Source organism: Populus nigra, chromosome 16 (assembly GCF_951802175.1).
Source record: "Populus nigra chromosome 16, ddPopNigr1.1, whole genome shotgun sequence".
Classification (NCBI taxonomy): domain Eukaryota; kingdom Viridiplantae; phylum Streptophyta; class Magnoliopsida; order Malpighiales; family Salicaceae; genus Populus; species Populus nigra.
In genome coordinates this window covers 9716857-9788945 of record NC_084867.1, presented here as the reverse complement: position 1 = coordinate 9788945, position 72089 = coordinate 9716857, and the positions used below count along the sequence as shown (strand labels likewise).

Sequence of the window (72089 nt, the reverse complement as noted above, 5' to 3'; positions counted from 1 at the left end):
TATTGTGTTGTGATTTTACCGTATTTATAGGTTGGATAGATAGAAAAAACAAAAACACTCGGACAAAAAACTGTTTTATACCAATGTAATTACCAATAAAATATAAATATCAACATAATTACCGATGAACTAAATCCATAGGAAAGTTTATGCGAATTAGAAAAAAATTACATGATTTTGACACTAACAATTACATATCACTGATTGAATTACCAATGAAATGAGATTTCATTGGAGAATTTTTGGAGATTTTGAAAATTTTATGTTTCATTGAAAATTTTGACTTTTAATTACCAACGGAATGACAAACGGGTTGTAAAAATTAATAAATATTTAATTTTTCAGTAAAAAGTCTTAATTAAAAAACCATAATCTCTAATTTCATTTGTCACAATGTATTTTTCTTCATTTTCTTTCTTCTATCTTCTCCTTATCAATTTCTCTCCCTCTGTCTTCTTCCTCTATTCTCTCTCTGTTAAATTCTTCCCTCTCATTCTTTTCCCCTTTACCTCCATCCTCTGCCAGATAAGTCTTCATACTTCATGCGTTCAAGCTAGGTAGGTCTCCTGCTTCTCCCTTTTTTTTTTTTGCCATTGTTTGGAAAAGATGAGCCTTAAGGGTTTAGTTCAAAGCAAACTAGATTGTAGAATATTAAAAGTAAAATGGTAGGCCTTGGAGATCAGAATGCTTGAATATCAGAATTCATATTACACTATAATTATTTATCCCTGATTTGTAGACATAATTGAATAGACAAAACTTTAATTATGTGCCAGTGGACATGTCATCTATTGCCAAAATTTTTTTTATCTATTGATTTTATTTGTGTTTTGTAATTTTTTTTTTAGAAATGATTTTAAATAACTTTTTAAGTAATGTAATTTGAAAGATAACTTCAATTTTATCATGATGAAAAAAATTAAATACTACCTGATAACAACTAGAAAGGACAAAATCAATCTCTATGCTTGCAAAAATTTCTAAATGCCAGCTTTTGTTCATATATAATATTCTCAACTGCATACCTCAATGGTACTAGGCTATGTTTCCCTTCATTTTTTAATAGCCATGTAATCATAGTTGCTGCTTTTTTTTCCAGCAATTTTTTACTTGGTAGCATATTTTGTTTATTGTTTTTTCTAATAGTTGAGTTTCTATCAAATTTAGGCAATTAGGGTTGGTTTGTGTATGAAGGTGTTTGAAAAAGTGAAAATAGGTGAATATTGGTTAGTTTAGGTTAGATAATATGGTTTTAAAAAATCATGGTTAGTTTTAAAATGTGACTCACTTAGTTAGTTGGGATGTATGTACAACGTAGAATGATGAAATTATGAGGGCAAAAAAATTATGTTTTTTTTTTAAATATTAGTCATAAATAAAATCAATTGGTTTGTGGCTTTATTTATTGATATGTATTTGCATATAATAAAATTTTAGGTAGTCTCTTGTATAGGAGATGTGTTTCCAATTTTTTTTTAAAATAAGATATAATGAGAATGTTATTATTTTTTATGTTTTAATTTGTTTAGACGAGGAAGAGATCATTAATGAATAATACAAACAATAGCGCTATTGGTTCTTTTAGCAACGCTTCTAATGACCATGAGTCACTAGGTCATCAGAAGGGGTGTCCCTTCTCGATACACTCTCTCTCAATGCAGACTCGTCAAGCGCAATGCCACCTCACAGAGGGGGTGTCCCTTCTGAGCAAGATGTATACAATATGAAGTACATTGCTCAGTGGAAGCCCAACCATAGCATATAAGTTTGTTTTTATTTCTTGCACGATTAAAAAAAAACAATAATGGATAATTTTTGAATAATTAATTTTAATAAACGAATGGTATTCCAAGTTTACAAATGTGGAGGTTGCTCGCACGATAATATCAATGATGAAATCATCAATGGAAGTGTCTTTGTTTCAGTGGAGTCAAGTTTTCAAAAATCCTAAATAAAATCATATGATTGATACTTGATTTGGAAAGTTCAAGGTTAGTACATACATGAATAATTTTTTTATTATTTAATTAAGCTAGTTTTTTTTTATTTTTAATAAATTAATTATCTTATGAAATTGACATGTATGAAAAAACATTTATGAGAGGAGGCTGACAAAGCTATTTCCAGAAGGGTGTAGGAGAATCACGACCTCATTAGGTAAGATTGAATTTAAAATATTTTATTTTTTAATTTAAATTTTATTTTTAGTTATCTTAACTGATAATTTACTTATATGAACCAGGTTACGTCATTTCTAGTACAAGGCATCAAAAAATTCAAAGAAATATGCAAAGGAAAAAGGTCTTCCAGGATGAGAAGAAATGGTCATATAGTGGAATTTCAGACCTCTGCACGTCTCAGAAGCTATACGAAAAGCTTATATCCAACACGTGATGCTTGAACATTTCGTGCAGCGATCGCAGTCCGGTACGGAGAACCAAAATAAGGAGATTCAGAGTTTAATTACCATGCACATTGACAAATCCATTCCGTTTGTTTTCATGCGAAGCGGATGGTAAGATTATGTTTTATTACATACATTTTTTTAAAAAAATATTGTTCTATATAAAAATGTTTAACTAACAGTAACTTCTTTTAGCAGGTTATAGTTCTTAGACGCAATCCAAGTTCGATGAAACTTTTTTTTTAAACTCACATGTGAAATGAGGACCGTCAAAAAATGATGCAGCAGCTCGTGGCTAGCCGAGCTTAGAAGTCTATGGTAAGTTGAATTTCAACAATTGTTTTTCTTAAGTTATTACTTTTTTAAATTTGCAAACTATTTTTTTTCCAGCAAACATATAATACTTAATTGCAAGAGAGATACATGGATGATCTTCTGACTCTTCCATAACTCGATCTAAATTTATTGTTGGAGGCTAAATCGTTCAATAGACCCGATAGAAATCGTGTTTATAGTATTTCAAACACTATAGCCAATGATATACAAATGGTTTGTAGTGTATCTACTGTTGGTTCCTCGCAATCAAATTCAAGCTTCCAATCTCCAGTCGTCCAAGCAATTTTACGAGAACAAGTTGAAGCTTAAACGACCCGGTTTAGTGTTAAGACCCAACTTAGGCGATTGTTTGAGGAGCTGATGTCAACCCTCACTAGTATATATAGTCTACCTTGTCACCCACCTGATCTTGATGAAGATCCGCCTCCGCCTCCTCTTTCAATAATATTTTTTAAATTAATAATAAGAATCTAGTTAGTTATTTATTTATTTATTTCTGTTTTGTTTTTTTTTTAATTTTTTTTAAAATATTAAATACAACATTAACGGAATTTAAATCATAGACATCATGACTGACATACTAAGTCTCTCAAAAAGTTCTAGAGAGTTGAAAAAAAATTATAGAACTTTGCTACTAACAATTACAAATGAAATTAAAAACAATTATAGGACTTTACCACTAACAATTATAGACGAAATTACCAATGGACTAAGTCCCTCAGAAAGTTTCAAAGAGTTTGAAAAAAATTATAAGACTTACCATTGCCAATATGTAAATCTCCGACGAGTTAATTCCAACAGTAATATAAATTTGATCACAGATAGAATTACCATTGTTTTATTTTGTTGGTAAGATGTCGTACTCACTGATAGAATTATTGACGGAATGATGCTGATAATTTTTTTTTGTTTGACATGTTTTTTCCATCTGTAAATCCATCGGTAATTATATTACCAACAGAATAATCGATAGAATAAAAATAACTGACGATGTGTTTTTTGAAGATTAGTTACCGTCCGTGATTCCATCAATAAACTTTTTTCCAACAAAATTAGTGTTTAAACACCAATAAAATACTATGTCCATATTATGCAATATTCTAGTTGTTACTATTACATGCTATTTGGACTATCTTCCACATACAATTCTAAATTTCTAAGTTCTTTCCATCAAAGAAAGATATTAATGATCGATAACAGGATAGCCACCATATTTCTATCGAGCTAAGTAGAATAAAAGAAACGTGACGCTACAAAGATAAACATTTAGATGAGTGCAAGCATCCAAAATAATGGATTGAGAGAAATGACTCATTGATGATCAAAGATGAATATTCCTACGCAAGGAATATTCCTATGTAAGGTTTGCGTATATCACTCAAAGATGAATTTCTGGATACACAGGCTCTATGCAAACTTTATTACATATAAAATTAACTGCATGCCTCTCGCGCGATATCTTTCTGTACGGAAACAAGATGTGGGATGATGAATGCAAAATACCTAATTTATATGCTACATCAATGACTCGACTGCTCGCATTAATTCGTCCTCGTTCGACCTAGACAGCTCTTTTAAATAATAAAGCTCTAGTGGACATCAAAAAAGTGCTTCTTGACTAGAGATATTAAGAAGATAAAAAGGTGGAAAAAAAAAGTTATGAAGAAGATAAAAAGGTGCGAAGCCCATCTAGTCTGGTTTTGTAGTTTTGAAACTCGATCTGAAACTCGGTTGATTCGGGACTTGAACTGGATTGAATTGATGAAAAATAAAAAAAGTCATGACTCGGTGTAACTCAGCTGACCCGGCAGGTTGACTTGACAAAACTCGGTTGCAATCTGTTAACTTTTATTTTTTTTTTACTAAAATAACGTTATTTTAATTTTTTTTTAAAATAAAAATTGATCCGACCGACCTAATCAGAACCCAACAACCTTATAAAAACCCGGTAACCTATCAAAACCTGAAATTTAGGCCCGGCAATACAGCGCAAGCCGAGGTTCTCCAAGCTCTAGTGGACATGATATCCTTCCATTGCTCTTGAGAATTATATCATCCATTTGTATTTTAATAATGTATAAAGTGAAAGAAAAAAAAACTATAAGCTGGTTTCTTTGACTTACAACCAATAAATGATAAAATAAATAAAATTATTTGATATCTCAACCATATCTAAATGCTTTTTAAGGTGAAGACAATCTTGTCTTTTATATATTATAAGGGCAAGCAAGCATCTTTTTTCAGTCTATTTTACGCTATAATGCAAGCTAAGAAGCCTGTAACTAGCCCATATTTTAAAGTTTGAAAATAATTAAATAATTTATATATCTATACACACTTCATTTTCGACGAACCTAGGTATTGTCCTATAGTGGCCCTCAAATTAGTTAAATCATACAATATATTTGACATGGGGCACAAGTTGATAGGCGCATGCTTCAAAATAATGCAAGCTTATTGTTTGGTTCATGAATCCCAATTAAAAAAAAAAAAAAAACGTATACTAACTCATGAGCTTGATAAGATAGAGGACCAACTCACAATAATTGACACTACTTGGTGGAACGGTGATCTCAGGCATAATTTCTAATTATATCTTCTCAACCACCGGTGACTAAAATTAATACTATCCTTTTGATTTGAGTTGTCTGCCTTCGACATAGTTTGATGAATAATTATATATTAAATATTATGATTACTGTCCTTTCTTAGTTGGAGCTATCAAAGCAGTTGTTTTACAAAGTGTTTTTTTTTAAATTATATTAAAATATTATTTTTTTTATTTTTTAAAATTTATTTTTAATATTAACACATCAAAATGAAAAAAAAAAATAATTTAAAATAAAAAATAAAAAATTTTCATTTATTTTTTTTAAATTAAAAAAGAAACAGGGTTTTTAATATTTTATTATCACGTAACATCCTAGAGACGTAACTAACATGGGATTAAGAAGGAAAAAAACCCCATTAACCTACTCTGAGATCTGGCCAAATCATCTCTTTGCATTATTTTGGCTTAAATTGACTCGATCTACTATTAATTTAATTTTGGTAGATCTTGAACCGTTAATATATCATTCCCTGTCACAAAGATCCGTTAAATTGACCGAACAATGTTAATTAATTAATTCAAATGAAAGGCCGAATGAATGACAAATGGGATTAAAATCAATAAAAATATAAATCATATTTTAATTTTAATAATAACTGAAATGAAATACAATTTGATATTCACTTCTTTAAAATACTCATAATTTAACCATAAATAATACAGCATCCATATATATTAATTAATTAATTAAGTCATAAGAGTGTTTATATATTAACTAACTAACTAACTAATTAATTAATTAAGTCATAAGAGTGTTTATTACGTAAGTAATACAAGGAGATAATATGAAAAAGCAAAATTATTGTTTTCAATAATTATTTCTTATTTATATCTATTAAAAATGTTGTTTATTTTCATTGATTTTATTTTTTTCATTTTATTTTAATTAATTTTAGAGACTTTCTCTTTTCTTCGTTTATATTCTAAATCACACCGTTTTGAACGAACTTGGGAATTTGAAACCTGACCAAAATTAGCATAAAAAGAGATCGATTGATGAATCAAAATTATGTAGCGAAGTCTTCTCAACTGAAGGTTCATTTATTTTGTAGAAAATATTACAATGAAAATCGTTTTTAGAAAATAATGATTTTTTATTGTTTGAATATATTAAGGAAAATATTTTCCTTTAAAATAATTTATTTTTCATTAATGATTTTTAAGTAATGATAATAAAATAAGAAAATTTATGATGCAGGTGATAGGTGTAGTGTTAGAAATTTATTTATTTTAGTAAATTATAAAATTTTAGGACAAAGATGTACTTATTCATTTATATGTAAAACATTTACTCGATGAATTTGCTGTAAGTGTATCATTTCCTTCTTTTATTTCCTTTATTTGGTTTTTCGGTATTTTTAGGGTCCATTTAGGGTGCAGGACAGAACAAGACGAGTGAGACTAGACTATACTAAATATAACAAAATAAATAGCTATCACTAGATGCTTAGCCCCCTTGCTATGTTGCAGTCCAAATAAAAAAATAATAATGTAAAAAAATAATTTGGGTAACGCAAGCACATTTTAAAAAAGCAGAATGATGAAATAAAAAAAACAATTTAAAATAAATAAAAAAATAAGCATAAACAAATTGGATAAGTCTATCAAACCTCATGACTCAAATCATGTAAATGATATAACCCAATAAAATATAAAAATAAAAAAACAATGATGCTCATTTCTAAAGCAACGCAATGGCGAAGGAAAAAACCAAAAAGCATTAAATTAAAAAAGCAATGACCCAAAAAAATATATGAGTAAACCTGAGCTAATCTAACAAACTTGCGATAATAGTGATGAGATCAAGATAGGCAAATATAATGGAAATCGAATAAAATCATGAAGTCCTTTTTTTTAAAAAAAAAAAACCAAACTTGGAATGATGAAAATAAAAAAGAAAATTCATGTAAAAAAATTAATAAAAAAATATTGATGCTAACCTAAGTTAAGTTTTTAAATCTATGACATGAGTCATGAAACCGAGATCATCTCATCAAGAAAAAACAAAAAGCTTAATTTTCAACCAGCTCATGCTATATAATGAAATTGAAAAGAAAAAATTAATTTTATAAAAGGATCTAAAAACAAAATAGTAATAAAAAAATGATGATTAAATTAGAAACAATAGGACATCTGACATTTTTGGATTGAAAAATGCAATTGAAAATAAAATTCAATTTCACAAAATGATAAACAAATAGAAAATAAAAGAATTATAACTATATTTGAAAAATAAAATAATAGGACAACTTGAAATCTTTTATAGAATGTTGAAATTGAAAAAAAAATCAAAATTTTAGAAAATAACATAGAATAAAAATTTAACAATAAAAAAAATAAGGATCAAAAATCAAAATGACCAGAGTAAATTTCGAGAAAAAAAAGAGAGAAATGAGGAAGAAAAGGAAGAAAAGGTCTCTGGTGACATACCGTTGGGAATAAGTATACAGATGTTGTCGCATTAGGAAGAGGATGTTGAGCCGCATCGATCGTCATCGCAGAAGGCCTAGTTTAGCCATGATATATAGGAGACCGCAAATTCCACCAGAGCACTGCAACCTCCCTCACTCTCTAACGTGTGCAATGAAACCGTCATCCATTTTAAACCTACCATTTAACTTCAGTCCCCATGTTTGTTTCATTATAAAATTTAGTCCCTTAATCCTTAATTGCTCTAAATCAATATAATTTAAATATATTTTGACAAATCAAGCATTAACCGAGCAATATAAGTTTTTCTCGATATTGTGAGACCCTTGTATTTAAGTAAAAAGAATAAACTATCAAGTCAATTTATAAAAATTATGGAAGGATCAAATTAAAAAAAAACTCAAATTAAATAAAGGCATAAATATTTGCCCTACCCAAGCAAACTAGTCCCCAATGGGACAAAATTAAAGGTGCTCAAAAGTTTTTAAAGCCTTAAACTTGGTTGGCCTTCAAAACTTTAATTGCTATAAACTAGTAAAATAAAATTTTATTTTACAAAATTAAGGATCAACTTAGCAACAAATATTTTTTTAACACCTCAAGGTCCCTATTCATAGACAAACTAACCAACTCATAAAACCTAAACCCATTGCAATGTCAAAGGGTCAAGTTAGAAAAATAAATAAATTGAACGACCAAAATATAATTTATTGAAAAATAAAAAAAAATCACATTAGATTACCGTTGTAATCCATATTGATTTTTCTTACAATGAAGAGTAACTTCACTTTGAGATTTGTATTTAATTGTAATTGTAACATCTTTTATTTTGGTATATATTATATTGCACAAGATAATTGCGTTATTATATGTATGGAAATTATAGAAGATATAATAACATGCTGCTACACGCGCGCGCGCGCTTTCTCTTTCTCATATATATAAATATAAAAAAAGAAAATCTAATTATTTCTTAATTGTGATTCAAGCAGTAGAATTAATTTATGTTAAAAACTAAATCTTTAGATATTATTTTATTTACTTCTTATTTGTTTCATATGTTTTTATAGAATTATCTTTTAAATATAATTTTTAAATAGTAACTCATTTATTACTCTATTTACTAATTTATTTATTTATTAATTTATTTATTTCTTTCATAAAAAAATTTGTTATTTTATTTTATCTATATTTAATTTATAAATTTAAATATTTAATTTATTTTATATCTAAATAATTAATTTTATTCCAAATTATTTTCTAAATAAGCATTTTGTTTTTGTTATGTTTTTTCATGATAAATATTTATTTTATTTATTTTTGGAAATAATTAATTTTTTTGTTATACGAAAGACCTTTTTCCTAAAGACCTTAATCCATGTACTTGATGGGAGATCACAAACTTTCTTGTTATACTAAAGACCTTTTTTCCTTTTGTGAAAAAAATAATTTCACACACACAAAGTTATATGTTCGAGTGTTTGTTGACGACTTATTTCCCATCAAAAGAAGAGTTATTATATATCTATATGAACAACTAACCTTTCATGGAAAAAAAAATATTTAACATAGATAATTTATTATTTAAATAGTTGATGTGCCACAAAATAACATTTTAATTTAAAAAAATTAAAACATAATTAACATTTTTCACTTGGCCCATTTAACACTTAATATATATCAATTTAATATCGATACATCCTCAAAGTTTTTTCTATTTATGCAATATCCTTATACCAAAAAACAAAAGAGTTTAAATTACATGAACCATGACAAGAAATCCTTTAAAGCAAGTGTTACCTTTCATATATCACAGTCCATTTTCTCTTTTGAATGAGAACTATATGTGTACATATCTTTACGAATGAACTTCCAAATGTTCATTCAAAGTTATAAATTAAAATTAAAAAATTTAATATCATTTTCTAAGCTTTATGTATACAACCAAGTAAGAGAAAAAAAATTAAATTAATGGAGTCTTTTAAATCGACAAAATGCAATTCAAACATGATGGTTTCTCAATCATATAAAAACTACATAATAAATTTGAGTCTCATATGATCAACATGTCCCTTATAAACCATAAATGATAAACCTTTTGTAAACGGATCAATAATCATCAATCCAATGATGATGTGTTCAACAACCACTTTGTTTGTTTTAACTGTTCTCAAATAGCTAGATAAATTATGTCGATGTGCTCACTATGACTTTCACTTTTATTATTCTTGGCCAAAACATTGTAGTGAAATTATCACAATAAACCCTCAATAACTTGAATATTATATCAACAACTTTAAGCCCTAAAATAAAACTCCTCAACCATATAGCCTATGATGTCACTTCAAAACATAATATAAATTTTGTTTCGGTGGTTGAAGTAGCAACCAAAGATTATTTTGTACTTCTCCAAGAAATGGCCCCTTCAACTAATAAGGAGATATATCATGATGTTGACTTTATCAAGTCAAGGCAACCATTAAAGTTAAAATCTAAATATTTAATTAGTTTCGGATGATTAGATTGTTTGTAGTAAGCTTGTAGTCTTTAGTCCCTTGAAGGTATCACATGAATTTTTTTTACAGCTCTCCATTGAGCCAAACACAAGTTACTTTGATATGTACCTAACATTCCAACTATATATTCAATGTTAGGTTTTGTACAAACCTAAGCATACATTAAACTTTCAATTATGAAAGTATATAGAATGTTCTTCATTTGTTTCCTCTCCAAATTATTTATTGTGCTTTGTTAAAAATTAAACTTGTCACATTTGACAATAGGTGCAACACTAGATGAACAATTCTTTATATGAAATCTCTCTAAAACTCTATATCAAACTACATCGAGAGAAATTACTTAACCTCAGCAAGTAAACCTAAATCACTTAAAGCAAGTAGAATAACATCACATATAGGACAAAAAAAATATTTTTCTCCCACTAACTTTATGATATATATACTAGCCCATGATATTCTTCATAAAACCAAATAAAGAAATAACATTATAGAATTTTAAATACCAGTGACAAGAGGCTTGTTTTAGCCCATATATTGATATTTTAAGCCTACAAACCAAATGATCATTCCCCTCTAAAATGAAACCTTCTTATTGTTTTATAAGCCTTATTCTTTGGGTCTCTATTGAAGAATGTTGCTTCACATCCATTTGATGCAACTTCATGTCAAAATGAGCTACCAATGCTATGATTATTCGAAATGAATCCATATTTGAAACATGAGAGACAATATTGTGATAACCAATTATTTCTTATTGAGTAAATCATTTGACTATAAGTCATGCCTTATATCTCTCAATATTGTCTAAAGAGTCTCTTTTAGTTTTAAGAACTCACTAACAACTAATGGCTTTTCCTCCTTTAAACAATTCAATAAGATCTTAAACTTGGTTATTAGCCATTGACTCTATCTCATCCTTTATGGCTTTACACTATAATATGGATTTATTTTCACTCATAGCCTAAGAAAACATAACAGGGTCATCCTTAAAACTATTTTTCATAACAAATTTTTGTAGTTGTATAACATAATTTGAAGAAATTATAGGTTTCCTTAACTCTTAAAGATATTCTCAATGTTACATCAACATCTTTAACTCGAGAATACTGTGTAACTAGATCTATATGAATGTCCTCATGATAATATGGTTCTTTAGTGATTGGTTGTTCTTGAGTTATTAAATCTAGATAATTATCATGAAACATAACCAATTTATATGAAGGTGCAAGAGCAAGTTCAAAATTGTTATCCTTTTTAAAAACTAAGTTTCAAGGTTGGTTGCTCCCATTAATCTCATTATTCTAAAGAAACCTTGCATTCTTAGATTCAATAATTCTCGTTCCACGAGATAGATAGTAAAATTATATCCCTTAAACCTTTTTGCATTGCCAATAAAATATCCATTGATTTGTTTTCAGTCTAATTTTGTCTTATATGGATTACAGACTCTAACTTCAGTTAGGTAACCACATACATGTAAATGTCTTAATTAGGTTTCCAACTTTTCCATAACTTAAATTGTATTTTATGAATCTTCTTAGTTGGAACCCTATTTATTACAAATGACATGGTTTTTTAAGCTTCACTCCATAAAAACAATAGGGAATCAAAGTTACTAGCCATACTCCGCACCATACCAATCAAAGTTTGATTTCCCATTTTAGGTACATTATTTTGAGATGGTGAGCCTATCAAAGTTACTAACATACTCCTTACCATATGAATCCAAGTTTGATTTCTCGTTTTAGCTACATCATTTTGAGATGGTAAGCCTAGCATTGTGTATTGTGCCACAATACCTTATTCCTCAAGAAACCTTGTAAATGAACCTGACAATTGTCTCTTTTTAGTGTGCCTACGATAATATTCACCATCTCTATCTAGCCTTATAATTATAATATATTTACCCAATTATTTCTCTTCTTCTACTTTTTTGACCTTTAGAACATCTAGTAATTCACTTTTACATGCATCATGAGGACCTGAAATATTAGTGTATATTCTCTAAAATGTCAGAAGTCCTCCTAGTATATCTCTTGAACTTGTTTTTTTTTCCTTTAATGTAATCTATATAAATACTAAAATCAGTAAAATCAAGAGCCTTAAGGATTCCATCATTTACCAATCTCTTAATTCTTTCAATAAAAATATGATCTGATCTCTTGTGCCATAACATGGAGGATTCTCATTTATAACACCACGTTTAATGTCAATATTATTACCATATATAACTGTAAGGCTATAATCAAAGGTAGGATTAAATTGAAGTTTAAATAATAAATCATCTATAATACCACTACCAACAAAACATTGCTTTATATAAATGAAAGGAATCACCAATAAATTTGAAACTATGAGGTAAAAGTATTGAAACTAAAATAATGTTTCATGAAAAAGATGGAATATAAAATGTTCTTTCAAGTTCTAAACAAATCCACAACTGAGAACAAGTTTATAGATATCAACTACCTTTACACGTGAAGACATCATATTTTCTAAATAGATGGAACATTCATTTCTCATCGGTTTCCTTTGGTTTAAAAAACCCTACATGGTATTGGCAACATGGATTGTAGAACCAGAATCAATCCACTAAGTTTTATGAGGAACATGAACCATTAGATTTAAAACACAAAAAAATGATGAAATTACCTTTCTTTCAAGATAATGCTTGACTTTGGGACAAGTTTTCTTTACATGTCCTTTTTTCTTGCAAAAAAAAAAAGAAAAGAAAAAACATTTGACATTGCTCTTCTTAATTTGATTAAGAGGAATTTTCCCCTTTCTTTTCTTGGATGGTTTTATTCCATGAGTCACTAAATGTGCAATTTCATTCCTTTCTTGATTCAGCTTCCCTTTCTTTTACACATATATGGTTAGAAGTTCATTGATTGACCATTTCTTTTTATGTGTATTGTAAGAGATCTTGAAGGGTTCATACTCAGATAGAAGCAAATAAAGGATAAAGTGAACCAGAAATGACTCAAACATCTCAATCTCTAATGATTTTAGTTTAGTGGCTATATCTCGCATTTACATGATGTGCTCACACACTTTTCATGCAATTAAATTTCATGGAACACATTTTTGTCATTAGAGTGCTTGCTAATGTCTTGTTAGAAGTTTCAAACCGGTTCCAAATAGCTTTGAGATATTATTTTTCTTTAGCACAATCAGGGATGGATCCATAAATACTTTTTCTAATATCAAACTTAATAAACATTAAACTCAAGTGATTGGTTTGTTCCTAAAGATCATATAATGTTTTTTCATCTTGGGTGATTGATTTTGTAGGCTTCAAAGGTTCATCTACTAGAAGTGCCAAATTAAGGTCCATGCACCAATAATGCAAGGAGAACTTTCTCCTTCCAATCAACATAGTTGTTACCATCCAAAAGAGCAATATTAAAAGAATCAAAATTCAGAATAGATAAATTTTGAACAATTGCTTATAAATAACAAAGCTTATTAAATAAAACATGTAATGAAGCCAAATATAAAACATTTACCCATGTAAATTAATCCAAATAAATAAATTAACATGTCATTATAATCTTGATTATAACATACAAGCAATTTAAATTATTTTATGACGGGACTAGCATTTTATTTTCCGAAGAATGTTTTAGGCCTGTGAGCAACTACATTAATAATTTATTTATTTCCCATCCTAATTAATCATTTAAATATAATTATTACACCATGGAGTTGAATTATTACAGTCACATGATTAATTATAGTTGTTGATATCATTAACTTTATGTACTTAACCTTACGGGTTCTATACATTTTTTTTATAATTAAGAATATTGTGGCTATTACTTAATTACTCAAATATAAATTTAAATATGACATTAGAATCATTGACTAAACTTGATGTCAATCATAAATTCTTTATATTTAGGAAACTAAAATATGCATAGAAAAGTATGCATGCATAAAATCCTAAATATACATATACATATACACATTATTGTATACAAATGTTGAAAATAAAGTAGCAGTCCAGTAGTATAAGGAGTTGGTTTCAATTAATCTAGTCAATTTTGTTTTTAACTCTTATTTGCACCCTAACAGATTGCTCGCAGAGACTAAAATTCTAGTAGGGTAGATTTCCACCTTAATCAATGCACTTATGAAGATATCACAAACTTTTTTTTGTTAGAGAGACCCTTTTTTTTCTGTGAAATAATTTAATGTATATTGTTTTTTATCCAAAGACTTATTTCCCAGCTATTACATATCTATATAGGCAATTAACATGTCCCAAAATATACAACTTTATTATGCACAACCTTTCAAAAAAAAAGGAAATTTAATATGCAAAAATCATATTAAATGAATTAATGATGAGTACTATCTTTTCTATCAATGATTCAATAAGATATCTTAATTAATAATAAGTATATATTAACTTTTTCATCGATAATAGAACAACCAACAATTACTCTATACATCACAAGATAATGTAATGCTATTATCTATGAGATAAACTAATATGATTAAGATCTATAAATATATTAAGTCATCAAGTAAATAGAAAACTTTATACAAGTTCATTCAAGAGGTTCAAACAGAAAACACAATCTTTCTTACATTCTTCACTCTATTTCTATTTTCTATAAAAAAAATTTCTTTACACAACTTATTAACTGAAATATCAAATGATTCCATAGTTTTTCCGGGAACAAAATTTACATCCATTCCGGGAACAAAATTTACATCCAAACTCACATGCATTAGTCCAAAATGGAGACATGAAAAACCCAATTAAGTTTTCACTTCTTTTTAATTAGATTTTTAGAATTTCCACTCTTCTACTACGTAAAATAGCAGTAAGGACACTAAAAAGTTATTAAGAAGAAAAATCACCATGAATAAAAACATTTTCGGAATAAATTAAACATGATGATAAACAATAAATAAAAAAAAAAGTGAAGTTCAATTACACTTGTTATCCAAACAAAACCCTTTTCTCCTTTTCTGTATATGATAGATTTAAATCTCCTACAAATGTTTACTTTTATCATTTAATTGATTAAGGATGAAATAACATCGCCAATGAAACCTCGTACTCTGTTTTATTATCGCCAATGGCACAACACCTTCAGGATCTCCTCCTCTCACAGCTTAAAAACATTATTATCATGAACCCATACTGTCTTGTTGTATCGAAGCTAGCTAGCTCCAAACTGTGGAGTCACTTTTAGCTATAGTGGGTTAACGTCCCCTCATCCCCTAACGACAGCTCCGCCACCCCCCGATATCCTGTAGAATCAAAAAAAAATAATAAGAGGTTGACACTTGATGACATTTAATTTTCTTAGGTTTTCGTGGAACCCACAAACATGGACGGTAAGTTTCGATGGGTTGTTATTTATGTTATTTTTATGTTATTTTTATTTTTTTTTTAGTATTTTTAATTTAATGTGGATCTCTGGATTAGTTTGTGCGTACCTCGACTAATCTTACGGACTTTGAAGTTAACGACCATGTAAGTCTCCAGTGGCCATCATATGAGCAACCACATGGCTCGAATCTGAGATCACAGAGGGAGCAAACCTCTTAGTGCCAAGCTCTTATCACTGGACCAACATCTAGATAGTTATTGTTATTTTATTAAACTTCATTGTTTAGGATATCAGCAAGCTGTTCAATTGAATATTTCCTACCCGATGGAAGCACGCATGATATATATGTTATTTCAGCACGCTGTCTAGGATTCTTGGTGGCGAAGAAGAAGAAGGTATTTCTAGTGGAGGCAACACGATAATTATTTAGTGGCTATAGATGGTAGGGCGAGCAATTAAACAAATCAGTAGTACAGTCCCTTTATTAATTAAGGTCTTATTAAACCTTGATTAACTAAGGTCCACATATTAATTAGGTCCTAAATCTTGGTTACACAAGGTCAAGCAACTTGACCACAATTATGTGATGGCCAAATATTTTTTTTATAGTAATTATGCGATGGCCAAATGTTTTAATATTGTTCCATTATTTTTTTTCTTTTTCAAAATTTTCATGCTGATTTATGAAATGAAGCTCGACCAACTACAGGATAGTTGCATGCAAGTTTGATTGCTCCCTTTGTAACTCCTAGCATGTTTTTAGGGCTGCCAAATTCTAGTGCTAAAGGCATTCTCGGGACAAATGGAGAATCAAAACAAATCATAGAAAGGAATTGTCGAGCAATCAATGGATGTTGATGAGGATAAAAGAGATAGTGCTGTAAGTTGTCAAATATCATCAATGTCGTCAGAGCTATCGGTCGATTGAAGTGAAAGGGCAGTGGACCTATGAAAAGAGATCCAAACAAGGCAACCACAGAGAGGATAACTCTGGCTAGCTAGGCAATGAAAGCAAGCTACTTCCCTTTTCAGGGACGACCTTTACAACCTGTTCCAAGTCACTTGTGTTTGTTTTTTTTTTTTTTGCTAATAATAGTTTAGGCATAAGATCACATTCTGTTGAAATGACCAAATTAAAAAGGAATGCTTTGCATCTTCGTTCATGCGTTTTTTTAAATTATATTTTAAGAAAATTAAATGTTTTAAATATTAAATAATCAATTTAACTCAAAAGTTAGAATGATAGCGTTAACACTTTTTAAATTTAAAATTTATATAGATTTATATTATTTTGTATTTAATTTTCATTAAATTAAATGAGAGTTATGAAATTTAAACTCGTGATCACTTGGTCAATAAGGTTTTAATTCCATGTTAAAAAATCATCTCATCCAAAAACTTAAACTATTAGATGAGGACCTAAGATATCATTTATATTATTCTTTAAGTTTTAAACAAGTCCGTTCTATTTTAACTCACATGTATTTGGCTAATAAAACTCCAATACTATATTAAAACTATCTTAATCTAAAAAATTAAATTATTAAATCAAAACTGAATAATAGTTTTATATTACTGCATAACCTTGTATATATTACTGTAATTCCTTGCTTGTCCTCAGAAAGAAATCATTGACTACAGGGAATGTACTCTTGGCATATACAATATTGTTTGAAGAAATTATTGAAGTCTACAGCCATAAATTACTAAGATGCAGATGTGGGGTACCTCATTGTCACGTTGAGAAAATTTTCACCAATCTTTTTCCATTGTTAATCTAAGAAACATGTTTTCATACCTCATCCAGTGAAAGAAACCCAAGAATTACGAATGCCCTCTGAAGTTTAATTAGCTGATCTTTGAATAAATTAATTAATGTTTGCCTTATTAACACACTACGCAGCATCTGGGCGTGCAAGCTGTGAAGACATTTTGCGTGGTGGAGAGCTGAGGCATGCTGATCACAGCGATAGCCGAAAGGTCAACCATCACTTACTCTAATGTAAGAGATGATGGGCAGAGTCGGTTAGAGTTGCAGAGCTGAGCTTATGCAATAATTTAAAAAGCAAACCCTTCACATCAACAGGTAAGAAAAATCCAAAAATTATTGTCCTAAAGACAGAAAACCGTCCTGTGTGGAGCTTTCTTTCGTCAAATTATCCCGCTTGGACAGGAATACATAACACATCCTGTCATGCGTGGAAATACATACAAGTTCAGTGCTTGCAACTTGCATCTAAATTAAATGCACGATGAACTAGGTCTGTTTTCTGGTGTGTACACTTCTCCCAATAATACTCGGCCTAAATAAATAATTCATTGCTTCTAACCACGCATGCCAGAGTTCAAAGGGACTCTTTGGGTATTTTTATTTGTTTGTCCCATGCATAGCGAGCGAGACTCAGCCTAGGCACTCTTCTCTTTAGAACCAACTACTTCTTTAAATCGGGCCACGTCATGAGTAGCCTTCCATGTTAATTTTTTATGTAAGAGGAAGAGTTATCGGTGTTATGAATACGTTTCCAATTATTATTATTTTTTTTAATGAAAAAATGTAAGAATATTGTTTATGGTTAATAAAAATAAATTAAAAAGTAAATTAAAAAAATGTCATTTTTTATTAAATACTAAAACAAAAAACTAATTTTTTAAATAAAAATAAAATATAAATACACGTATAAAAATTAAATCTTGATTGTTATTTTTATTTTAAAGGTCAACTTTAGTTGCTAAGAAAAAATGCTTTATACGTTTTAATTTTATGGTTCTTGAACCTTTTTAAATTTTGTTTTTCTCGCACTCCTCTTTTCAAGAACAATTTTATTTTTTAAGAAAGTAGAATATTTTGAGATAAATTTTTTTTTTAATGAGATGGTATAAATAATATCTAATAATTTTTATATTTTTATATTTTATAAACATTCATTTATCTGACTTAGCTTCTAACTTTTCAAATACAGTTCGTTTCATTTAAGTATCATGTCCTCAAATCTTTAATTATGATAATTTATATCTTCTACCATTCTATATCTCATATTGATTTTTTATTAACAAATTTCAATGAAACCCTATTTAAAAGGTAAGTAATGGTTTGTAGGGCATAACTCTATAAGAAAGATAAAAGTTTGCATAACTCATCATGGACCATATGATATCCAATAGGATATGATTTCTCATTTTATAAATTATATTATATTGTGGGGTACCAAGATATATCCATTGTGAGATAATCTCATTCTCTTTTAGATAAATTTAAAATACTTGGCTCAAGTATTTTCCACCCCGATCTGTTCAAAATATTTCAATATTTTTTCCAGTTTGTTTTTTAACTTCACTTCTGAATATTTTGAAACTTTTTAAATGATCCAGGTTCATGTTTCATCAAATAGATATAACTATAGAATTATCATTGATGAAATATATATTTGACTATGATACGAATCATTATTAGACCATATACATTTATTTATATCAGACTTCACAATTCTGTAGACCTTTAACTCTTTTTAATAAAGGATATTTTGATAATTTTACTCAATAAACAAGCTTCCTGCCTTTTATACGATTCACAATTAAAAGGACCAAATACTCTTCTTTTATGTAATTTAGTAATTCTTGTTTCAATAATATGACCTAGTCTACAATTCCATAAATATGATTAATATCGGTTATCTAATCTATTCTTTTTGCTATGTCTATTAAACATACACATTTTAAAATTAAGTATATACAAACCTTTCGTATAAATACCAGATTCATAATAAGCATTATAATTATAAAGGAATAACATTTATCTTCAATAATAAATTTAAATTCATTCAAAACTAAGTAAAAAACAAATACAATGTTTACTAAGGAAATAATCGGTGTTCACTAAGGAACACCTTTGTCATCTTGCAGTAAAAAATTTCTTTAAAGGTCTTATACCTCTCGGTCTTACTAGCTGTATCAAATAACTCTTTGATATGTATAATTATTGTAAAGGTATTTATATTCTCATATTGTCTTTGAAGTTCATGTGACATGCTGGACAACATCACATATGTAGCTTATTTATGATCATCAATATGATGTTACTATTCATTCCTAACTTCTTCATCAACATTCTTATAAGGGGAAAATGAATCAAATTTTCAAGAATATATAATCTTGAGAACAATTCTTATATTATGGTTCCATTCTAAAAAGTTTGGTCCAATTAATTTGTAAGCATCAAGTATGATACATAGAGATATATTGCTACTCATTTTTTATCTATCAATCTATTCATGTAAAGATAGCGAGCATTAGTTTCATGCATGCATATTTAAAATTAAATTTAAATAAGGTCTTTAATCATAATTTGGTCTCCCGTTATTTTCTTCAAATTAATAGTCCTCATTAATTCTGAAAATCTCATTTAATTTATATTAACTTAAGTAACTCAACAAATCAAAATAAACAAAATTAGTTAGATATCATAGCTTATTAATCACATCTCTATAGTAACAACTCTTTATCTAAACATATCATATATGTTTTGTCTAACTACTACTTGTAAACTTATATGGTCATAAAAGACTCATCCAAATCATATAAGTTTAGTTAAGTAAGACTCAATTTATAACATTAAACATATTTGACTAATGATAATCTTGAGTAGATCAATAATTTATTCATTAATAGAAGTTCATTTTATACATATAAAATTGAAAAGTAATGAATCATGTTCTCAGCATGTACTTAATATATTAATGAGGAATTTGTTATGTTATATGGGTCTTATTCCATGACATAATTGATATATTATACATAACAATTATATATAATCATATACCCTTAGCATACCATTCTAAACTAATTCCTTAGAGCCATAAAAGGAAATTAGATGGTCAAATACTAAGTAGCTTCTACTCATCTTTATAAGTTCACACAAGCACTATAGTTGTATTATTTTTTCACTGTTTTTTTTTCATCTTGGATTACAAAATAATTTTATTATCATTCAACCAATAAAAACACAATCACATTATTCTTTTAATGTCTATAATAATCCATTATGCAAAAAAAAAACACATTAATATCCATAAAAAAATATTGCATGCTTCAATTCTAATTATTGGCTTTATGTGCAATTTAAAATAAAATTTATAACATTTAGAAATATTAAATCAAACTCGGTTTGATAATTTTCTAGATTTTATAAATTTTCTTTAATACATAATTAAAAAAACAATTTTCAAAATTTAATAAAAAAAATCAATCATATTAAAATTCTTTTATCATCCTAAATTAATTCAGGATTAATTAAATAATATTCTCTAGCTTAAAACCCTCTTTATTTTTTTAAAAAATATTTTCCTGAAATATTTTAATTAAGAAGTTTAATTTAATCCTAATCCAATTATGATACTTCAAAAATAATATATATATATATATATATATATATATATATATATATTAAATTAAACAATTTAAATCAATCATACTTTAATTAGAAATATTAATTCTACAATTAATTTACTTTTTTAATATGAAAATCCAAATATTTTATATATGGAGAGTATAATTGTAATTCTGCTCAAATACGCAACTTGTAATTAGATATAAAGTATAGGGGCTGCATTGTAATTTGGCCTTAAAAGTCTAATTGTTGGCTACGGGGGCATAATTGTAATTCTTCCCCTCATCCTCATCCTCTTCCTCCTTTTTTCCCATTAGTAATGGGGATATTATCCACCGTTGGCTGCAAGCCTGACAATGAAAACCAAGGTTGAAACCACTCATAATAACCACCATGCGGAAGACAACAATGCTTAGCTATACACATAGCACTGCCAACCATGCTACTCGGTTTGATAATTTTCTAGATTTTATAAATTTTCTTTAATGCATAATTAAAAAAAATTTCAAAATTTAATAAAAAAATTAATCATATTAAAATTCTTTTTACCATCCTAAACTAATTCAGGATTAATTAAATAATATTCTCAAGCTTAAAATCCTCTTTATTTTTTTAAAAAAATATTTTCCTGAAATATTTTAATTAAGAATTTTAATTTAATGATAATCCAATTATGATATATATATATATATATATCAATCATACTTTAATTAGAAATATTAATTCTACAATTAATTTACTTTTTTAATATGAAAAATCAAATATTTTATATGTGGAGAGTAGAATTGTAATTCTGCTCGAATACCCAACTTGTAATTAGATATAAAGTATAGGGGTTGTATTGTAATTTGACCTTAAAAGTCTAATTGTTAGCTACGAGGGCATAATTGTAATTCTGCCACTCATCCTCTTCCTCCTTTTTTCCCATTAGCAATGGGGATATTGTCCACCGTTGGCTGCAAGCCTGACAACGCAAACCAAGGTTGTAGCCACTAATAACAACCACCATGAAGAAGACAATAATGCTTAGCTATAGACACAGCACTGCCAACCATGCTAGTAGTGTCGATGATGTCGATGGTGGTTTTCACAACCACTAAATTAGATTTTTTTTATTCTGACTTGATATAATCAAAACAACAATCAAATAACATTTTTTTTTTCTAAAACATTCATGAGAGAAAAATTAAAAGTCTAATTGTTGGCTACGGGGGCATAATTGTAATTCTGCCACTCATCCTCTTCCTCCTTTTTTCCCATTAGCAATGGGGATATTGTCCACCGTTGGCTGCAAGCCTGACAACGCAAACCAAGGTTGTAGCCACTAATAACAGCCACCATGCATAAGACAATAATGCTTAGCTATACACACAGCACTGCCAACCATGCTAGTAGTGTCGATGATGTCGATGGTGGTTTTCACAACCACTAAATTAGATTTTTTTTATTCTGACTTGATATAATCAAAACAACAATCAAATAACATTTTTTTTCTAAAACATTCATGAGAGAAAAATTAATTTTTAAGAAAAATATTTTCAATATAAAATTAACTCACAATTCACACAAAAGATAATTATAACATACAATCAACAACCATAATTGTTTAACAATGACTTTGATACCATAGTTAATCCTTCTTTTTATTTTTCTTTAACTAAATCTAAAGTTCTATTTTGCATAATCGATCTTTAATCTATCATCATAATATTCCTTGATACTTTGTATATGTGAAAGAATAAAAATTGAAAAAAAGCCCCATGTATAAATGTTTGGTTTCTTAAAAGACATAACCTCAATGGATTCGATAATTTTAAAATTTTTTCGAAGTCTGCATGGATGTCGTTAAAAAATATAAAGTTGTTTAGATGCGAAGAATACTTAAAGATCAGTTATGCCTTCTGAGTTTCATCAACTATTCAAGTTTGCGTTATCGCAAATTATAAGTCGTTCAATTATCCAATCTCTAACAATAATCAACATGAATCACTATATTAGAAATCTCATAAATCTTTTTAGGAGAGAAATTGTTATGCCTTAAATGCTATCTCTTTTTTTTCTTCTATTCTATTCTTTTAGTTAAGGAAAATATGAGGCATGTCATTTTATTTATAAAACTAACCTCATAACTCTATTAATGGCAAAAAAATCAATTTTTCCTTCAAAATTATCACATGTTTTATTTCAAGACAGTTATTAGAAATTTAAGTAATCAAGTCCTTACTTGATTTTTATAGGTTTAAAATTGTAATACCTTATATTAATTACAATTTGGTCCTTAATCTCAAAAACTTATTTATAATTGAGTATACTTAATAAATCATTCTAAATCAATTTCTTATCAATGATTCTCTATGTATATGACTTATTTGTTAGGTTTCTTGAAATATATAAACATAAAGGAAACCATAATTTAAATTTTTTTAAGAGTCTCAAGACTCTCGTTAGATAATTTAGGGTTGTTTAGGGTTCAAGAGAAGATTACTTGAAGATTGGATCTTCTTTAAGATGTTTGATCAGCTTCTTTAAAGTTGAGTTATCGCAAACCATAAGTCATCTAAGTGTCAGACCTCTAATAGTAATCAACATGAATCACAAGTAAGAAATATTCTAAAATCATTTTTAAAGGAGAGAGATCATTAAATATTTGAGTGCTAGCTTGTTCTTTTTTATTTTCAAGTGTTTTTGTATCGTCTATAACTTGCATAGTTTTTCTCTACGGAAAATAGAAGGTATGATATTCTATTTATAAGTAAATTTGATAACCCTATAAATAAATGAAAAATATTAATTTTCTCACTGAAAAATATCACATATATTATTTTATAAAAAATTTAGAAATTTATTCAATCAAATCTCTATTTGATTTTTCTATATGTAAAATTATAATCCACTTCATTAATTACATTCTAGCTTTAAATTTCTAAAACTTATATACAATCAAGTCACACTTGATTAATTATATTAATTTAATTATTAATCAATGTTTCTTATATTTGTGACCTATTTGGTTCTTTTATATGTTACCCAAATATAAATCATAATTCTAAATAAAATATGATTAAATAAATTCAATAATTTAACTTATTATTAATTCAATAAATTGAATGATTTATATTTGAAGATCACGTATAACATTTAGTAACATGTAATGATCCTCTAAATATTAAGAAAGTCATAAGTTGTTTGACTTAACCTTTTAATAACAAGTTTTTTATTGTAATTATTATATTTTCATTAAAAATGTTTTGATTTAGATATTATAGTATGGAGTATGTCTATTTTGTTAAATCATGTTTATTTTCAAAACCATAGTCATTAATTCTTTGAATAAGATTTGAAACTCCTTTTCAAATCTCATTCCACATTGCGTAAAGATTTCACTATCAATATGTTTTGATATTAGACGTAACATTTTTTTTCTAATTCACCTAGGGTGATGAATCCTCTCATGATCACTCAAATATCTTCATATGGTTTATGAAATTCCAATATCTACCCATTTATTACATTTGATTAGAGCAATGAGTAATCAAAGATTAAAGCATAACATTTCCTATTAAGATAACTTAGTGATGTCAAGCCTAAGAATCACTTAGACAATTATCACATGAGTCTTTTCATAGACACGTGTGATTTTTCTATATTGAATTCTTTTGTTGGTCAATTTAGTATATATGTCATTTAATAAGTACCTTCATATTAGTTTTAGGTATCTTTCATACCTCGGCTTATGAAAACAACTATTATCTTTCATAAAAAAAAACATAATATGTTTCAGTCTCAACAACTCTAGTTAATATTTAATATTAATAGAACATTGACTAAGAACATTTATAAATAATACTTTGATGCAATATAAACCTAATAATTATAATAACTTTATAATTTTATTTGCACAATATTTTTGTCTCATTTACTTTATCTTTACTTTAGACTCATTAATTAAATAGAAATGAATATTAAAGATAAATAAAATATTTATTAATAATAAATATGTTTTTATATGAATAAAATCAGTGTCACATGTAATCAATCGATTGGTTATATGACCTATATATTAATACCATTAGGTTTCTAATATGTTTGCCTAAATTTAAATCATAATCATAATCAAAACAAAATTAAATTAGATAATATAAATAATTTAACTTATTATCAATTCAATAAATTAGTTTGTTTATATTTAAAGATCAAGAACATTGTATAACATTGTGTTATGATCACTCAAATATTATAAAAATTATAAGTAGTTTGATTTAATATTTTAGTGACCAGTTTATTAGTGTAACTATTTTCCATTCATTAAGAATATTTTGATTTAGACATTTGAGCATGTAATGTGTTTGTTCTGTCAAATTGTATTTGTTCTTAACATCATAGTCATTAATTCTTTAAATAAGATTCAAAACCCTTTTCCATATTGTGTAAGGATTTATTAGCCAATATCATTAAAAAAATATATGAAATATCTTTTCTAATTTACGTATGATGATGAGTCATTTCTTGATTACTCATGTCATAATTTAATTTTAGACCCCCCCCCAAATTCCTTTTATATAATAATGATGATGATGATAAAATATATTTTAAGGTTGCAAATGGATAAGAGATTCAAAGATGACAAAAATTAGCTGAAAAAAAATTAAATTGAAACAAAATTAAATTTAAAAGTAAGTTTGGTCAAAATTGAAAGAATTAATTAATTTCATGGACTTAAATAAGATTTTAATAGGTTTAATTGACTTAATCAAGGACTTAATTAAAGTAAAATTAAGCTTGAAAGTCAAGTTGGCCAAAATTAGAAGAATTGATTAAGTTCAAAGACTTAATTAAATTTTTAATAGGTTTAATTGACTTAATTGAAGAAAAATTAAGCTTAAAAGTTAATTTAACCAAAACTAAAAGAATTAATTAAGTTTAAAGACTTAATTAAACTTTTAATGAGCTTAATTAATTTACTTGAGGACATAATTATGAAAAAAAAGGTTTGAAGACCAATTAAAAATTTAATTGAAACAATTCAAAACCAAGAATTAAAATGCAAAAAACATGTACATGTAGGGATTAGAGTTGATTAAATCAAGGGTCAAAATAGATACAAATTAAAAATATAATGGTAGGACCAAATTGCCTAACGTGGAAACCAAGAAATTCGAGTTAAAGGATTTCAATCAATATATTCTAATTCCTTTCCCTTATTTATTTTATTATTATTATTTATCAGAGATAAAAGTATAAGCCTTCGTGTATCAAAACGGGTATCCTAAATGTCAATTAAAATTTCTCTCTACCACACACACTAAGAAAACAGGTCTATTTGGGCCATAGCCCAGCCTAAAGCATAGGTTTTTATTCAGTCTAATCTACAGAAACTCGAGGCCTAGGATGGGCCTTTCATAGCCCAACAAAACTAAAGGAAGCTAAGAAATCAGCCAGGGGTGAGCCCTATTGGCAAAACCCCGATTTATTTATTCATTTCAAAATCTAAATAAAAAAATTTAGACTTTCACACCTGTCAAATGCCAAAAACCTCAGAACCATCTCCACCTTCCACGTGTCCATCAATAATTCCCATTCGATTTTAACAAACAAGCCCTCCAAAAACACGAAATTATATTTTCCTCTCGCTATTCCTCACTCAATTAACCAAGCAAAAACAGAATCTTCCTATCGACCCCAGAAAGGATGTTGAGGCTACTGGCATCCGAGAGATTATTGCTCTCCCAAAGAGCTCGGATCCTGCCACGTTTCTACCACGAGAAGGTGATTGATCACTTCAACAATCCACGCAACGTAGGGTCTTTTGACAAGAATGATCCGGCGGTCGGCACTGGACTTGTCGGTGCACCTGCCTGTGGTGATGTGATGAAGCTGCAAATTAAGGTTGATGATACCACTGGCGAGATTATCGATGCTCGTTTCAAAACTTTCGGTTGTGGCTCCGCTATTGCTTCCTCCTCTGTTGGTATGTTGATCCTTGTTTTGTTGATTTTAACATGTTTTTTTAATATAATTTATTTATTTTTGTGGACAAACTAGAATGAAATTTGAGGAGCTGATTTGTGTTGTTTTTTCAGCTACTGAATGGGTGAAAGGGAAGCAAATGGAGGAAGTGATGACCATAAAAAACACGTTAGTTTTTTTTTAAAAAAAAGATTTTATCTGTTTTTATTGCACTATTTATCCTTCATTTGTGTTGTTTTGGATAGAAAAAGTAATGATTTTGCGCGTTTATGATTGTTGTGCTGATGATTTATATCTATTTAATCCATTTTGTTATTTTTTGATTGCAACTCTTTAATGGAATCAACTGGAGTTCAACATAAATATCAAACCAAGGAAGTGATTGTAAGCGAAAAAAATTGAGGGAAGCTATCATCACTTAAAAGATTAGACTCCATCATTGCCAACTTTGTATAGGGAACTTAGAGGGGTATTTTGTTTTTATATTATAGCTTCCATGGTTCATGAGTCCAATCTGCTTGTTCTAGTTAGCAATTTCATCTGGTATAATAATTTACTTATAAAGCTTGTTTGGCATTTTGAGATGGTGGGTGCTGAAGTGAGACTCAATATAGAATGTGATGTTCTTCCTTTCTGCCGATGCCTCTGCATAATTTTCAGTATACACTGGCTTTGCCTGTAACCTCAGCTATTGCAGCATTCAAGCTTGTACTAGTTTTATTTTAAACTCAACAGTTGCATGTTTGGGGGATGTAGAGTTAATTTTTGGATATCAGATTGAGAAATTTCTTACTGAGGATGATAGTTTTTTGGACCCACCACATACAAAGCATCTGACATTTTGTGTCGATTGTTTGGCCTTGCTGAAGGTTAGGGAATTATGAGTAGAACCTGTCGGACCACTTCAGGGATATAAATTCATTTACAAACATAAGAGGATGGTCTTGACCAAGGAAGATTGAACTGTAATAACACTATTGATATGTATTTGCTGTCTAGTATCACAGGATCACTCATCCCTGTTGTTTACCAACAACCTGTGATTCCTCATACATGTCAAGTGGCATTATGCAGGTGGACCTTGTCTTTTTCTGTTATTAGCAAGCAAGACTATTCACACATTATTGTCCATAAATATCCATGGCCGAAGTTAAACTATTTCTGACATTAGCCTTGATTAGAAGCACAAATGGATTAGTACTTCATTTTCATTTCGTATGCTTATGGCTGGGAATATTCGTGATTGGTAATCAATTAGCAGGTTTAAAAAGCAATGAATCAGAAAAAAAGTAATGGTGTGACCATCTTTCCTTGGTCATAATCAAGTGCAGATGTTTTTGTGAGACTTGATGAGGATTTTATAATGTTCTCTTCATGTGCTTATTTGTGCCTTCAATTTCTTTTAATATGAATTTTCTATATGAAGAGTTCCATAGTAGATTTGTACTTTATTGTTCTCTTGAATGTTATTCTAGTGTTTGGCAAGGTTTTCTTCCCTGACAAACAGAACTTGGTTTATTTTCGTTTTGTTTTGAGTTAACTGGAGTGCTATTTTGATATAATGAACTAAACAAGAAAGAAAGTCTCACTCCTTAATCGTTATCAGGTTTTAGGTGCTTTCTGTTTGTGAACTATAAAAAGTACCTTTCATCTTTCCATGTGTTTGAATTTACACAAAGCAGGGGTGCATTTGAGCGGATGGTTCCATCTCCTCTTTGGTGTGAGTTTGGGCAGCTGAAAAATACCTTATCTTTTTCTTCTATATTGTTTCTGTTCTTTTCTTTTACTTCATCCTTTCCATGAAAGCCCTTATTTTCATTTTTAATATTACTTACCTCTCTTTTATTAAGTTATATGAATGCTTTAAAGGACACATGCACACACTCATTAAGTCACTAATGTAAAAAAATACACACACTAACCAATAGAAGCGTATAGATGGAAACATAGGATGGCCTTTCTATAATGAAAACATGAGTTTGTGTGAGGAAAGAAGGAACTTATATTGGACACATGCATGACACACTAAATCACCACTTATTGCACAGTTGAAAGAATAGAGGCTTTGGTGGTTTTGGTCTTAGAAAATGTAGGGGCCTCAGATGTCACAGACAGAGATTAATTACATGAAGAAATGGAAAACTATAGATGTACTCTGGCTGTTAGTTTTAGATTAAATGTCTTGTGTTGTGTCACCACATCTGATGGGGACATCAGACTTGAGACATGTTTCACACATCCGTATAAGTATGATGATGGAGGAATAGCCCAACTCTTGTGATATTGGATTTTATTTAGGTTTATTTGTTAGGTTTGATTTAATTATTATTGGATATTTTATTTAGTGGATTGTAAGCCCAATTATTTGTTCTAGTTAAAGTTTTAGTATTTATATTCTATTTTTCTAAATTTTAGACAGTTTTTTGATGAATTTAATAAAATTTGCAAAGTTGCAGACTTTTCTAACCTCTATTCTTTCTCTTCTTCATCCTTTTTCTTCTTTTCTATGGCTTCTTCTTCTTAGCCTTTTCTTTTCTTTTTTAGCTTTAAATTTTTTTTGTCCCGCATCAACTTTGGTATCAGAACCAAGTTTTTAATTGTTCTTATAATTAATCGATCTATTAGAACTCTGTAAATCTTCAAAATTCAACACAGTTTCTAATCCCTAGCAATTGTGAGGATCATCATCAATAGTGATTTAAAAAAAAAAAAATTCACCGCCTCACTGCCAGAACCGAACCCAAATACCCTTTTTTTACTTTGACAGACAACACCATAAATCTCTATACTTTTTTCTCGTTCTCTTCCAAAAAAAAAAAAGCACAACTGAAAGCTTTGGCAAATAAATTCGCGGACTCCAATGGGAATATCTACCATCCTAGATTTAACATGTTCCATCATTTGATGACGATAGAAGGTGATGTATATATCTGATGTATATAACCAAGCCTGGGACTAAATGCAATGGTAGTAACAACTCTTGTCTCTCTAGCATCTACACATTAAACTTTGATTGAGAGACGCCAAGAAGAATGGAAAAACTTGAGAGTCTACTGCATTTTATTTTATTTTAATATTTTATTATTATTTTTCTTTTTTAAGGTGTAATTTTCTTTTATATTGATTTGTAAAAAAAGAATTAAAAAAAATATGAAAAGTGACAATAGAAAAAAAGAAAGAAAAGTGAGAAAAAAAAGGTAATAGTAGCAAAATGAGATCAGTCGGTAAAACACTAAAACGGTTCTATCTACAACAATGGTTCTATCTACGTCAACAATAGTGATTCAAGTGACCCTTCACAATTGTCAAGCAATCTAGTTTGTAAACCACTCAATCTCTCATCTCATTGAATTTTACCTCACTAATTTTCACCCTTGTTATTCAACTTATCATCAATAATATTCTTTTGTGTCTAAAAACAAATCTTATCTTGCATTATACTCTTATATTTTTGCTCACCTTGTATCTTTATCATTCAAATTTAGTCATTAGTACTTTGTAATTGTGACGCTAATTGAAAATAATGTAACATTATGACTTTATTTGATTAATTGTTTGCATTCAAAGCTTTAGCATTGCATGCTTAAATTTTTTTGGGTGTTTTCTGTTCTTGATTAATCTTCACATTAAAAAAAATGGAATTTTTTTTTTTTATTATTGTGATTTTACTTATAGAAATCATATGTGATCTCAATTCAATTTCAAAGTTAGTGTTGCATGTATTTGTTTCATGATCATCTAGTGTCCAACCTTAAGTCTACAGTTACCGTGGACCCGACCCTTAATGATACTCTCAAGGTCATTTGAGGGGAACTACAAACCCAGATGACCAATATGTCTAAAAGAGTGAAACCCCTAGAGAGTTCTCCAAATAAGACACCTAAAAACCAGTAAAAATTACAGCAATAATCACTATAGACAAGTTTACCTTAAGTGCCACCAACATGACTATCATTTAGGTTACTCTACATACGATGACCTTGATGAGCAAGTCATGAGCTCTAACAAAATAGAAGCTCTCACTTTTGACAATCATCATGATCCCTGAGCCTTTTGATATGTGGATTCATGATTTTGATCAATTCTTTGAGTGGCATAACTCGTCTGATAATAGAAAAGTTAGATTTGCTAAGATAATGTTCATTGGTGAAGCCCAACTTTATTGGAGATATGTCAATGATTGTTTAAAGATGAGAGGTAAACATCTTATAACTGATTGGGACTAAAATAAAACAAAAACAACAGTAAAAGTATCTACCCTAGTCTTATAAGAATAAATTTTTAGACCAATAGAACAAGTCTGTCAATGAGTATATAACATAATTTAATGATTACATGATGAGATGTGCTATAAAATAGAATGAAGTCATGACTTTGCATAAGTTTCGTAAATGTTTGAATGGTGATTTAAAAAAAAAAAAGGGCATGCTCATAGTTGTCTTTAATTTTGACTAAGTCTATACTGTAGTGTAATATTATGATTTACTTATAAAGAGAATATCAAGACCCCCGTAGGACCTCTTTTAGGTCTCAATTTAGAAATAATGGTTCTTTATTAGATGTTTCACCCTATAGATCTAATCCTAGTAGTGCTCAAATTTATAAAGAAGATAAAGGTAAATGAGTATTAATGAAATGTCTAGATTGAGTTCAAAGGTTCAGTGTGCTAAATGTCAAGGTTTTGGTCAAATCTTCGTCATCTATACTTGTAAACCCTTAGTTATCCAATAACATAAGAATATAGGTAAAAAGAAAAACTATTGTGTGCAAGTATATAAACTTAATTCTGAAGACTTTAGTGACCTAGATGAATAAGATGTGTAAAAAAAGGGATTTAACACTATAAGTCCAAATGAATCTGAAAATGTGGTTAATAAAGAATATAATAATTATGTTTTAGTAGTAGAGGAAGAAGTTTTAGGAAACTCTTTAATGAAATCATTTGAAGAGGTAAATATTGTTTTAGAAGAGTCTCATAATATTAATCCTCTTAAACTACCTGAATTCCCACCCACCTTACTTGATGTCCAGCACGTTATAAGTTTAGATCAACATGTTAAGCTCTCTAATCCCTTACCCTTAACATGTAATGAGAAAGATGAGTATAATCCTAATTTACTAGGTTATGTCCAAATTATATCTACTAAGGCTTTGAATAGCATTTGTTCCAATTCACACCCTCCGTCATATAGTGTTTATAGATACGAACCTAGAAAGCTTGTAGATTTTTTTTTTATGTCTTGTCACGCTAAAATGTTTGATTCAGCTAAGTCTTTTGCATGTAGAATTCATAATTTGCATGTTGAGATCATTGAACAAATTTACGCAAGTAATGAAGAATAAAAATTTCAAGTTGATTTGCACAAGTATCATGATATACTTAATGTTAGAGATTATTTCATGAATGATGTCCTTTGAAAACCATTTATAAATTGCAAGTGAGTAGTGCTGGACCAATCAAAGTGTTGCAAATGATTAAATCAAATAGTTGTGTCATTAAACTGCCACTAAACTTTGATATTAACTCTATTTTTGACATAAAGGACCTCATTATATATAAAATACAATAGTCTATCCTTGATGCTTTTTTTGATATTCTTACCGCATTATCTTTATCATTGGCACAAAGGAACATATTAACGCTATTTTGAATACACAAGTTGTTTTTATCAGGAATGATGAAGTTCAACGAATCCTAGTTTATGAGTTAGGCAACCATATTCAAACTGTACTTGGATTAACAAAGAGACATCATAGTAGCTTGATCCATATCGTTGGGAGTGTTATCGAAGCCACCTTGACCTATACTTGATAGGTTTAAGTTCTTCCAACCCCAGGAGAGTTGACGAGGACATCAAATTCAAGACGTGGTTTACACTTCTGTATGATCTATGATGACAGAGGATAACCCAACTCTCGTGTTATTGGATTTTATTTAGGTTTATTTGTTGGGTTTAATTTAGTTATTATTGGATATTTTATTTAGTGGGCTATAAGCCTAATTGTTTGTTTTAGTTAGGATCTTAGTATTTATAAATTCTAAATGTTAGATAGTTTTTTGATCAATTGAATAAAATTTGTAAAGTTGCAGACTTTTCCAACCCCTATTCTCTTTTCATCCTTTTTTTTTTTTTTTTGGCTTTTGTTTACTTCTTCTTTTCTTTCTTCTGTTATCTTTAAATCTTTTTTTTCCCCACGTCAACATCCTTGTCGATGTTCCTTTGTAAAGGAGAGCAATGACCTTTGCCTTTCCATTTATTGTCATAAAATTGTAACTACTAGTTTTGATAGCAAGTGAAGTTTTTGTTAATTTAGTGACAACGCTGTGAAGTAAAAATCTCTGCGTGACATTACATTCATAGCTTTGGTAATTGAATTTGGGTCCACTTTTTACTTAATATATAGTGGGGGGCAACTCGAAGCCTTAAGAGTGCAACGTGAGTTCTTAATATCATGCATCTGAATTTGCAGGGAGATTGCAAAACATCTTTCTCTTCCACCAGTTAAGCTGCACTGCAGCATGCTTGCAGAGGATGCTATCAAGGCTGCTGTAAAGGATTATCAAACCAAGCGTGCAAAATTAAGTGGTGTTTCAGAAACCGAACCTGTCGAGCAAGCTGCTAAAGCTTGATCGTGTGCATGAGTAATGGTGTTGAAAATATCATGAGTAATGATCTCAAAGGTACTTTTGCTTGGGTTCAAGTCTTTCCTAGATGATACTTGTGTTGTAAACTGAATCTGATGAGTGATGTGGTAATGGCAGCGTGATGCTGATGTGTGTCAACTCATATAAGATAGAGTTAAAACTTTATGATAAAATGGACAACTAAGTAGTTGCTTGGACAATATGATAGGAAACTTTTTAATAATATTATTAAACTCGGTGAAGTTGAGTGAGTTATTGTAATGATTCGTTGACTTGATCATTGAACTCGATCTTGATCATTGAACTTGATCGAGTTTGAAAGCAAATTTTATAAGAGTTGACTAAGTTTGGTTCAACAAACTTGATAGGTCCATTCACAAATTAGTTGATTTGATAAAAATTTAATATGTTTTTTTTATTTTTTAAGAAAAAAATTATTTAAAAAAAGAGTTGATTTAACATTTTTTTTATAAAAAAATATTGAAACTTTGACATTTTTTATTAACCTAAGGAACCGGGTGGTTTAATAATTTGGCTTTCTAAAATTATTTTTTATTAATTAAACAATTATAAAAATAAACATCTTAAAGAAAGATAATAAATTAATTTGTGAAGGATAATTTCTTTTTTCATTTAAGAAAAGCATCATTGCCATTAACCATTAATTATTATCCTTATTTCTTGAGTTTTATTTCTTGAGTTTTTGAGTTACTGTCATTTTCCTTATTTGTTAATGTATTTTTAATTTTAGAAAGAACATAGATATTTCATGAAAAGATTAATTATGCTAATATAAAAATGTGGTTGTGCCATGGATGTATTTTTTGGATATAATTATTATTTTTATCTAGGAAGAAAAAAGATGTATTTGTATGGTTAATAAGATAAATTTAAAAATAAACAAAATAATAAAGCCAAAAAGATGTGTTAAAGTTCATTAAATAATAAAACAGGAAGCTAATCTTCCTAATAAAAATAAAAGATAAATACAAACGTAAATATTAAAAAAAAAACAATAAAAAAATAATTAACTGGACAATATAGGTGTAACGATAATTGGTGAGAAAGGTAAGCGTATATACTAACAACTGTGTGCTTGTAATGACAAAGTGTAAAGCAAAGAACTAGTTAGGCAGAACATAAAATGGTTGGTAGGTGGTGCAAAGAACTAGTTAGGCAGAACATAAAATGGCAACATTAAAGCTAGGTTGTGCAAACGTATGGAGAAGGCTAGTATTAAGTTGTATAAACCATCCAAAAGGCTAGACCATTAAACATTCAAAGTCTTAATTATGGTTGTTATCCTATTATGCTAGTGTTTGAAAGGGATGTAACAACATGAGCAATAAGGAATAGAAGTAAAAGAGCCGGACAGGGTCAAAAAAAAAAATATGATATTAGAATGGTAGGAACGACGGGTGTTCTTGTTAGTCTTTGGTACTGTGGTAGTTTTTGTGATTGTAATTTAAAAAAAAATATTTTTGATTGAAGTTGGTTTGATATTTATATATATTTGATTAAAAATGTAGTTGAAATTGAGGTTGAATAAAAAATAATTTAATATGTTTGGTTAAATATACTTTTCGAATTGAGTTATAAAATAACTAAAAAGAATATATATTAATATTGATAATTTTTAATTTAAATATTGTAGATTTAACTACCACTATTACATCATTAAATAAATAATATTTTATATTAAATATTTTTAATTGTTCCATTAACTTATCTACAATTTCATCATGTATAAAATTCATCCGATAAGGACTACAGTTTTCATGGTTTTTTTAGCGTGCAACAAAATCAGGTAAAACATCATCAGAAACAAAATTAGAATTGCGATCAAATTCTACAAATACTACATTATCATGCGATCTCCTTTCAATTTATGTAGTGTCATTAAATAATATTAAATACTAATTTTTTAGTAAAACACAATTAAAAAAATTGAATTTTTTTCGGGTCCGACACGGTTCAACGAATAGTGAAGTCACTGTCCACATGAACAGTGACCCGTGAATTAATCCACTTGGCAGTGTTTAGATGATGATGAGTGCCAAAGAAATATTGAGCTGAAGAAAGGAAGTAAACAACAAATTGGGTGAGCCCATAAGTTTTTTCTTTCTCTTGGCAATAGGCGGGTAAAAGTGAAAAGCAGCAATTTTTTGCTTTACCAAAACCGGTAATACAAACTCAATTTTTAGTGGGACCCATATTTAAAATTTGTGTTCAAAATATTATAAATTATGGTTGGAACAAACACGGTTCGAACCACAATACCAAACAATATCGAAAGAACTACAAAAAAAGCAACTAATCCTTAAAGATTTGCTCAAAACTTTGGAGACATGGTTTGATGATTAGGTGTCTTGTTGTAGGATAAAAGTGTTAGCATTTTAAAAATGTATTTTAAAACACAAACATTCAAGCCAAATGATGTATATTTCCATGATGAGTTATAATTGAGAAATATTATTATGTAAAAAGTTAACCAATTAATTCCGAACTCAACTTCAAGTCATCATTGATGAAACCTACACTAGTAACATATTCTCTCAAGATTAAAATTAATTATAATAGTGTGTTACATTGAAAATATAGAATAAGTTCATCCAAAGTTAGATGTCTTTTTATTTGAGTTTATCTACAAAAAAATCATCCATCACATAGGGCATTTACCTGGATATTAAATCAAGGTATCATGCATAACGAAGCAGTCATACAATAATGACATCAACAAAATTTAAAGGATTTGGTTGTTTTTAATAAATAATGACAACAAGGAAGAAGAGCAGGAATAATTTTTGTTATAGCAGTGAATAGATGCAAAGTGGTAGCTAGAAGAAAAAAATAAACAATGGAAAAGAGTTTTTGTGAACCATGATGACTATTTGTTTTCACAGTTTTCATAATATAGCCAAGTGTATAAAGAGCCAAAGAAAACTTAACTTAAATGTATAAAGAGCAGGAGCATGGCTATAAAGAGCGACAACATTGATTTTGCATTGCCATTGTAGTCTCAAATTAAGATTCAAATATTGATAATCTTTTGGGTTTACCATTAATCCTTTTTAAAAAAAAAATCTTAAAAACTTATTATAAGACTTGTTTACTTGGATGATCTATTGCACAAAGAATATATGAAAAAATAAAGTCATAAAAGATTAATTTATCATGTTTGTTTTTGTGTTTTAAAAACATTTTTGAAAAAATTTGAAATTTGAAATTTTTTACTTTACTTCAAATTAATTTTTTTTAGTGTTTTTAGATCATTTTAATGTGTTGATATCAAAAATGATTTTAAAAAAATAAAAAAAACTTTATTTTGATGCATTTTGGAGCGAAAAACACTTTGAAAAGCAACCACTATCACATTCCCAAACACCCTCAAGTAGCTAGCTTATAACATAATAGGATAAAAAAAGCCAAGTTTTTATGGTATCTTCTAAGAGAAGATAGAAGATCAAACCAATCATATTTCAATTTTAAAGAGAATTATATATCATCTCAGTTAGAACTATCAGCCCAAGTCAAACTTTAACTAATTTCTCCATTAAAAATTCACAATAAGGTGTTTTTTTTCAAAAATTAAAAAAAATCAAATTTCCATTCCTTTCAAAGTTACTAAGAAACTAACTAATACCTCAATTTTCTTTGATTTTTTTATGGCTCTTCTATAACTCACCTCATCATTCTCAATCATTACTCAAAATTACCAAAATCAAAGTTACCTTTAACAATTAGTGAAAAAAACTTTATTTATTGAAAAAATTGGAGGATTAATCAATAAGCAAACTTTCATTTAAATTAAAGCCTTGTAGTCTTTGGTTTACCATGATTGAATAGTGTTTTATGCCTCCAACAACTTCATATCACTTTATATCGTTAAAAATACATCCAAACAATAAAAAGCTGTATAATAAACATATGTTATATGAATTTTCTCCTCAATATGATGATAATCAAGTTCATCATCAGAACATGCCTTCCTTAGTACTAATAGCAACGATACTATTTGATATATTCTCCAATACCTTATGATAAGAGATAGAATTGTGTTAAACATGGTCATTAACAACATAAGCTTTTGAATATTAGTAAGAGATATCAGAAATGATAAGAGATAACTTTTGAATATTAATTACTTGTTGAATATTAATTACTCTTAGCCTATTGGAAAAAAATATTGTTACAACCAAATTGTCAGAGAATTAGTTTTATATCAAGCAATTTTCCATAGACATCAACATACCAAAATTTCAGTAAGTAATACTAGGAGGCAAGGAAAGAAGGGAAAAAAAGGTTTAAGAAAGCTTTATTCCTTTTTTTTTTTAATTTGGACAATGATTCTAATGAAACTTAAGCATAAACTAAATCCAAATTGAAGATTGAATATTAAAATTAACATGTTATGTAGGAAGATAAGTGCCAGTTATAACATGAAAATGAGAATGTGTAATGACCTATAAAAGCCTTTATTTTCTTAGTTTTTTAGTAATGCACATCTTTGTCAATGATACAAATCTCGTAGATATAAAAATCTAAAAATCTACAGTCAAATCAACCCTTCTCAAAAAAGCTGAATTCAAGCTTATGATTAAGCTTGACCCAATGATAACCTGTACTGAGACACTAAAACTATAAGTAATCAACCCCACATAAAACTTATAATCGAGACATAAATAATAAGTATAGAAGACAACACGAAGCTTGATTAATTCTTTGATAAGCCATAGTAGTTATATGAGAAACCAAAAGTAAGAGCTTCTAGATCTTATCGCAAGGCCGTTCCAATGTACGATTGCCCTAAAATTCTAATCCAATATAAAACAAGACCTCTATAAACTTCTGGTGAAGTTTTAGCCCGATTTAACAGTCAAATAAAAAAATTATAATTATAAATACAAAACTGCATATTAGAAAAATAAGCTCAATCAGCGTGTAAGTAGGAAAATAAGTTGAATTTGCAAGTCTTGTATGAAATAAAGCCCAAATATTTTATATTAACTCATTGATTGCACATTTAACTTTCTTAGCTTTTAACCTTGTAATAGGCCTAATTAGCACATGAAATGGATCCCTTAGTGTTCCTTGTTGATTCATATCATTCTTTATCTCCTCAAAAGGATTTAACCTCGAATTATCACCTTGCTTGGATGTTGACTCGCTTTGAGAAGACATAATAATCTGATTTTATGATTTTGATCCCTTTTTTAGTTGTAAACAATCAGATCCCAAATAATCTACCTAGTTGTTTTTTTAAATGTTATCTTAAGAAACTTTTTTATACTATGCTGCAAGTCTAATTGAAAATATAACAATGATGAAATAACACGAAAACTAAAAAAATAATGGGATGTAACCTGATTTTAAAGCCTTACTCTGATACTAACTAATGGGAACCTTGTGGATATAAAGATCCAGAAACCCAAAGTCAAATCGACCCTTCCTAAGAAAGCTAAATCTAGGCTTGTGATTGAGGTGATTGAGCTTGACACAATGATAATATGTTCTGAGATACCAAGATTATAAGTAACCAACCCCCATCATGCTTATAATCAAGATGAAAGCAAGAAGTATAGAAGCCTCCATGAAGCTTGATTAATTCTTTGATAAGTTAGAGTAGTTTCATAAGAAATTAAAAGTAAGAGCAAACTCTCACAAACAAGTTTTATTTCTAAATAATCAATCCATATTTTATTAATTAAACAAAACTAAATACAAGCTAAATAACCTATTTATACTTGGTAAAATGCCTTAAATAATATTGGGAAAATAACAAAAGAGTTCTAAATAAGAGAAGAAAAAGAATTCTAAATCAACTAGAAAACTAATACAAATCTCACATGGTAGCTTCTGAATGTTATCTCAAGGCCTTATTGATGTTTGATTTTCCTGAAATTTTAACCCACTATAAAACAAGACCTTTGAAAACTTCTAGTGAAATTTCATCCTAATCTAACCATTTGATAAAAAAAATGCTCATTAATATAAAATTACACATTATAAAAATAAGCTCAATCCGCGTGTAAATAAAAAAATAAGTTGAATATGCAAGTCTTGTAGGAAATAAGACCTAAATATCTTGAATTAACCTATTGAATACCTCTTTAACCTTCTTAGATTTTGACCTTATAATAAGCCTAATTGACACATGTAATGAATTATTTGGTGTTGCTCGCTGATTCACATCAGTCAAGTGTTGTTAAATCTACAATTATTGTTGGGTCAGATGCAATGCCACTTATAGTGTGCCTACTCAATGTAGCAAAGGGCTATTCAAAAAGTAAATTAACAAAATCTAAACATATAAAAGAGAGTATAACATATAGTACATGAATTAATTAATCTGAAATAATAATAAATGTTAATAAAAACAATTACGCTTCCAATGTTTTGCTAAAATCCAATAAAATTTAGTATAAAATTCATTACCCATCATTACATTCATGATCATTCTCTATTTACTAAACAAATGCTAAGAATTGTTTTTAGCCTTAATCCTTCACTCAAGGCTATCAATCTTTAAAAAATATAAAACAAAACTGCCATTTCCATTCTCTACCAATTCAAATTAAATAAAAATCAGAATTAAATCTGACATTCATTCTTTTTAATTCTAATATTGAAAGATCATTCCTCCACAACTATTTAAAAAACATGTTATTTTCAAAAAGAAACTTCAACCCAATAAAAGAATAAATTTTCAGAAAAAAAAATGAATTCTAATAAACATTTTAGAGAAAAAAACCAAACACCGCTCGTAACCTTCATCGAAAACCTTACATGCAACAAAGAAAATAGCAACATTAACCAACAACCTACTTTCATTCATCCACAATGCTACAACACATGGTCTGACCTCACTTAAAACATGTCGCACACTTATGATTTAATGATGGATAATCTCATAAAGGTCGAAAAAAGTGTAAGAAACTTTCTAAACCCAACACTTAAAATGAGAGACAAAAACTAAGAAAAATATCCCAATAAAGCATAGAAACTCAAGCAAAACACACAATATTTAATTGGTCCAGAAGAGAAAGAAAAATAGTTAAAAAAAAATTAAGGAGAAATAGAAATTACTTAACAAATTGTAATTTTATACACAAAATAAGTAAAACCTTATTGAGAAGCCGACAAAAAAAAACATAATATAAAAGAGAAATGTTACATTAAAAAAAAATATTGATAAATAAGCTCACCATCCACCCAATGCTTTTGGTCTACATTGGATCATCACCCTCCTAAGGTTTTTGATCTATGTTGGCTGCTTGATTGAAGATTAAGAAAGCAACAACTATGCTTTATTTACCTAAAATATTTTACTTAAGATAAGTTATATTGCTACTTGTCTTATATTTCTAATGTGCATACATGTTGAGGATCTGTATAAATTAATGTATGGATACCTATGGTTAAAGATGGATCTAATACATGAGATTAAACTTAGGTTATAAATGGTGGTTAGTTAAACCAAAGTCTATCATATTTAGGGCTCAAATCGTTTAGCCATTTTTAATTGTTATTACAATAATGATCTGTAATTGTTCATATATTCTAGAAACACTCAATAAATTGATGTGACCATCATGTTGATAACAAAATGATAGGTTATTCTTGATCAAGGCTTATAACTAGTGATGATTTTTCAAGCAACGTCAATGAATAACAAGACATATTTATGTGAGGTCAACTTGACTTAAAGAGGGATGATGCTAATCATTTTATTATGTAACCAAGGATTTTAAGATAACATTCTATAATGGTTCATTTATATTAAATAAAAAATCAGATGGATTTTGTTGAATGATTTGATGTACCCTAGTCGTAAGTGTCTAAATAGCAACAACTGGCGGTTTATCTACTTGGAGATAAGATCTAAAGATACTTAAAACTAATGTCCCTTATTGGACCAAAATGCCTACACTTTCAAGATAACGACCTTTGAGGATTCATTTACCTTAAAGCGTGTTGTTGAATTAATAATCACATTTATTATTTCATGTTCTTAGAATAATGGCCCCCAATTAATGGTTACGCATACCAATCTAAAAAGACTTATTTATGAACAAGAATTGTTAGTGAATAATCTTTTACAACCAAAACATTTGTTATTATTATTATTTGAAAGAAAAAAATTACATCATGTATAAATGGACAACCTTATTACCTCAATCAATGTTTAGAAGTAACAACTTTTAAGGTTTCATTTATATCAGGAACAATTGATGGATATATCCGATCAAAAACTTATGCATTTTTATTTTCTAAAAAGGAGTTTTAATTTTAAAAATTGAAATTTTTTGAAAAGATTTAGAATGGTTGCCTTTGCTAATAAAAGGATTCATGGATTGAACCTTTCATGTGATGGGAATTATAATCAAAATACAAGATCTAGTGTAAAGATAGGGAAATGACATATATGTATGAAATGGGATATCATATCTATGTTATTTGAACCGAGGGACAATACTAACACATGTTCATGCTATTAAATACATAAATAATCATACATGAAGAAGATGACGACGACATTGTAATGCTAAAGATGGCAATGGATGAAAACATAAACAAGAAAGCAAGATGCGAATTTGAGAGGTTCGGTCGACATCATCAAAACACAAATACCAATCCAAATGAACTATCCAGGGTGGATGAATTCAGGTTAAGATGGTTGAAACAATGGCGATAATGGTTACGCATGACAGTCACACATTAAAGAGGGTTGTCATGATTGGCATGTTTTTTCACATGCCACTAGAGTCTAATTGAATTGTGGACTGACTGATAGAATGTGTCACTTTGTGCTTTGTTGATCAATGTTAGCAGTGTCGGCCACTACCTCCTGTGGATGGAGATCAAAATTGATGAAGTTTTAGTTTTCTCTCTCTTGAATATACTCATATAAAGGTCATTGGTTTAAATGGATCATATAATTATGTAGTACTTATCAAGAGAAAAATGATGGTGCTCTCATAAAAAATTTATGTTCGGGGAGAGATAATTTTCAATTGTTGTTCTTTCTCTCTCCTTGATCTATGATGATCTAAGGGTTATTGACTTCAATTGATGGAGGGGTTTTATAGGGAATTCATGGATGAAAAGAATGGTGGTGGTCTCATCATAAATGGAGGTTGGGAGGGAGAAATTAAGGAGAAAAGTTTTGGTTGAGAAAGGTTGTTTGCTAGTTGGCGATACTACTATTTTGGTGTTTTTGTCGGTGCTATGTTATCAATGTTATGGTGGTGCTGGTGTGGAGATATGGAGGTTCAATTTTAGAGAGGGGGGAGAAAAGATAAAGGGGTTAAGGTGTTATTTTTTTTGTGGGAGAGGTGAGGAGGAAGTAAATGAATAATTTCTCTTTTTTTTTTTAATTAAGCACGCATTTTCTCTTTACCAATGGTGGCTAGGGTTTTTTTCCTTGAACGAGAGGTAAGGAGGAAGAAGATGAATAATGTTCTTTCTATCTCTTTTTAGCACATTTTTTTTTCTTCCTCTAAATTTTTTTTATGGTGGCTAACGATTTTCTCCTTTTTTACACCCTTTTTTTATTTTCTATTAATAGTCAAAATCTCTTGTCATTTTACCTCAATTACTTGGAGAGCTAGTAACCCAATTTAACTTTGATCCCCTTTTTTTTCGCGTTTCACTCACTATCTTTTTTAATCTATTTTTTTAATTTGTTTTTGTATTTTGATTTTTTTTAAGTCATCTATTTATAAGATAAAAATAGTAAAAGATTATGAAATGGTCAGATGAATGTACAAAATAGTACAAAATGCATTGAAAGTATATTTTTAGAAGTTTTTGCTTTATTTTGATTTTTTTGGAAATGAGGTCAAAAATCAAATTATGACAATTATAATGTATCTTTCTATTAACCTTTTTAATTATTTATGATGTGAATGAAACTTAATAATATTGCATGAGTAAAAAATTTATTAAGCTTTGTTTTAGTAAACATTTTTTTTAATTATAAAATATTTGTAAAAAAAAAAGTTCAAATTTTGTGAATCATGTTGTCCAAAGGAGTAAAAAGTAACATAAGATAACAATAGAAAAAAAATACCATATTAAAAAAATCAAGAATTCAATTTACTAATTTGATGAACTTTGATGTAGTTTTATTATTTTCAAACTTTAACATTCTTGATTTTTTAAAAAAACATTTTAAAGGATTTTTAGAGTTTTTATTACTAATAATGTACTGTATAGGTTTATATATATATATATATATATATATATATATATATATATATATATATATATATAATTTGTACTGCGTAGGAGTGATTTAAGAAGCTTATGCTATGTTATTTAGGATTTTATGTGGTTAATAAATAAGGAAATAGTGGAAAAACAAGACAAACCTATTTTTTAGGTTTTAATAATTTAATTTTTTTTTAATATTGGTTTTATTTTCCTTAATTAAGGATGGTGTGAATTTACACGTTAATATTACAGACATATTATAATGTTATTAAGTTAGTACTAATTTATATATAGTTTATGGATATTTTCATGAACTTTCTTTTTTATTTAAATTAAATTTAAATAAAAAATTATTGAATCTTCTGAGGCCATCAAATCCACCGCGCACACACAGGGCAACTATATCCTAGCTTATCTGAAAACAAAACCGAAAGAAACTACAAGCTCTGCAACTGTCTGACGATCCTTTCTGTCGTGCCCCCCAAATCCTCGTACTTGAAATCCATACAATCAAGTCACATAAACTAAGGTCTGCATTTTTTATGGCCTTTATATATATATATATATATATATATATATATATATATATATATATATAAACTATCTGGGTTTGCTTTGAATTCTTGAGTTTCTTTTGACTTGCATTTTTCTTTTGGTGGTTAAACTTCAGTTGTTGAGCCGTTTCTTTATTGGTTGGACTAGCAGATCAAGATGCATTAAATTCTCACCACCAATATCTTAGCTTAGCTTAGGTTCTTGTTTCAATTCAATGTGGGCCGAATCACTCTTACTCTTTTCTTTTAACTCTTAGGTTCATAAAGTGAATTGCCCCATTTATTGATTGACTCTAAAGACTTTTCAATCACATGGGCATTGCAATTATCCATATTTTAGTCCATTTTGATCCAGATTTTCTATATAATAATCTTTTTTTTAGTATAGGACAAGTGACCAAAAAGTGGAAAGCCTGACCAAAACAATTGTTGGATATGTGTAGGTTAAGGAGCAGGTGAAAAATTTCTTTTGTATTTTTTCAGTTGGATTAATGGCGGGTTTAAAAGAGGACCCAATTCTTGGAATTGACGGTATCACAATAAAGGAGGAGCTTGAGATTGGTAAGCCTGAGATTGACAGGTCGAGAGAGGACCACCCAGTTCTTGAAACTGGCGGTGCAGAAATAAAAGGAGAGTCTTTGATCGACAACAGGTCTGTTATTGACAAGGTGAGAGAGGAGGGGAGCTGTGGTCAAGGTGAGAGAGACATGGTTCCTCCCATTAGCAATTCTATTCACAGGTCAGGTTCCAGACCACAGCTTGACCTTAGCAAGGCTGCAATTGAAGGGACCTTTGAGGAGAGAGATCCTACAATTCTGTTGCCTAATCAATCTGATGATATATCACATTTGGCTCTTGATATTGGAGGTAGAAGCTGGTCATTATTCACTTGTGCACTTCTCTCTGTGTTTTTCCCCCTCGTTTTGGTGGCTTAATTATGTTTTTTTATTCTTATTCTTGCATGGGAGTTGTGTTTTTGCTTTAGTTGTTGTGAATTAGTGTCTCTTTCATTAAGTGTGATTTGGTTTTCTGTGTTTGGCTCTTTGGGAGAACGGGGCTGAAATAAAAATCTGTATTTTGGTTTGCTTCATGTTCCCACTTGCATGCGTGTTTTTCTTGTTCATTTTCTTCCTTTTTCCCCCTGTTATTCCTTTTAGTCAATGTTTTCTCAAACACTTCCCTTTATTCATTTCATCTACTGCACTGAGGAACAAATTGCTTCCACACCTACAATTTGATGGTTTGTTTGCAGGAATTTGAAATGAAATTTCTAAAATTCAACTTGGTATACATTGTATTGCCTTGTAGTATGTTATGTTCATTACACTTACTGGGGCTTTCTTTCTTTTTTTCTGTGATTTCATCTAAAGAATTTGTTTTGAATGTTATTTACATGTATGTGAAATCTGTGAGTAATGTCCAGCATTCTGCCATGTTGTGAGAGATTCCAGAATACTTATTAATTCAGTTCATATCTTTTTCAATGTATATTTAGAGTAATAATTTCAGCTATTCTATCTTTAACTCACAACTGCTTAAAACTGACATGGTTAGCCTTTCTTCACTGGGTGATTGTCAGTTTATAGGAAAGATATATTTTCAACTTATTCAGGTTCTGATCAGAGTTCGGCTACTTTGAAGAGTGGTCTATGGTTCTGTGTTAGTAACGATGTCAATATCAGCTTCTGGCACGATATTTGGGTTGGATCACTTCATCTGAGTGCGTCATATCCTGATTTATACGGTTTAGCTGAGGACAGACTGTAAGATAGCTGAGTTGGGTGAGTAGAAGGGTTCTCTTTCGGAATGGAAGTTTAAATGGAGTAGGGCTCTTTGGGTTTGGAAGAAACAACTGGAGGGTAATTTGTTACTTGACACATCTGCTGTTCATTTATTTTACAATCTAAGAAATAAATGTATTTGGATTCATGATGTCAAAGGTGATTACGCTGTTAGATCTTGCAGCTCCTTGATAGACCGTGTAACTCTTGGAGAGAATTCTCCAATACAATCCTTTGTCTGGAAATCTATTGCACCACCAAAAGTAGAAGCCTTTGTTTGGCTTGCTGCCATGGGGAAAGTGCAAACAAACGATTTTTTGCAGCAAATTAGAATTGTAGGCCAAGCTGCTAGCATGTGTCCTCTTGCAATTCTCATGTGAAACAGCCAATCATCTTCTTTTGCAGCAGAGACGTATGGCTGGTGTGGTCTAAAGTTATGAATTGGTGCGGATACTCTTGGTCAATTCCTAGCAGCGTGGATGGCTTTTTTCAGCAGTCGGATTTGTTTGCTCATGGTCATGTGCAAAGGAAAGTATGGTACCTGGCAATTTATGCAGTTTTATGGTTTATATGGCTAGCTAGAAATAACTTGGTGTTCAACAACGTCAATCCAATCTAGGACAATATCCTATGCTTAACTTTTCATAGGATTGCTTATTGGGTGAAATCCATTGATGAGACCTTTGTTTGCACAGGGAATGACTTAATTAAAAGTTTAGAAGGAGTTTAGAAGTGGTCAAATACTATAAGTACATGGCCTACAATGATTTAGAAAAATGTGTAGTCGTCCTGAGACAGCAAGATGTATGGTGTAGGGCTCCCTATTTTCTCTCCCTTAAAGTCCTTTATAGATTTTGAGTCGGGAATAGAGCAGTGGCTTATTCGGCGCTGTATCACAATTTATTCTTGGGCATAGCTGTTCACGAAACGTGGCATGGGACATCTGTCGACGGCGGGAGTCATCACATTCGAGCGAGAGGTCAAACTCATTCCATTCATCCTGGTCCGATCCGAATGGATCTTGTTGAATGAATTGATCCATTGTTGTATGCCCTAGTTCTCAGTTCATTTTTTCTTACTGGGACTTTCTTGTTAAATGCTTTCTTCTTTCTTGGAAAAGAAAGAGGGTTGCAACCAACGAAGACATGAGCTTGGGCACTTTCAGATGGAATGTCGATGGTTCTGCTTTGGGGAAGCCAGTAATTTCAGGCATTGGAGGTGTCCTCAAAGATCACGAGGGGAGGTTCCTTTGCGTTTTTTTCTATGCCCACTGGCATTAAGTAATCCAATGAGGTTGAAGTGCTGGCAATCAAGAGGGCTATGGAGATTAGTACTACTCTATCTCTTGCAAATAAGATTCACCGAGTTTTCGAATCCCATTCCATGAATGCAACTCAACGAGTGAGGGGAAAAGCAGAGGGCAGGCCGTGGAGACTACACAATGTTTTCTATCTTTCGTAGTAAACTTCTATAAGCTTTAGCCGTGTAAATATAGAGGAGAATGCAGTGGCTGATTCTGTTGCTAAGCAGAGCCTAAGTAGACAAGATGAACTTCTTGCTTGGATGTAATTTAGTCTCTTGTGTTAGCTTTTTGTTGTACATTCTTTCAAGCCACTTCCTTGCTGCTTTTCCATTTTATTATGATTGATTGATTTTCATCAGAAACTAAAAAAACTCACAACTGCTTTTACCTTGTTCTGTTTTCCTTCAGTAGGTAAATTCTTCATTAAGTGTTGTTCTAAATTTTCATTTTGATGTTTAGCTGAATGTTGATAAATCACCTGTGGTATGCATGAAACATTAGTTAATGGTGTTTATCTGCAGGTTCGCTAATCAAGTTGGTGTATTTTTCAAGACACCAAGACCGACCAACTAATGATAAGAGGAAGAAGACAGGGAAGGAGAGATTTGGAATTTCCAATGGTAATAGGAGAAGCTACCCCATTCTTGGAGGGAGACTTCATTTTGTCAAGTTTGAGACAAGCAAGATCAATGAATGCTTAGATTTTATTTCTTCCAAGCAGCTTCACTGTGGTGGTATGCTTTCTCTGACTTATTGATCTTTCTTCAACTAATATCTTTTGTCATTGGAAGCAGACCATATTGCTTTGATGTTTCACTTGTTTGTTTGACTGCTTCCAAGTTACCAACTTCATTTTCATTACCCGTTTCTTTTCCTTTTGTTCCCTATTTTTTCTTGATAACCCTGGTGATTTTCTTGCGAATAGGCATGGATTCACATAGTTGGCATTCTGAGACCTCACCCAATGGCAATGCTGTAATTAAGGTGAACTTTGCTTTTTCTCATTAAATTCTGCAGGGGGTACTTTTGCATTACTTGTGGTTCAAATACTACCTTTATTGAAATTAGGAGGTAATACATGTGTAATCTGTAAAGAAGATGTTAGTAACTGAGGGAAAGGAATTTCAGAAGAAGTTTTCATTTTTTCGTTAATATATAGTTTAACCTAGTTTTAGCAATTTCCTTGCATTGGAATCAAAATATGTTGGAGAATTTGTTACTGCTAAACACGACAATGCTACTTGCTCCTCTGGTTATGCAATTAGACTTTGTATTAAACCCACATTCTTATACCACGGTTCTATGAATTTGTGAGTACCTTTTCAAGCCTCAAATTTGAAGCGAGGAAGAAAAACCAGGTGTTAAACCCACCCTCTCTAGTTATTCTTTAATCATGTGCAAATTATGAGTTCCTTGCTTCTTAATTCATGATTTTAATAGCACAGCCAGTCATCAGCATACAATATGAAGGAGAAAACTTTATAATAAAGACTCAAATCATCTAATTTATACTAGTCAATGTCTATTCATACTTGTTTGGCTCTAACAGATATTCCTGTTGATTTTCTGAGAAGGCCACTGGCGGCGGGGCATACAAGTTTGCAGACCTCTTCAAGGAAAGGCTTGGGGTTAGTCTTGACAAGGAAGATGAGATGGATTGTCTTGTGGCAGGAGCCAACTTTTTGCTTAAGGTGGGATCTTGAGTTCCTATTACCACATTTTTTTTCTAATTCTTGTTTAGTACTTTAATTTGCTCATGTTTTTTGAAAAGGGATGACTTCTGATAAGTAGTTTGTGTTTGTGCACTTTTTAAACTTGCTGATTTTTGAAATATTTGAACTTCTGTTTTGCCTTTTCTTTTATGGTGAGAAGAAGAGAGTATTTCTTATTGGAAAGATGCCATCAGCATTGAGTTTAAGTCTTGCTCTTAACTATTATAGCATAGTAGATTGTTCCTATCTTCATTTGAATATGATGACACTTCCGTTCTTGTTACAATTGGAATGATGGAACTGCTATTGGTTTGTTGGCCAACTTCATCAACAAATTTGTCTTCTCTATCACAGTATTTTTTTTCACATGCTAGCTTTGTAAGCATTTTTTACATGCTTTTGTTTGATCCACAATTTATTTGCTATTTTCAAATATATGTTAACCCCATAGCTCTTTGAACTAACTTTTGAGTAGGCTATTCGCCATGAAGCTTTCACACACATGGAGGGCCAGAAAGAGTTTGTGCAGATTGATCAGAATGATCTGTTCCCTTATCTTCTTGTTAACATTGGATCTGGTGTTAGCATGATCAAGGTAAATTAGTCTTTTCCTCAGTTTGTTATTTTCACTTTAAGTATGGTAAAAACTCATAAAGAATAAACCTGCCCTTGATTTTTGTAGGTTGATGGGGATGGAAAGTTTGAACGAGTCAGTGGCACAAATGTTGGTGGTGGTACTTACTGGGGCTTGGGAAGGCTGTTAACCAAGTGCAAGAGGTCATTATGATATCTAATCTTTCTATACATTCACTATTTCAGAAATATGGTTAAGGTTTACTTTATTCATTTCCTTTTCAGTTTCGATGAGTTGCTAGAGCTGAGTCAAAGGGGTGATAATAGAACAATTGATATGCTGGTTGGTGATATTTATGGTGGTATGGATTATAATAAGGTATACTCTTGGTTTGTTCATTCCTTTCTCTATAGCTGGTAGTAACACGTTGTGAAACTGCAAGGCACTCACTGTGAATTGTCATCAAGATCCATATTTGGGAATTATGTTGGTGTTCTTTTTATATAAAAAAAAATCAATATGTTATGGTGATCATGTATAATCATATCCTTATAGATTGGTCTCTCAGCATCAACCATTGCTTCTAGTTTTGGCAAGACTATATCTGAAAAGAAGGAACTCGCAGACTACAGACCTGAAGATATTTCCCTGTCCCTCTTGCGAATGATTTCATATAACATTGGGCAGGTGAGTTGCATAAACGATTCTGTTATGCAAATTTTTCCATAGAAAGAATGTCTTGGAATGATGATAAACCCATGTGTGCTATAGATAGTTATTTATTTTCTCATTTGACATTAGTTTTGTAATTAACTTATCTTCTATATCATTATTGTTTTTTTACTTAACTGTATTAATAGTAATACTACAGCCTGTTTTAAGTTTTAAGAACAGTTACAGGTTTGAAGTGCCTGACAATTGACACATAGGAAGTTTGTTTGTTTGTTTGTTTTTTTTAAGTTTCAAGTGAAGGAAATGACTCCATTTGGTGAATAAAAACCTACAACCTCTTGGGGAAAAAATGTATACCTTTCCCCTTAATTGTAGAATGTGGTTGTGGACAAGTTTTGGCATATATGATAATTGTATAAAGTCTGAATTCTCTTTCAACCAGTACTTTTGCTACTAGTATAATTATCATCTTTAAACCTAAAATTGGAGCCTTTTACCTTTGAGTAGCCCTCTTCATGCACAACTTTGATCAGACAATTTAATTGCGTGTTTAGTGAATATTTTTCAATTCTCAAGTGGAAATTCAATAACTACAGATTGTGTGATGCCTTTTCTAGTAATACCTGCTAGTCATGAACTCTAGGGACATGTTTTTAGATATCACGGATCGTGTCATGTTTGTTGGTAAGCAATTTTGATTTTTTGAGTTGATTGTTTGGTATTATTATGTTAGGTAACTTACTGACTAATTGACATGAATGTGGTGGCTGTCTTTCTTGTATGCAGATTTCATACCTGAATGCACTTCGATTTGGGCTTAAACGAATCTTCTTTGGAGGGTTTTTTATTAGGGGTCATGCATATACAATGGATACAATTTCCTTTGCTGTTCATTTCTGGTGAGTTTTTTTTCCAAGGTTTAAACTTTTGTCTGATCAAAGTAAGTTTGATAATAGATAGTGATGTTGTTTACATGAATGCTACTGCTTCCTTGCTATTTTTGTTTCCATGATTTGGCTCTCTTTATTTGTTTTTTTTTTCTTCTTCTTTTTTCCATATTCATTGTCTAGGTCGAAAGGAGAGGCACAAGCAATGTTTTTGCGGCATGAAGGGTTTCTGGGAGCTTTAGGTGCATTTATGAGCTATGAAAAGCATGGTCTTGATGACTTGATGGTCCATCAGTTAGTTGAAAGGTTCCCTATGGGTGCACCATATACTGGAGGAAAGATTCATGGCCCACCACTCGGGGATTTGAATGAGAAGGCAAGTGCAGTTCAGTTTTGAAACGTATGACCTAGACTGGCAACTGCCTTGAAATATTTGGGCTGGTTCATGATTTTTTGAATGTTCAAAATGCAGGGTAGTCTTGCCTTAAACATAATGGTAGCTGGTCGCCCTGACCTAATTTCTTGAAAGCCGATCTCTATGTATAAACATTTCACAGTTTTGTCCTATATTACCTTAATTACTTTTGATAATTCAGGAGAACCCCACTATCTGTGAAATCTTTGTTTATCTAGGGATGTCACGCATATTAGTTGCCAAAAGTAACTCCATTATGTTGATTCCTTGGTTAACTTTTTTTTCCCATTATACTAGACACATAAGAGATATCAAATAGGAATAGATTCTTGAAGCAACTATATAGGCATTTATACAGTGAAATGAAAAAGGAAAAGAAAAAGGATATATAGTGGACTAACTTGATAGCCATGAGGTAAAAGGTTGGAATCTTTAGATGCTTCTTAATAACCTTTCAAGCTCAGCAATGTGATTGAATAATTGGCAACTAGAAACAATGTCTCGCCTAATTACCTTCATGGAAAGCTAATTTATATTTTTTCAGCTTTATAGGATGCAAAGTACTCCTTTACATAGACCATCTTAATATAGGAAATTCATGGAGATACAGATATCTGTTTTTGAGGTTGTGGATAAGGCTTCATGAGCGTTCTTCCTCCTAGATCTGAGACAACTAGCTGCTTCTCATCAGTGAGTGTAGTCCGTGTGAACTTCCTGACTGGAAAACTTGTTTATCATTTTAATGTCTTCTAGCAAGAAAAACTTTGATAATGGTTCAGAGGATAGAAGAAGTTTGCTCAAGCCTTTTGATTTAAGCACTAGATACCCTTTTTTCTTGCAAGAACATGTATATGTACACATGCACCTGTTTGAATTGGACCTTATACATGGTTTATTGTTGATTCAAATGCAGATTTCATGGATGGAAAAGTTTGTGCAGAAGGGAACTGAGATTACTGCACCTGTACCAATGGATCCACCTGGAACCACAGGGCTTGGTGGGTTTGAAGTTCCTTCATCCAAAGGTGGTACTCTACGTTCTGATGCCAGTGCATTAAACGTTGGTGTTCTACATCTTGTACCCACACTGGAGGTGTTTCCACAGTTGGCAGACCCAAAAATGTATGCAAAATTGTACATTGTTTTTGCTAAATACTTCATTAGATAATCTCTCTTAACATAATGCTTTCTCGTTCTGAGTGGTTTGATTCAATTATTAAATTAGTACACTAGAATAATATCTTATGCCTTTGTGGTATTGACTTATCCCCCATTAACATGTAGTTGCCAACACATTGGGGAGCAAAAATATTGTACGGAGAAGTTTTTCTGTTTATTCTTTATTCTTAAAGAATTCAAATTTTTTAATAAGAGTATAGCTTGAATTTGCAAAAAGGAAAAGGAAAAAATGTTTTCTTTTTTACTGTTAAGCAATGAATATGTGATTTATCAGTTAGCCCTCTATCTAACTTTGTGAAGCAAACTTATTTGATTCCAACAGGTACGAGCCTAACACTATCGACCTCTCAGATCACAATGAATTAGAGTGAGTGAACTCTGGGAATATGCTACATATTTTGATGATCCCCGATTAGAACTAGTTACTGTACAATTTACCTCCCGCTTTCACATATGCATTATAGGAAGGTTTCTTGGCTGATTTTGTATGCCAATGTAGGTATTGGTTCACTGTGCTGTCCGAGCATTTGTCAGATCTTGTTGATAAGGTAAACATCTATTTGTCATTAATCTCTCTCACTTGCTCACCCATGCACACACCCATGCATGTGTACACATATACCGGTGTGTGCAGAGTCAGACATGCATTAGCCTATGAAACTTTTGTACTCTGGTATTAACCACAACAGTGCGCATATGTAGCCCCATATAATGTAATTGGCATGGTTCTTGAAATTGAAGATCTCGTGTCAAGGAGGAAATAATTTAGTTTCTTGTTGATTGAAAGGTCAATAACAAATTATGGTCCCACATGAGGTCATGGGGCTGGAACTATGGGGATAGCCCTATCCCACAACATTTTCACATATAGTGACTGCTTTCAAGCCTCAAATCCAAGTGGTTACAAACCCAAGACTATTGTCATCTTGACAGACAATGCCCTTTAATTTCTTTTTTTGATTATTTAGGAAAACATGTCATTATTATTTTATAAAGAGCTTAATATGAAATATTGTAGGCAGTGGCTAGTGAAGGTGGAACAGATGATGCTAAAAGAAGAGGTGATGCTTTTGCTCGTGCATTTTCTGCTCACTTGGCAAGGTAATTAGAATGATGGTAAACCTTCTAATATGTTATTTTTTATACATATTTTGCATAGTTTCTAAGTTCTAAAGTTGGAACTTCAAGTATGTTGGTTGACTTGTGATATAATGCTTTTTAATACGGGACTGCAGTGCCGGACTGGTCCCATCCTTGCATTTTCTACTGTTTTGTTGATATCAATGATTTACTATTGAACACCCCATGCCCTCAATTTTCAGCACACTCTTGTTTGATTCTTTTGGGACGCAAAATTGCCTTGTTTCAAATCATTGGCACAATAAGAAATCTGCAGCTTCATTTTTTTTATTGTTTTGTTTTGTTGTTCAGATTGGATATCTTTCTTGAAATTATTTTTATATTTTGAAGGTCATTTTTCTTCGTTTACCAATTTCCAACCCACTATATAGATTAATGGAGGAGCCTGCAGCATATGGGAAGTTAGGATTGGCCAATCTTTTGGAACTAAGGGAAGAGTGCTTGAGAGAATTCCAATTTGTTGACGCCTACAGAAGCATAAAACAAAGGTAACCACGTTCTTTCTCAAACCACCTGGGGAAATTATGTGAACTTAGTTTCTCTCAATTCTTTTGCAACATTGTTTATGTTTTACACATATTAATTTGCTCAGAGTCCACACAACACGAGGCATATCCATGCCAGAGTGGGAAATGTTAAGGTGCCTATTGTGTTATTATAATACAAGCTCAACATGATTTTCTGTAATTGAAAAAAAAAATTATATTCCTATTGCTTCCAAATGTACTCTGCCAGATCATTTCCTGTATTATCCAACTTGTTAATGATATATTTTATGCAATTTACTTAACATCTGAAAAGCTATAAGTATGAGGATGAAGAGGATGTAGCATCACGGTTATAGTGTGTGCATACAAACTTTTTTTCTTCTGGTTCCTTTATTAATTCTTGGTTTTTTAATGCAAACAGGGAAAATGAGGCATCACTTGCTGTGTTACCTGACCTGTTGGCAGAGCTTGATAGCATGACAGAGGCATCCCCTTTTTTCTTTCCCTAATTGGAATTAAGAGTTTTAACAGTGTGAAATGATGTCCTATATGGAAATTTTGGGCTGTCATGTGTTGATCACCTAAATTCCTCTCTATCTTGCAGGAGACAAGATTGCTTACATTAATTGAAGGTGTTCTAGCTGCAAACATATTTGACTGGGGATCTCGTGCTTGTGTGGAACTCTATCATAAAGGAACAATTATAGAAATCTATAGAATGAGTCGCAATAAAATGCAAAGACCTTGGCGGGTAAATGGAAATAAATATATATATTTTGTCCAGGGAATACATGATTTGCATTATGTTGAAGAAATTATTTGCTTGTATTGTTATCCAGGTGGATGACTTTGATGTCTTCAAAGAAAGAATGTTGGGGTCTGGAGATAAGAAGCCTCGCCCCCATAAGCGAGCTTTACTTTTTGTGGACAACTCAGGTGCTGATGTTGTTTTAGGGATGCTTCCCCTAGCACGGGAGCTCCTCCAACGTGGAACTGAGGTAAGTTTGCTTTTCTATGATGCTAGTGAAAAAAGGCTTTTAAATGATTTGTGCACTACCCATCATTTTGTTTATTCAGGTCGTTTTGGTTGCGAACTCCCTTCCTGCACTAAATGATGTAACTGCTATGGAGCTTCCTGACATTGTAGCTGAGGCTGCAAAGGTTTGTAAACATTCTTGATGATTTGGAAACTTCTTATCTCACTCTTTTTTCATGTGTTTGTCAGAGTGTCTTAGTTTTTCTGGTTGTTTTTGTTCTTCTCCGTGTTTGCATGAAATATGCGGTTGCATATCTGTTTTTCTTTATCAAACTGATACACGTCTCCAGTCATTTGTTTACTCTCTTTCTGCGCATTTTATTGATGTATTTGTAAAACTCGCCATGAAAATTAGAAATGTTCTAATTCGTGTTAGTGCTCCTGCTTTATTTTAGTCAACTGAAGAACTGCACAATTATGACCATGGTTAAAGAAATTGATTACAGAATTTTGGGGGGTAAATTCAGGAAGGAGAAACGATGTAACTCATAGTCTTCATTGCATGAAGGTTTAATGAACTAGTATCAGTGTTGGAGATGCGGAACCCAATGCTGTTGGTAGCATTTACTTGAACAATGCCATGAAATTATGCATTTATACAAAAGTGAGGAAACTGACTCTCCTATTATTCCACAGCATTGTGACATTCTTCGCAGAGCTGCTGAAGCAGGTGGCCTACTTGTTGATGCAATGATAAACACTTCAGATGGTTCTAAAGAGAATTCCTCCTCGGTCTCCTTGATGGTTGTTGAGAATGGGTGTGGGAGTCCATGCATAGATTTGAGGCAGGTCAGCTCTGAGCTCGCTGCTGCTGCAAAGGATGCTGATTTGGTATGACTCTGGTTGCTATTATCTAAACCCTTGTCAGTGCTTAACCATGTAAAAGTCCCCATGTCAAGCATATCTGTTTCCCTTGCCTTCGTGTTTTCCTCACTTTCTAAAAAAACCGTTTCAAGCATAAAATCGAGCACATATGAGTGCAACTGTAATCACATGTTGGAATTTGTGCTCTGCAGATTATATTGGAAGGCATGGGTAGAGCTCTTCACACCAATTTCAATGCTCGGTTTAAATGTGAAGCTTTGAAGGTAATAAAATACTCTATGCAGACATTAAATGGTGGTTTTCTTTTACCATTTCCCAGTGCTTCATGCCTGACCTTGTGGTAGTTATTGAGGCTATATGGGCACATCCAACGAGACTTTGAGCTTTAAAAATGCCCTTCTTGATACTCACTAGTTTTACTTCTGATATTCAAGATTTTTGGGGAAATGGCATTCAAGACGCCAGCATCTGGCTTCTTTTGAAGTCTTGTCGTCTCTATCTTGACTTTCGAGTATTCCTTTCAACACCATCTAATGTGTGTACGTACGTACCTTATTATGCAGCTTGCAATGGTGAAGAATCAGAGGCTTGCAGAAAAATTGATCAAAGGAAACATATATGACTGTGTGTGCAGATACGAACCAGCCAGTTGAAGTCTTCTCAAGTTCTTTTCAATCAGGATGTTATCATTCTGTAACTGAAGAAACAAAAAAGGCAATCTCCTCATAAGTTAACCCATGGAGAGGTTGTCACGAGTCCAACTTTATTATGTAGGAAATGGGGTAGTAAAAAAATGGAAATAAACAGAAGGGAGATGAAGGGATAGGCCTATACATCTGATTCTCCATCCTGTCTTGATTAGTCAATTTTGATAGCAAAAAACCATCCAAGTCGTGATTTCTAGTTATATCACCACGATTCTCGAATTATGTTGGAGATTTTTTAATGCATTATTGCATTTAGATAAAATCGGAAAAAAAAATAAAGTAGTAGTAAACCATATTTAAAGAGTAATCAACGTATCCTTTGTGTTATGTTTATAACAAGATAATCTAAAAGCGAAAGGGATAGAAACATTGTACTTACTGTAGCTATTGTGGATTCGTGATTTTGCTCGGCTGACTGGTGGGGGTAGGAGAGACTTTTCATTTTTTAATAAATAGTAAAATGATAGAAATACCTTTCGAGTAAAAAAATCTTAGACTTGGATTTTTATTTTTTCAAGCATAATTAAATTAATTACTTGCCTTTAAAGTAAGGAAACTTTAGCTTTTGACCAAGACTCTTTTTTTTTGTCTTGGGGTTTTTTTTATTTTGTTAGTATTTAGTGGGCTAAAAAGTAAGTTTGTCTTTTACATTATAATAAATAATTTTAAAAATTATTAATACATGCATTGCTCATACCAATGCGTGATTGTTGATCACTGTTTTTTTATGGCATCATTTAATAACCAAACTATAGATTTTGAGTGGTGTTCAATTCATCTTGAAATTTTTTTTATAATTGGCAGATACATGGTGTTAATAAATATCCGGTTTTATTTTCTTTTTACTTCTTGGTTTCTGAACTTGACCTCCAAATTTTTAAACATCCACTCAATTTTATTTTATTTTTAAAATCAGTCCTTATTATTTTTATTTTTAATTTTTGTTCTTAGACCTTTGATAGAGTTTTGAATTTTATTTTTTTTACAATTTCATCATTTAATCTCAATTTTTCATGAGTTGTTTTTTCACTTTGATTCTCATTATTTTGTTAATTATTTTATACACTTTTATTAGTTTTTAATTTATCTCTCAATCTAAATTTATAGTATATTATTTTTTTCAATTTAGTGCTTATTTGTTTGATTTTTTTGGTCATTTTACTCAAGTTTTTTTCTTTCAAATTTATAGATGCTCTCTAATTATTTTTTATTTTAATTTTTATCCTCATTTTTTTAATTGTTTTTTATTATTATTATTTTGTGTTATTGATTTTTTTCCTCAATTGTTTTCTTCAATGTTTGATTTGTTAGGAATTGAGTTTCGTTGTTTTTTCATGCATGGTGCTTCCAATCTAATAATCCGAGTCACAAGTTTGATATGTTAATGGTGATCAATATTTTTTTTTGTTTTATTTTCTCTTTTAATTTTATCATGACTCAATTTTTATTATCTAGGTTATATTTTTTCTCGAGTTGATTCAAACTTATATATATATATATATACAACTTCATCTTTTAAGGGTTGTTTTTCTAAATTATCATGATCAATTTTAATTTTTTAATTTTTTATTTATTTAATAATTATTTTTTTATCATCTAATTAAAATAAAATCAATTTATTAAACCTAATCATTGATTTTTCTTCTCATTAAATAGCGATCACAGCGTCTAAACATTGATTTTTACGAGGAAAGAATTGTGGACCCTCGGCATAGCTTGGGGCCATGTCTAGTAATAATCTATTCCATAGCTAGAACTTGGGTGTTTTTTTTTTTTTTTTCCTTCTTCTGAAGTTCTCAAGTTATATTGTATCTTCAAATTCCATCTTATTAATTGGACAATTGTTCATTGGCAAGTTCCTGAGTTTGGTGTGTTAAAATGCAATATGTTGATGTAGCTTGGCATAAGGACTCCGGAAATGGTGGTGGTGGTGGTTGTGTGGTCGGAGACTCGTCTAGCAATTTCATAGCTGCCAAGGCTATGTTCTTTGATTCAGTGGCAAGTTCTAAAACTATGGAAAGCTTTTGCGGTCAAGGAGGCTTTAAGCTGGGCTAAATCTCGCAGATGGGCATAAAATCATACTGCATAGAGCTTTATTATTGAGATAGCGCACTGGATTCTGCTGCTTGGGATTCAGCTCCTATTGTTTTTGATCTTCTGCAAATGAAGCAAAGATATGAATGCTCCTTTCTTTAGCTAGACAAGTGTCTCGTGATGTTCCAGTGTTAGAATATTATGGTATTGCTCCCCCCCTTGCTCAAGTAGCATCCCATTGAGGAACATCTACGATTGTACAATGTTTTTTTTTTTTTTTTACTTTTAATAGTATTTTCTGTCGGTTTTGTTGGGAAAAGAAAGAGCACACTCGCTTGCTTTCGTGGTAGTCAAAAGAATATTGCCCATTTCCATGGTACTTTATAATTCTCCAATCACAAGGACATCAATATATATTTATTTAATTTAGAGAATACAAGCAAAAGGGCATTTGGTCTAGTGGTATGATTCTCGCTTTGGGTGCGAGAGGTCCCGAGTTCGATTCTCGGAATGCCCCAGCTTCTTTTTTTTTTTTAATAATAATTGTCTTTGAAGTGGTAGAGAGGATCAGTTTTTAAAATAGCTTTTGGGATCCAGAGTTATTACATATGTTCAATAAGCTTATTTAATAAACTCAAATATATAAAAAAAAAAATCAATTTTAAAAGAGAATAAAAAGACCTGATGGAGCTGGAACTTCATAGAATTCTCTAGTTATGTTCTTCTGGACTCTCTGTTATCAACTGTTGCTTGTTTTGGTCTGTCCTCTCCCTAAATATTGATGTTTAGAACCGAGAAACTGGACGCAGTTCCTTGCAGCAAGAGGGCATAAGCAGTGGCTAAGCCTAGGGACCTATTTTTATCCATTTTACTCTTAGTTATCTTCCCCAATTTGCTTTATCCTTGCGCAGGTGCTGCGAAAGCCTCATGAATCTTTCTAAAATGAAACCAGGCGGATATGGTTTTTCTTGCATAAGCACCCGCAACTGCATTCATCTTTTTTGCTTTGCATAGTCATGAAGAACGTCGGCTCTGTTATTAACTACATGCTGTCTTTTATTGTTAAGGTATATTACCTATTCATACTGGCATCTGACCACCCCTGTTTCTGTTTCTGTCTCTTTCCTCCAATATTTTGCATTTGAAAAATTCAAGCAACCACGTAAAGATTGTCTAGTTTAATAAAAGACAGGCATGTTAAATATAAAAATGTTTCAAGAAAAACATATAAATTAAACAAGTTTAAATATACAAGCATGCAAAATAAAAATTCATGGTAAATATATTTTTGACATAAATATAATAATAGAATCCTAGCATGCATGCTAAGAGTATATTCAAATTTACAATTATTTACAATTGAAATTATTAATATAAAGTCCAAGCATGCATATTAATAATTAAATTTTCATGTTTAAATTATATAAAAAAAAGGTATTTATTTATTGAAACACTTTAAAATAATGAACCATTTGTTATTGTTAAGAATAAATTTTTTATCTTTGAAGTTTTATTGCTCTTTATTTTGTGCAACAAAAGTGTTTGCAATATATTTCCTAAAATTCCAACAACACCTTAGTTTAGAATCATTTTTAAATAAGATATTTGAATTAAAGCAATAGGGCTCAATTATTTTTTAATTCGTGAACATAAACTCTATACTTGAGATGAAAAAACCAAAGCATACAGGAGAAGAAAAAACATCAAAAATAAGGTGATGAAGAGTGTAAAAAACAAAAAATTGAATAATTAATTTTGATAATAATCAGAATTAATTCCTATTATTATCTATATTTGATTAGTCACCATAAATCAAAAATTAAATCTAAACATGGTGATCATAAATTTAAATTTTTTTAACTATAAATACTTTTCAGATTCTTAACAACAACAAAAAAAAAAAAGCTTCTGGAAAAGAATGATAGCATTCTTGGATTGAACTGGAAAAATAATAGGTTGGAAGAAATAATTCTTTAAAAACCAAACTAGCTCAAGTCCAAACTTCAGTTTTGCAAAAAAAAAAAATCTTTTGTTGCTAAAATATTATTTTATAATAAACTCCAACCCATCCCCAAGCTCGAAGCCTAAGTATGAGTCGAGCCGGGTCGGGTCGAGTATGCACGCATAAGTTTAAACCCAAGGCTAACTTTGCCTAGGACCTTTTCTTTCTAAAAAATTGGATGTCTTTTAGACCAAATTTTAACGCTTTAACTTTTCACTTTATAAACACTAAAAAAATTTTGTTTTTTTTCTACATGGGTTAAAGTTCTTTTAGAAGATTTTGAATTTCACTAAAACATGTAAACTAATGTTTCTTTGATATTAACTTTTCATTCACTTATAATTTGTTTAAAATATATTAATGTTTAAAGTCAAAGACTTTAAATTGCAGATTAAATTTTTATAAACCAAAAGGTGAATAGGCCTCACTTTTAATTTAGTATCAAATATACCTATTAATTATTAACTATGTTTTAACAAATTTTTAATAATTTCTCACATGAATAAAAATAACTATTTGAAAATATCTTGAAAATTTGTTGAGAGATATTAAAATGCTATGATATATCAGTTCCTTGGATGCATAGAAAGTATAGCAACACCACATTCTGGCAGAAAAGTTATAGTTCTATACCTTTTTGTGTTAAGAGTTGTTTTCTGGTTAGGGTCTGTTTAGAAGTGTTGTTGTAGTTGTTTTTTAAAATGCTTTTCGTGTTAAAATACATTAAAATTATGTTTTTTTATTTTAAAAAAATTATTTTTGAGATCAGCGTATCAAAACGATGCAAAAAATATAAAAAAATTAATTTTTAACAAAAATATAATAATTGTTTTTGAAAACGCGGAACCGCGCTATATGCAAAAGCTAAAAATCGAAATGCACTTGTAAGATGTAATTAAGAGGAGCAATGGAACTTCAATGATTCGATTATCATGAATGCTACTAGTTATTAAGTTGAATCTATGCCGAATGAAATGCATGTTATGAAGATATGGACGTCGAATTATTTGGGTGATTCTAGGATTGTAGCTTCAAATGAAAGGATTTGTAGTGAGATTGATGAAGATTGGTGCGAGGAGAGTGACATCCTTGTGAGACTTGTCGAGGATGAAGCTTTGAAAACTTGGGAAGTGAGTGATTGTTTGGATCTTTTTCAATTTTTTGTGTGTTGTGTTTTTGTGTTTATTGTTGAGGTCTTTTGTTGTATGGTGAAGCAGTTCTGGTGCGGTGGAAGGCGTTTCCTATTGTAGAGAGCATTGGTGTAATCCAGAGGTTTTTCTTCTCTTGGTGGCGTGGAAGGTGTTTCCTGTTGTTGGTCTTGCTTTTCTGGTGGTTTATTTTTGTCTGTGCTCTGCTCTGTGGAAGCTAATCATGGTGTGTTTTTTATTCTTGATGCCTTGGTCGTTATCTTCAAGGTGCTGTGTGCTTGTGATTCACCCAGTGCCTGTTCTTAAGACGTTTGTTGGCTTTTTGGATCCTCCGAGTGTTGAAGGCTGCTGTCTGCATTGACGATATGCTATCAATTCTCATTTTCTAGTGGAGTTTATCCTTGGTTGTGCTTGGCTATAACATGGTCCAAGCAGTTATAATTCAGCTGCAACTTTATGCCAGCACTAGCCATGCCCCTGATGAACCCTGCTGTTAGCATGCAGATTAATTTCTGCTATTCGGTGTTCGCTGCTGGCTTGGTGTTTGTTTCCATATGATAAATGTGCGACTTTAGCCTTTTAGTTTTTTTGCTGGCCATCCTCTCTATGGCTTGTAACTCATCTTAAATTCATATTAATCAAATAATTGAGCCCATTCCAAGAAAAAAAAAATCAAGTGATGCAATGCAGAAACCGAGTTGAGACTAATTATTCATGCATGTCTATGATAACGATTGCGATCCATCCACAAAATCAAATACCATTCTGTTATGTGGTGAGTTGGTATTCTGCTCCTGCTTCCACGCAGTAAACCAACCTCTTCAAAGAGATTCAAGAAACAAAACTACAAGAAACCTTAAGCTATCACTCCATAACTGCAACTCCTCCAGCAGCTTTTATCTTCTCTATTATGCCATTTGCTTCATCTTTAGTGACGCCTTGTTTAAGCACACAAGGAACCTTCTCAACCAGGTCTTTGGCCTCCTTCAATCCCAAATTAGTAAAAGCTCTGACTTCTTTAATCACCTTAATTTTTGCTGCTGCGTCGAACTTCTCCAACTTCACATCAAAGGCTGTTTTCTCCTTCTTTTCTTCAACCTTCGCAGCACCGGCAGCAGCCTCTCCTCCCTGGGAACCCAGGTCCATGCCCTCTGTTGAAATTGGCTGCAGTTTTGGATGCTTTAGTTTGTACCCAAGAGCAGAACCAATTTGGGATCGCTCTTCAGGGGGTAAGGCTGCAATGCGCTCAGCAATTTCAATGATCTTTTCTGAGGGTGGAGGTCTAGGTCCATATGGATCATAGTACTGCGGATACTTGTACTTTTTAGGCTTGGTCTTGGGATCCCTAGGAACAAAATCATGCTGGAAATAACGAACCTGCAAAGGTCCAGTTACTTCACGGAGAGCAGGATGACGTGCACAAACTGATCTGGCAAGCGCTATAAACTTCATGTTTTTTTGTGAATCAGCGGGAACAACAAATCATGGGCAAAGAAGGCCAAGTCTCAATCAAATATTTGCAGCATGGAATGCAACTAAAAGACTTCGTCTTTTTTTCCCAAGGGAAGAACTACAGAGAGTCGGGTGCCAAGCCTGTTGCCTGAGAGGAAAAAAAGTGAGTATAGCATAAGGGCAGCCAAAAAAGTTGCTGAGAAATGATGTAATGGCCACTCAATGTTCCAAGAATCACTCTTCAATATCACAAACAAATTGTTATATCTCACATAATCAAAATTCAAAATAAAAGATTAGTGATCATTATGTTTCACTAAAATAACTGATTCTTCGTCAAATCATTATATAGAAAAATTACTTATTCGCAAAGGGAACTTCATTTCAGTAGCCTCTCCACATAGCCTTTACAAAGATCCGAAGAGTTTACCAGCTCCCCAACTCTACAACTTACATTCTTCTAAAATCTTGATACAAATTGAAAATCTTTGAATACTTTAGATTGATATATATATATATATATAAAAGCAAAGTTCATAGTCAAACCTAGTAGATAAGGTACCTTAGTATTTCAAGGAAAAGCTTAAATATCACAAATCTGAGATGGGTCTCAAAATTTTCAATCAAATTCAGCAGGATAAACAAAATAAGAAAGAGAATTTATAAGGGGCATTTAAAGAAACAGTTGGTGTGTGTAACAAAAACAACTAAGGAATTACAGAAATAACTAGCAACGTATTGCAAATGTGATCCAAAGAGAACAAACTCAATGTGCAAATACAGAGCATCGAAACTTACAGTTACAAATCGATATAGCTTTGCAACAACTGCAGGGAGGGAAGGAGAGCTGGAGCCCAAAATATTGACAAGGGGATGACAAAAAGGGTGGTGTCTTGCATAAAACTTGGAGAGGTGTAAATGAACTAAAAGGAGACCCACCAAAACCCTGATTAGAGTTAGGCCGGGTTTTATCTTAACAACAAGGCCTTTAGAGGGTGAATGGCCCGGCCTTTAAATTTAGCAGTTGTTTGGGTTTTCTAGTAATTCACAATTTTTTTTACGCCGTCCTTCAAATACCACTATTAATTATTATTATTATTATTATTATTATTATTATTATTAACATAAAGTAAAAGAGAAAAGAAATTCACTTCATTGGAACAATGATTTTTTTATTTTTTTAATTTAATTTCAATTTTAAATTCATCATTCAACATTACATTTATTAGGGATTGAGTTTTATAATTTATTTCAATTTGCTTTCTAAAGGGTTATTTTATTCTCAAGGGTTAATCTAGTTTACTCAGGTTTTTTTATTCTTTTTTAATTAAATATTTTTTATTTTTATCCTTCAACATCTCTTAATAATTTTTCTTCTAGAAGATAACATTAACAAATTGATTAAGTGTTTATATAGTTTTTTATTAATTAATTGATTTTCATATTCACAAACATAGAAGTTTCTCACATGATAACAATGACAATGGAAGTGTTAATGGAAATGCTTTTGTTTCAATGAAGTTAGCTTAGAAATTATCTTGAATGGATGCCTAATGTTGAGGCTTGGTGATGAAAGTTTAAGGTTATTGATAAATAATCAACATTTTTAGTTCATATATTTTTTTTTCAATTAGTCCCAATGTTATTAGTACAAGTAGCTAAACCTCTTCGATAGAAGAACTTTTTTTTTCTTAGTTCCAATTCAATACTAAACAAGTACGAACTAATTGAATACTTGTGTTAGAAATTCTCTGAATTGGTTTACCATTTCCATAAAAGAATATAATTGACATTTTGAAGTTTTAGATTCTCTCAATAAATCCATTTTCAAATTTAAAAACTAATTATTTTATGAAAATGACTATAACAAAAAATATTGGTGGGATGTTGCAAACTTTGCGGTGGCCAGACGGGCAATCTAGGAAAACTACAATACAACTAGGTAAATTTTAAACTGTGAGGTATATATTTTTTGTAAAATAGTAATACATTTTTTTAACATGTTTTTTAAATGAATTTCTGAATCAGTTATTATAGTTTATGGTATGACACACGCACCTATGCTAAGAAAAGAGTAAAGTCAAATGACTTTGAGGCGTGGAAAAATTTTAGACTTTTCAACCCGTCCGAAATACTATCCAAAGTTGTGGTTGAAGGCTAAAACAACCAATAGACCTTATAGAAATTGGGTTTATGATATATCTATGAATACGACCCGAGATATAAGGGCAAACTATAGTGTCTCGACTGTACACATCTATAATTAATTCAACTTGAGGCAGTCATCATTAGTGGTTAATTCTGGAGTTGGTTCAAAAACAAATTGCTGCTAAGGTGTAATATGAAGAACAAAGTAGAAAGCAAATGAGAGTAGATGATGACATGCCTATTAACTTGTTATCCTCCCACTGAAATTTCCCTCCCCCTCCCCCTCTAGCTTCAGCTTTTTTTTAATGTATAAAAACATTTGTAATTTATTTTAAAGTTAAATTAATAATATAAAATGTGCTCTTCATTTTAATTTAGTTATTTAATGTTGTTTCATGTAAAATTATTTGATCCAAATAAACATGTATTAAAAAAATTTATAAAATACTAATGGACATAAAAAAATCTTTTGATGATTCCAACGGTAACGTAGGACTATTTTTCTCAAAAAACGACATAGAGTTATGAATTGTTTTATAATAGACTAACAAATTTACTGACAAAAATTTATATTTCGAGGATATCATTAGTGAATTCATTGATTATACACGATTCATTATTGATGGTTACATCATCGGTGATCGGTCAATAATATTTACCGATGGATTGGGTGGCAGAAAAATAGATAGCAAAAACCGTTATTCTATTGGGTTTCCATTGATAAGTAACTTCATGGACTAAATTATTAATGGACTTGAAATCCCTAATGAGATACCCACTGATTACAAGTTTTCATCGGGGAATTTGTTAGTGACAATGAATTTTATATTCGTGTATGGCATTTTTATTTTTTGAATTTTAATTTAACAATTTAGAACTTGATGTATTTTAGAATGATAGCTCTATTGAATATTTGTTAAAAAAATTGAGATTTTTTAAAATCTTAATTATTAAAAATAATTCTTGCGATATAACTAAAAGGTATATATATTGAGTACATCAGATGTTTTATGAATACTCTTAATAATTTCATAAGTTAGATTGCGACCAAAAATTCCTCGTGAATCCTTTCATTTTCTCATAAAACACGCCTTGCGTTCTATTAGACCTAAGAGCTGAATTTAAGTGAGAAGAAATAGTTAGGTCAATTTAGAAAAAGGATCTTTTGAAACTCATTTTCTTGTTGGATCGTGTTAAAAAAATTTTAAAAAAAATTTCATATAAAAACTTAACCTAGATTGATATATAAAAATAACTAAAAGACACCTCTTATCATCGAATAAAAAACACACATGTTTTGAATTCAATACGTCGTATAGAAACCACCAAAAGGTAAACTGGTTCGCTCTAAGGTGGTCTTTGGATACAATCACTTGTAAGGAAATAAATAACAAGGAACAGGAGGTGAAGATCCTAGAGAAGTCTTATATGATACGGTGTGCATAATGACTTGGGAACAAGTAGTTAGTTGCCCGTGTGATTAGGCAGAAATGTTTTGTAGCAATATTATTAAACTAATTATTTAGCTAATTCCAACGAATTTGATTTTGTTGTAAATAAAAACTCATCACGAAATAGCCCTCGAAGCACAACGGGGCCACGTAACTCGAGAAGAATTTATGCTCTTCATTGAAATCTCCAATTTCCACTTCCATGTCTGGAGCTGCCCCAACAACGAAGGCAGTTAAGAACCCGCATCCCAATAAGAACTTGATCAGTCACCAGGCAGATAGAGAGCAGCAGAGATATCATAAAAGTAAGAGTTAAGAGTACTTGACATAACTTCTTTTTAAGCTAAAAAAAAAAAAAAGCACTGCTATATCTCCCTCGATTAAACAACAAATCAAAACCCTACATGTTTGAATCTGAATACACCAGATTAAGAAAAGATAGAAACAAGATAAGAACATGAAAACAAATTAATATTAAGATACTAAGCAGTCATTTTTGGACTCTCGTTGTTCACATTCACACTCTTGTCGCTCGTCAAGTCTAAGAGATTTGGAGACCGCGCCTTCATAGAATAAAACACGAAAAAACCCTTTTTCCATCAAAGGCAATTTGCTTAGAGATTACTGGATGATCTAGAATTATGCAGATGGCCCCTCCACCAGTGATCACAATATAGGATCTTTAGACTAGATTACACTAAAGTATTGGTCGTGGATGATCCATAACCATTCATCATGCCTGTCCATGATCCCAGATTGTTTAGGTATCCAAATGTGTCCTTCCCAACATCAGAGCAACCCTGGTCCTGCCAGTCAAGAGACAAGAGCTTGGTGTTTGGTTTCACATCAATTGGATTCTGATCATGATCATTTCCCTGGTCATAAGGAAGCATTAACCTCTGGCAAGTTTCCATGAAAGAGCCACTATTTCCATCAAGGGACATCCCGAATGGAGAGCAAAAACCACTATAATTTGGTGCCAGCCCGTGATGATGGCTCATATCTCCGAGCCCACTAACCATACCCAAGTCACCATTCCCCATGAAATCATAATTCCTAGAGCTCCCCACTAAAGCTTCTAACTTACTATCCATAAAATCTACAGGCCTAGGGTTTTCTAGCATACCGATATTATACTTGCTCTCCATGAAGTTAGGGTTTGCAAGTGTTTCTTGAGAGCCAAGTATGTTATGAAGGTGTGAAAGTTGCACCTCAGGAAACGAAAGGTGGAGATCAGTAGGATTATGGGAGGAAGATGATCCAGTGTTAATTTGGTTAACTGATTGATCATTTGATTTCTTAGACACTTTCTTGTTCTTTCTACATCCACCACCCACGGGGATGTTCCTTAGGGTGCCTCCTTTGGTCCAGTACCTCCTGCAAGTCTTGCAAAAGTACCTTGGCTGAGAGAGGCTGTAGTTGTTGTAGTAGCAAAATTTGGTGTGTGCTGAGTCACACCTGGGACACTTGAGAGCTTGGTCATGTGGGGGCCTAAGCCTCCTCTCAATCAAGGGCCTTGAACAAGTGAGCATATCCCCAGACGGTGAAGAAGAATCCATTCCAGACTCCTCGTTAATCGTGCCCTGACACACGGAAAGCAAGAAATTTAACGGGGAATGTGTCAAAATCTTGTCATTTGCAATAATGCAAAGGATTATTTGTCCTTTAAAGGTTCAAGATATCAATGATGTGGCATTAGGACCAGACATTCTTTGACGTTTTAGAACATATCAAGCAGAATCATAAAAAAAAAAAATCAAAGAACATATCAAGTAGGATGTCAAGAATGCTAAAATGTAAAAGATACTCTAAAGCCAAGAAGTTCTCAAAACATGCACTAACAAATCTAGTAAAAACAGATGATGATCGAATTTGGAGCCTGGAATAACATACTTTTTCTGCGTTGATAATTCTAATATAGCTCTCTACAATGTTGCGCTTTGGAAATGTTCTTTCAAGTACTATAGTAGTATTTTAAATGAAAGAAGAGTTGAATTCGGTAACTATTTATTATATAGTATAATTTACATTATATGCATTACCATTTTCACTAATTCGAATCATACAACAAGGCATTAAACCACAAAAATTACAGGATTTTCTATGTTGAAATTATCCAGTCATGTTACTCATCATCTTATTTGGAACACAATGACACTGAATTTAATTAATGAAGCTAAAATTTTCACATAACTACGAAAATGTCATCATGTGATGGGAATATATATGTAGCTAGATATAGAGTATACATCGAGTTTTCAAAAGGAGAGCATAGCATACCTGCAACCAATCACTTGAATCCATGCAAACTTGGAGTGAATTAAGACCCATTAAACTCAAAACCAAATACCAGCAAGATCACAAACACAGTTGTTTTAGGTATGTATTAGCCACCGACAGCACCCTTGATCTCTTCAGTAACACTTGATCATTAATTTCATTCGTCGAACCTTGATGTATACAATATTACTGGTACTAAGAGCTAGAGACTACTGAAAGAGAGGGCTATAGAGAGAGAGCGAGAGAGAGAGGTGAGCGAGAATTGGATTGTCAGGTTGTGTTGGATATGGAAAGGATGAGGTGGGGGGCAGTGAATAAGAAGGCCAGAAAAAGGCACTTCACTAGTACTGTAGAGGGAGAGGGGGAGAGAGACAGCAGAGTGTGATCAGCTGCGACTGCTCTAAATTCATGAGAAGAGTGTAGGCAGCTACGGTCCATAAACAGTCGGTGGGCTTGAAAAAAAGTGGGCCCCTACATTGTCTGTCCAAGGTTATGACAAAGGGACCCACTCAGCTACGACGAAAATCTCTCTCCTTCACGAAGTACACGGCTATGATGTCAGTTATCTTTGTTTTGTTAAGATGGGACAACGAGAGACGTTGGATTGTGAGTGGGGTGATGGTAACGTCAGAGATAGCGGCTTGGCCGTCACACTAACAAAGGTCCAAATTATGTGACCTGACAGAAGCTGAGAGAGAGAGAGAGAGAATATATGGGATTTTGGGGTTTTCGATAAAGGGCATACCGAAATAGCACTCTAACTTGAGGGCCCGAATGAGTGGACCCACTCGCCTCCCTCCACAAGCAAAGGATCGATTCTCCCTGCCATGCGCCTCTCACGTGCCTCCCCCTTCCCTTGCCAAATTCGCCCCCACATGGCCAGTCTTTTTATCGAGTGTGCCAACGCCAAGTGACATCAATTGCCTTGAGCATTCTATCGCGGATGCATGCCCTAACATATTGCATTACATCTTGTCAAGTTTTCCATGCATCTTCAATTTATCGCTACCATCTTCAATTCAATATGACCAAATGGAGGTTGGGGTCTAGCGGTTGGGGGCTGGTCCTCCCACGACATTGAACACGGATCGGGCCTCTCGCATGATAATGATGCCCACTATATATCGCATCCTCGAGCCACGCCAAGGATTAGTCTCCTGACCTGGAAATGGCCAAAGGAAACCTTATTCACATAAAAAAAAAAAAGCAATTTCAATATGTATTGATTTAAATTATTATTGTTGTTGTTGTTGTTCAACTAGCAAGTGTTTAAAATATACAAACTTTTGTTTGTTAGTGTATTTTATTTTAAAAAATCAATTTTAAATAACATTTTGGGCGCTTGTAACATCAAACACACATTTGGACATAGAATATATTCAAAGAGGAGATTCAAACTTCCATAATGTTCTTTTTTCCATCCATAAAAATTCTACTTGTGTGTGCATAGAGCTTATAATTAGTACAAATTCAAATGACAAATCGTGAGGCAATTCAAAAAACAGATCACTTAGGTAAGAGAAATAACATGCCTTCCCAAGGCAAGTAATAGCGTGAGCAACACACTAGCTTAGATCCAGAGGACCCGAGGAACAAACTGTCAGATGAATACAATAAAGTGCATGTGCCCATGTTTCATGGGGTACACTGACAGTTGCTTCTTGTAACGATGAAAAGAGGAGGAAGGAGGAGGAGGAGGAGGAGAGCTACGATCTCTAACTCCTATTAATTTCCAAATCAGCACTAATCATTATTTGTTTCTTTAGGGTACAAAAGAAATGATCAGTTCAATGATCAGGCTGCCTTCCTTTTGATTATTCTTCAAAATGGAAGCAGCTTATCATCATGGCTATAGCTCTAGGAAAACACCAGCATTAGCTAGCTAGCTAGGTTTCAATGCACTAATCATCAATTTCCATGTGAAGAACCTAGCTACCTAGCTACTTACTTCCCTGACACAAGGGTGATTCATCTCTCATTGTAAAATCAGATTAAGGGAATGTATCATTTTGTATTTTAAAAATAATTTTAAAAAAATTTATTTATTTTATTTTAAATTGATATTTTTTAAAATATTTTCAGATTATTTTAATGTGCTGGTGTCAAAAATAATTTTAAAAAAATAAAACATATATTATTTTAGTATATTTTTTTGAACGAAAAGCATTTTTAAAAATAATTATTACTGCACTTTCAAACACCCTCTAAGTTGGTTTTAATATTACAATAGTTGTTATTCTTTTAAAAGTATTTTTTTAAAATATATTAAAATAATATTTATTTAAAGAATTTATTTTTACATTATCACGTAAAAACAATTTAAAAATAAAAAAAATATATTTTTAAAACATAGAAACAATCTAACTAACATTAAACACAAAAACATGCATGTATGATCTAAGAAACAAATCTTGTTCTGATTTTATTGAATTTGATTGA

The 72089-nt window shown here is 31.0% G+C and overlaps 4 protein-coding genes and 1 non-coding gene across 7 annotated transcripts; 3 read left to right on the top strand and 2 right to left on the bottom strand.

Moving 5' to 3' along the window:
• The first annotated feature begins 26662 nt into the window (after nt 1–26662).
• Nucleotides 26663–33908, top strand: LOC133676188 (iron-sulfur cluster assembly protein 1-like). The gene is made up of 3 exons (XM_062097797.1): nt 26663–27002; nt 27115–27169; nt 33473–33908. Exons 1-3 carry the CDS (start codon nt 26723–26725, stop codon nt 33630–33632), a joined length of 495 nt encoding a protein of 164 aa, XP_061953781.1. The 5' UTR covers nt 26663–26722; the 3' UTR covers nt 33633–33908.
• Nucleotides 33909–44232: 10324 nt separating this feature from the next.
• LOC133675851 (pantothenate kinase 2) lies at nt 44233–57357 on the top strand. 3 transcript variants are annotated; one of them, XM_062097369.1, is made up of 23 exons: nt 44233–44391; nt 44860–45283; nt 48022–48234; nt 48426–48484; nt 49075–49191; nt 49688–49807; nt 49895–49989; nt 50071–50164; nt 50342–50473; nt 51245–51357; nt 51529–51721; nt 52674–52882; nt 53262–53306; nt 53439–53487; nt 53958–54040; nt 54451–54567; nt 54989–55052; nt 55172–55318; nt 55407–55565; nt 55645–55728; nt 56240–56434; nt 56620–56691; nt 56992–57357. In XM_062097369.1, the coding sequence occupies exons 2-23, from the start codon at nt 44908–44910 to the stop codon at nt 57079–57081; spliced, it is 2826 nt and encodes a 941-aa protein (XP_061953353.1). In that variant the 5' UTR covers nt 44233–44391; nt 44860–44907; the 3' UTR covers nt 57082–57357. The 3 variants fall into 3 exon arrangements, with proteins under 3 accessions (XP_061953353.1, XP_061953354.1, XP_061953355.1); XM_062097370.1 differs by having other exon boundaries at nt 44241–44391; nt 44900–45283; XM_062097371.1 differs by lacking the exons at nt 44233–44391; nt 44860–45283 and adding an exon at nt 46349–47762.
• A 2257-nt stretch (nt 57358–59614) lies between these two features.
• TRNAP-UGG (transfer RNA proline (anticodon UGG)) lies at nt 59615–59686 on the top strand. Its single transcript has one exon. It is a non-coding gene; the product is annotated as a tRNA-Pro (tRNA).
• Nucleotides 59687–63017: 3331 nt separating this feature from the next.
• Nucleotides 63018–64728, bottom strand: LOC133675432 (uncharacterized). The gene is made up of 2 exons (XM_062096801.1): nt 64570–64728; nt 63018–63919 (listed from the first exon to the last, which is right to left on the bottom strand). Exon 2 carries the CDS (start codon nt 63769–63771, stop codon nt 63184–63186), a length of 588 nt encoding a protein of 195 aa, XP_061952785.1. The 5' UTR covers nt 63772–63919; nt 64570–64728; the 3' UTR covers nt 63018–63183.
• A 2988-nt stretch (nt 64729–67716) lies between these two features.
• On the bottom strand, nt 67717–70058 carry LOC133675295 (dof zinc finger protein DOF5.6-like). The gene is made up of 2 exons (XM_062096633.1): nt 69651–70058; nt 67717–68953 (listed from the first exon to the last, which is right to left on the bottom strand). The coding sequence occupies exons 1-2, from the start codon at nt 69699–69701 to the stop codon at nt 68063–68065; spliced, it is 942 nt and encodes a 313-aa protein (XP_061952617.1). The 5' UTR covers nt 69702–70058; the 3' UTR covers nt 67717–68062.
• Between the last annotated feature and the right edge of the window lie 2031 nt (nt 70059–72089).

Excerpts from the sequence above, each read along its gene's own strand:
- LOC133676188 (XM_062097797.1), top strand. The coding sequence starts at position 26,723 with ATGTTGAGGCTACTGGCATCCGAGAGATTATTGCTCTCCCAAAGAGCT. Across the intron at positions 27,003-27,114 it reads TATTGCTTCCTCCTCTGTTG|CTACTGAATGGGTGAAAGGG; the intron begins GTATGTTGATCC and ends TTGTTTTTTCAG. Across the intron at positions 27,170-33,472 it reads GTGATGACCATAAAAAACAC|GGAGATTGCAAAACATCTTT; the intron begins GTTAGTTTTTTT and ends CTGAATTTGCAG.
- LOC133675851 (XM_062097369.1), top strand. The coding sequence starts at position 44,908 with ATGGCGGGTTTAAAAGAGGACCCAATTCTTGGAATTGACGGTATCACA. Across the intron at positions 49,990-50,070 it reads CTGTTAACCAAGTGCAAGAG|TTTCGATGAGTTGCTAGAGC; the intron begins GTCATTATGATA and ends TTTCCTTTTCAG. Across the intron at positions 53,307-53,438 it reads TCAGATCACAATGAATTAGA|GTATTGGTTCACTGTGCTGT; the intron begins GTGAGTGAACTC and ends ATGCCAATGTAG.
- LOC133675432 (XM_062096801.1), bottom strand. The coding sequence starts at position 63,771 with ATGAAGTTTATAGCGCTTGCCAGATCAGTTTGTGCACGTCATCCTGCT.
- LOC133675295 (XM_062096633.1), bottom strand. The coding sequence starts at position 69,701 with ATGGGTCTTAATTCACTCCAAGTTTGCATGGATTCAAGTGATTGGTTG. Across the intron at positions 68,954-69,650 it reads ATTCAAGTGATTGGTTGCAG|GGCACGATTAACGAGGAGTC; the intron begins GTATGCTATGCT and ends TCCGTGTGTCAG.